Consider the following 72,089-nt stretch of genomic DNA (forward strand, 5'->3'; position numbering starts at 1 on the left):
GACATTTGGAAAAGGTTGCTGTCAGTCTCGTAGCACAGCGGATGCAGAGGGGACTCTGTGGTTTTTCCTCCTCAAAAAGGGTTGTGGAAGTAGAACCTTTTCCATTTGAAATTTGGCAGTCAGTGTGTGTTCGCTTTAACGAAAATGCAAACGTTAAAGCTGCCGTCGGCAACATTTTTTTGATAAAATTCAGTGAAATTGACACTATAATCCGACAGAACAACATAAATAAGGTGGTTTTAGAAAAAAACCCAAGCTTCTAACTCCACCTGGAGCGTGTTATTTTGTTTTGCAAAAATCCACCGCTCCCGGATCATCGGGTCTAATCAGCGCAGGGGGGTGTGAGATCTGACTGTCAATCACAGGTCGTGCACAAATCACAGATCCCCCTCCCTCGCACAGACGCGGACGTTACAATATCACATGCACACAACACGCCTGAAGTTCGCCTGAAGATTGTACGAAGCGTGATGGCAGAGAGAAAATCTAATAACAAGCTTCCAATTCCTCGGTTATTGCTATCTATGGATAGATTAGCCAGGGCAGCCGACCTCCGAGTCTATGGTGTTGATCGATGCTGAAGAGACGGACGCGTTCACAGAAAATCAGGTACACACGCACTGACGATGGGCGGGTGCTCGTTGGTAGTGGGGGAGGGGCATGAGAGTTGTAAACATTCAAAATTTTGTCTAAGTCCACTCAATCTGCCAGAGTTGCCGACGGCAGCTTTAATGTGCGATTTGCAATTGCGTTTGGATTATGTCACATTTTATGCGTCCACAAATTGAAAACGCAATTGCAAATACAATTCTTTTTGAATAATGTCCGGAATATCATTCCATACGTTGCGAGTCCGTCATGCTTTGATCTCGCCGGCGTCGCCGACACACGGTCACGTGGTTCATGGAGCTCTCATTAGTTCCAAACAAACCACAGCGCTGTCAAAACATTTGAATGGCTTTAAAGGGGTCATATAATGCCATTTTTGTTCAAGTTAATATGATTCTTTAGGGTCTAAATTAAAAGTTTGTACTGGTAATATACTTTAATTAAAAATTATCATTAGTATTGTAAGAAAACACTAATTTTACCTGGTCAAAAACAGCTCTGTTTTCAGCACACCATTTAAGTGCATGTGTCTTTAAATGATAATGAGCTTTGCTCACCCCGCCCCTCTGTTCTGTGGGTCGTTTTAACACAACACACGTGGAGTGTTGCCTTGACAACAGGTGAGTGTATATTTTTGAGAAAGAATGGCAGCGGGAGTCTCTGAGGACACATCTGTGCAACCGTATCAATTTGAGCCGGAGTCGGACTCAGAACAAGATGTTGGCCCCGAAGAAGATCCACAATTAAGGCTCGAACAGGACGTTTCTGAATGGTTGGTTAACGTAATGTCACGTTGATCTATATTTGTATGTACTGGGAGGGTAACGTTAGAGTAGTTAGATACGAATGCTATATTTACTGATGTACCGGTATACGTTATTGACAGATTGATGTTACAGCTAATGGTCATGAAAAACTTTTTTTCGGTAAATGTATCCTTGTCAGGGATGAATAAAACTTTACACTCACTTCTTCTGGAGGTGCAGCAGGAACACGAAAACCGATAATTTTCTTCAGGAGCAGCTTCTTAGCAAAACCAGCTTTATACTGACCCGCGTTTATAAAGCAGTCTGATGAGAAATGATTCGCACAAACATGAAAGCATTGATTCGGATTTAGGAACATCAAAAAGACTGTGTTCGTTATTACACCCGAGAGCAGAACACCACAATCGCTTACACGCCATTCTGCTCCAGCATATCAACCATGGCGGACTATGATGACCGCTCGCTCAGGGCGGGTCTGTGTTGAAACCTGCTGTCAATTAACAATTCTGGGAGGGGCGTCCGACCGAGTGACGTCACACAGCTCGATTTGAGACAGGGGAAAACATATCAGGGAGTGCCAAGATGGCAGCGGTGTGAATGGTCACGTTATCCTAAGCGTCCAAATAGTTTGAGGAGTTTAAGGCTAACAAGATGAGATTCGAGTACATAAAATTCAGAATGTAATCATTTGTTTTGTTTTCTCTTGATAATTTTTGGCAACACTTAACTTTGAACTTGATATAATGGGCAAAAAAAGGAAGAATCAGTCCCTTCAAGAAAGCGTTATATTAGCTGGACACCTCGTGGAAGAGAGCTGCATGGAGTCGGCCGATATGCAGAATATTAACATTGAGACAGAAGTCGGTGCCAATGAAGAGGTTTTTGCGAGACCTGTTTGCTCTACTCCATCCAAGAATTTAACGAGTTCAATAGGCACGAACGAAGTTTCTTTATCCACAATCCTTGACGCGATCCAGAAGCTATCTGCTAAAGTGGATGAAACGCACGGTAAGGTCGCCGTTTCTTGCGAAAAACTTGACAAACTGTCTGAGAAAGTCTCCCATATAAGTGAAGAGGTCAAGAGGCACGATGTCAAGATCGTTCAACTTGAAAAGGAGAATAAGGATCTGCATGCTGAAAACATATGTCTGAAAGAAAACTTGGATGAAATGCAACGTTACTCGCGTCGATGGAATCTCAAGTTACAAGGGGTCACAGAACGCGATGGAGAAGATGCGAGAAGCGTGACGATCGACATCCTACGAAAGATGATCCCAAGTATCCAGAACAAGTTGGATGATGTAATTGATGTTGTACACCGCCTGGGGCAAAGGAGATCCGATGGAGCGCCTCGTAATATCATCATGCGTTTCACTATGCGAACCTACAGAGACATGGTATGGCGGGCGGCAAAAGACTCTCGCTTTCTAAAGGAAAACAAGCTTCGCATCAAGGAGGCACTGATCAAGCAGGATGTCGATTTTAGAGCCAAATTATGGCCTCTTGTCAAGAAGGCTCGTGAGGATGGAAAGAAGGTCTCATGGAAAGGTCCCCATGCTTTTGTTGCTGGGAAAAAACTTGAACTTAATCCTTGAGTTGTACCAGTCTTCGAGGAGCAACAGCGTGCCAATTTAACTCCCGACGTGTGCGTGGACAAAATCCTTTATTCGCAGCTTCATTTGATGATGCACCTGAAATCTTGCTTGACTCCTGAGCTGGATAATCTCTATTTGCGGACTGCTAATGGAGCAATGTGAAAGTTTTTGTGCTTTGCTGTGGTTCCTACAGCATAAGTAACGTTAAGTTATGCCCTTCCAGTTGCAATTTTGCCTAAGTTTTAAGGTATATGTTAGCTTTAACTACCTCTTTGTTACCTCACGTTTACAGCGGTAAGCGGTAAGCTTCAAACCTTCTAAGTTCTTGTTATTGTTCTGGGTTTATTCCTATTATCCAAGTAATACTTTTCCTGCTGTTTTTTTTTATTATTTCTTTTTGTTAATTTTCTTTCATTCTGCAAATGCAAGACTTGGAGTTTAACTCTTTGAGTATTATTTCGTTAAACACTCGTGGCTTGAGAGATCTCACTAAAAGAAAGGCTTTATTCTTATACTGTAGAAAAACGAATGCTGATTTAATACTCTTACAAGAAACTCATTCATGTGAGAGTGATGTTCGCTTTTGGAAATCACAATGGGGTGATAAGGTTTACTTTAGTCATGGTTCTAACCACTCTGCTGGTGTTCTCATTTTGATTAACAGGTTTAAAGGAGATATTGTTGAATCTTTGGTTTCTACGGAAGGAAGATGGGTTATTCTTGTCACTAAACTTGATAATGCTACTTTTATAATATGTAATATTTATGGCCACAATTTAAGCTATGCCAACAAGTGTCTTATCTCATCATTACAGGGGAAAATTGAAACTTTAAAAATTAAATATCAACAGGCATTTGTTATTATGGCTGGAGATTTTAATGAAGTTTTAGATAATTCAGCTGACAGATTTCCTCCTAAAATGGGCCCCAGTAACAACATAATTTGTACCTTGTGTGATCATCTCCATATTGCAGATGCATGGCGGTATTATCACCCAGATGTTAAGGAATTTACATGGAGTAATAAGTCGCTAACCTATAAATCTAGAATAGACTTTTTTCTGATTTCCCAACAGATAATGCAATATGTGTTTGATGTCAGTCACGAGTATGCTCCATTCTCTGACCACTTAGTTATTAAGATGAATTTACAGACAAAACATAGGAAGAACACCTTGCGTGGTTATTGGAAGTTGAATAATACTCTGCTAAAAGATAAAACATTTAATGATCAGATCAAGGGATTAGTTAAAGAAATATTTTCAAAAAATGAGATTGAGTCACATGGTGCTAAGTGGGAATATTTTAAATTTAAAGCTAGATCACTAGCTATAAATAGAGCTAAGGCCCTAAAAGTGCTTAATGCTGATAGAGAAGCCACCTTGTTAAGCAACATAAATAACTTAATTAAAAAAGAGAATCTCTCTGTTACAGAAATTAGTCAGCTAAAAACCTTGCAACTAGAATTAGACCAGTTATATATCGAAATAGTTAAAGGTGCCTTCGTTAGGTCCAGGGCGAGATGGATTGAGGAAGGAGAGAAAAATACAAGCTTTTTCTTTTCACTTGAGAAAAGGAATTTTAAAAGGAAAAGCATTTCTGCTTTGCAAATTAACAATTCAATTTCCAAACACCCTGAAGAAATAGAGAATTTTGTCACAAATTTTTATAGAAACTTATACTCCTCTGATTTTCAGGCAAACCAAAGCGAGTCTTACTTACATCGAATTAAGAATTATATACCGCAAATAAGTGATGAATTTAAGTTGTTATGTGAGGCTCCTGTTTCTTTAATTGAAATTAGAGATGCAATGAAAGTGATGAAAAAAGGGAAATCACCTGGCTGCGATGGCCTTACTTTAGAATTATTTATACAGTTCTGGCAAATTTTAGAGCAACCCTTTCTCTTATTGATTGAAGAATGTATAAAAACTGGGACGATGATTCCTACAATGAAACAAGGAATGATTTCTCTTATTCCCAAACCAGACAAAGATATAACTTTAATTGATAATTGGCGCCCTATCACACTGCTAAATTTTGATTATAAATTAATTGCTTCTATTTTTGCTAAGAGATTAAAACAACATTTACATCACATCATTAATGAAACACAGACCGGCTTTATGAAAGGACGTCATATTAGTTGTAATACTCGACTTGTTCTGGATCTTATTGATTATAAAGAAGAAATTGATTCTGATGCAATTATTTTATTCCTTGATTTTTATAAGGCCTTCGACACTGTAGAGCACAAGTTCCTTATAGGTTCTTTACAGGCTTTTGGATTCCCATCCAATTTTATTAATGTTGTCCAAATGTTGTACAAAGATATTGATAGCTGTATAATTTTAAATTCACGAACATCACCAAGGTTTCCTATTCTTCGTGGAATAAGACAGGGTTGCCCTTTAAGCCCATTTTTATTTTTATTGGTTGTAGAAACATTATCCATTGATATTTTGCGCAATGATAACTTTGTTGGTCTTAGTGTCTTTAACAGAGAGATTCGAATATCACAATTAGCAGATGATACCACTTTATTCTTAAAAGATAAAGAGCAAGTTTCTCCAGTCTTAACTACAATTAATGCTTTCTCTATTGCTTCTGGACTCAAGCTTAATTTATCCAAGTGTGAAATTATTTGCTTATTTGACAATGTAGAAACTAAAATTGAAAATATACCAATTAAAAATGAAGTGAAATATTTGGGGATTCAGATAACGAAAAATTTAATTAGTAGACAGCTTATGAATTTCGCTCCACGACTATCAAAAACAAAATTAATTTTTAATAGTTGGCTTCAAAGAGATCTGTCAATTTTAGGTAGAGTATTTTTATCCAAAGCAGATGGATTATCCAGATTTGTGTACCCTTCCCTGTCTTTAGCTGTAGATAATCACACCTCCAAAAATATTGATAAGATTTTTCTTGATTTTATTTGGAATAATAAATCTCACAAATTGAAGAAATATATTTTAGCAAACAAAAGGAGTGAGGGGGGTCTTGAAGTCCTGAACTTTGATGATACTAACAACACATTCAAGATTAATTGGTTGAAGAAATGCTTGCTTGGGTCAGATTCTATGTGGTTTTTTATCCCTAATAATATATTTAAAAGGGTAGGTGGCCTTTCTTTTTTGATGAAATGTAATTACTCCACTGGTAAATTACCCATTAAATTGGCCAGATTTCATCAACAGGCTTTGTTAGCCTGGAAATTGATTTACAACCACAACTTTTCCCCCCACAAAACCATTTTATGGAATAATTCCGATATTAAAATTAGAAATAGATCATTCTTTTTTGATAAATGGGTTGATAAAAACATAATTTTTATTGCTGATCTATTCAACTCTAATGGTGATCTGTTATCTTATGAGAGTTTTATGAATATATACCAATATCCTATCCCGTTTAAAGAATTTAACTCTGTTATAAAGGCTATTCCAAGTGGTTTAATATGTCTGATGAAGGCTTTCCTTACCCATGAGTCATGTTCTAAACAACTACCCTTGTTATGGTTAGGAGGTGTTTCGCTTTTAAGTAAAGATTGTAATAATAAATATATTCGTCAACTTTCTCAATCAAAAAACGCTCTTACTCCAAAGGGAAAACATTTTTGGCGTTCTATAATAGATAACATTCAATGGAGGAAAACATGGTTACTACCATTTAAATATTGCATACCAAATAAAATGAGAGAAGTGCATTTTAAAATTTTGCATAATATATATCCTTGTAATGCACTTTTGTCCAAATACTGTGATGTAGATGATATATGCACCTTCTGTAAGGTTGAAAATGAAGACATCTGTCATTTGTTTTTCTCTTGTAATGTTTCAACAATTTTCTGGAATGATTTGAGCTCTTATTGTTTTTCTAAAGTTAATATGATTGGTAATCTATGCATTAAGGATGTCATTTGTCTTTTTGAAAACCCAAACAAATCTTTAGAAACTACTGTTAACTTCCTTATCCTTGTGGCAAAGTTTTACTTTCACAAACAAAGATTTCTTAAGAAAATGCCTACTTTTATAGAATTCTTATGTGAAGTAAAATATTTAATTAAATCACTAAGAGTAATTGATAACATAAAATGTACTTATTTTTTGAAGAAATATGATGAGATCTTTCATGTACCATGATTTATATATTTGTTTATTTTTATTTTTTATTTTTTCTATGTTTCTTCTTTCTATTATTGTCCTATGATTGTGCAAGATAAGAATTTACTTGTATAACACACACAATTTTAGACATGTTCTGATCTCTAAGAGATGCGTGTTTGCACTATTGTAAAGAAAATTCTTGAATAAAAATAAAAAAACATATCAGGAGATAAAAAAAAAAAAACACTGGATGAATTTTTATCATTATGTGATGGTTGAGTACAGGCACTGCCAACACACATTTCAGTGCAATCACCTTGTAAAAGTGCATGTACCATTATATGACCCCTTTAACCAGGATAGGGTATTTGCAGACATTTTTGGTAAACATTACATCAAAGTGTGCATTGATTATTACGTCGAAGACATTTACAGTATAATTTTATTCTGGAGAGTGATGGAGGGGCAACATTAATGTTCATGTTTTTCTTGCATTTAACCCTCAGGTCACACTCATACTCATTGGTGGTCAAATGGGATGTTTTATAATTAAATAAATGTTCTATAAATTAGTTCAATAATATTTATTAAATATTGTGAGGAGATCTTTTAATACTGAATACTAATTGTGCAATAATTATGGTCCATTAATGACAACTTAAAATCATATTTTTTCTAATATTTTTGTATTATTTATATTACAATTAGTGTAGTATTCAATGTTAAAATGGAGAAAAGGGTTTTAAATGAGGCAAAGTCATTTAGTGGCCAGAAAAATACTAATTTCCATTTGTAATGCCATGGTTTACCCACTAGGTGCCTGTATGGCTCTGTAAAAAATATACATGTATCTATTCTAGTTGCTCAAAAGAGTATCGCAGGTCATAACTGCTTACTTATTTTTTGATTTTGCATTTGAATAAATATTTAGAAATGATCAAACACTATATTTGTATATATAATATAATGATCACTATATAATGATACTTTAAAAAAGTTAATAATTAACAGTTCTGGCCCGCCCAGAAGAAGGACGATATTCTAGGTCTAAACTCTGTCAACTGCTCGCTATAGAGTTTCCTTTATTGTGTGTGCGTTCAAGAGAAGTAAGTGTGTTTGTTATATCTTATGCTTATATGATTATAACATCTCGTGTCTTGTCTTTAGTGTGAGAATTTGAGTTTTTAGCTGTTACTGGTCCATTCTATTATAACTGCGTCATCTTCAGAAGTGCGCGCGTCCGTAGCGAATCCAGCCAAGTTTGTGTATTGTATTATGTTCAGATTATATTAACTGTTTAATCAGCATATAGTGTTATTTCACGTGAATAACCTGTTCAGACAGTATTCTTTGGTATGTTTATGACGGTCGTGTTTGCTTAAATGCACAGTAAGGTGTCTTTAGATATAGTGCTCAGTCTAATTGTCTAAAATATTTACTGAGCTGATCGTATAGTGTATTTCAGTTGTAATTTATTATATATGTCTTTATTCGTTTTAGACACCACACACATGCCATATGAATGTGAGATCGCGCATAACAAGTTCTTTCTTAAATTGGAACACAAAGTCCACACTAGAGGCTTAGTAACTACTAGCTAGTTATTAACTAACTCTGGACTTTGTTCCGTTGCAGCATTTGTTCTTAAAGGGATAGTTCACCCAAGAATGAAAACTCAGTCATCATTTACTCACCCTCAAGTTGTTTCAAACCTGTATGAGTTTCTTTTTTTCCTACTATGGAAGTCAATGGGGTCCATCAACTGTCTGGTCACCAACATTCTTCAAAATATCTTCTTTTGTGTTCAACAGAAGAAAGAAACTCATACAGGTTTGAAACAACTTGAGTGTGAGTAAATGATGACAGAGTTTTCATTTTTTGGTGAACTATCCCTTTAAGGTAGAACGTGGCTACTATCACTGAAATCTCATTTGTTATTATCTATTAATTAAGAAACAGGAACAATAAAAACATTTACGTTTTTGTTTTGTTAATTGTTGTGGGTTCCCAATATTATGATTAAAATCTATAATGATTATGATTTAGTTTTATTATTAGGATTTTTGGTCTGGTTCTAATACAATTCACCGCACCCGTAAAAAACTCTAAATAAATAAAAATGAAAATCACACAATGAAACAGTTAATTACCATTGTAAATAGCAAGCAGTTCATAACAATATTATAACAAAATTATGACTTTACAAAAACACATTACAAAAATAATACAACACAAATATATGATAAATATATTTAATTAAAATTATTTAACAAATATTTTATAATTTTATTTACCGGTAATATTTTCATTTTCACAAGCTGTTTATACAGAAATTACAACTTTTTAAACTTCAAATGTTCAAATGTTACGTTTGTGCTTGAAGATGACTCTTAAAATCCTTAAATGGGCTTGTTATTTTGCATTATAAGCTTTTTTAAGGAGAAAGTGTGTATTCTGCATATTTTTATATTTAGTTAAGATGTGTTGAAATTAATGCGTTGTGCAGGACTTTTGTGGACGTTTAAAATGTGAGGTAATATGTTACTACCTTGAAAGCTTTTCGAACTTCTAATAAATAAATGAATAATCTCATTATAAATATTATATTATAATGTTGTTTAATGAAAAAATAAATAAAATAATGGCTTCCAGGTTTCAACAAATTAATTAGACATGAATTGTAATGATCTATGACTGCAGTGTAATGATAACGCTTTTTAATGAATGAAGGTAAACAAAATATAAAGATTTAATAAATAAATGTATTCTTTCTTCCAGATTTCAACAATTAAATTACAATTACATTTTTAGTGACTAGAATCACTGCTATGTGTTTTTAATAAAGATCAGTAATCTGCAGCTAAAAGAGATATTTCCGCTCTTTTTCCACTCAGTAAAGCACATTACACAAACATGGCAGTCCTACTGTACATTTACTAGTGATATACCATCAAATACAGAACATTATTCACAAGACCAACGCGCTAATCCACACAAAGCTGTGTGTAACATAAACTGTAACTGTCATAAACCGCTGCCATTGACGTCACTGCCGTTATATGATACGCAGAGGTGCCTCAACTTTCGTTTTACTCAGCTGTATAGAAAACATTTTCAGTTAACTATAGCTAAATAAAACTATAGTTTTTGTGATGTGAAATCAAAAGTATTTTTGAATGTACAGTAGACAGACAGATGAAGCCTAACGTCAATGAACGACAATCTGCTGTTATTAAACTGAATATTTCAGTTCATATATAACAATTATGATTAGTAGTTATACAGTATGTCTATTATAATTCTGGTTACTTTTACTTAATCAGTTATTTTAGGATCATAATGAAATCAACCACCATTGTGAACTTGAAGTAATGATTAAATGACAAACGATTCAACAATTAATAAAGATTGGGTAAATATGAGTGTAAAATGATATTATACTGTAATAGAGAATATAAAAAATTGGGTTCAGTTTTCCCAGCACAGTGTAAATTTCTGTTCCCCAATGAATTCATATTTAGAGTCAGTTAAACTCATTAAACAATCAGAAAAGATTAAGACCATTCGGTTATTTTACGTGGCAATATACTTGTCTGTAACTCACTTTATTTTATACATTGTTTTTGCTGTTGTTGATGATAACTCTGCATTAGATAAGATGTTGTTCATCTGTGTAAAATGGTGTGATTTGCAGGTGATGCTGAAGGATTGAGTGTTGCAGAAAGCAGTGCTGGTCAGTTTCCAGGGTCAGTTTAGCTGCAGTATGTCAGAGGAAAGAGGAAAGGACTCTCTCTCTCAGATGAGTCTCTCAGAGAAACACAGGTAAGACTGCGTCTGTTTCACACTAGCAGTTTAAACTCCACTGGACTTTGTGTTTCCCTGTCAATATCACAACTTTAAGCATTGCTTTATATTTGCAAATGCTTTGCACAACTTAAATTTTAAACTGCTTATATTACCCTTAAAAAAGCCCTGCTTGCTTTATAGAAAATATCACTGTTAATAATTTGTTAATAACCTTCTAGACGTTGAATTATTCCAAATAAATTACTTTAGTTTTTAGATGATAAAATTATTGGCAGACATTAGGAAACAACTATACACTTAATTTACACAGACATTTCTCCTCTCTATTCTGTCAATAAACAAACACTTGAAATTTTCTCTGAAATTAAAGTATTTTTAACATGTTTAATCTCATTAAATTTATATTAAAGAAGTTGTTAAACTAATGTGAGATCCAGTAAAAAAAAAAGAGGGTTAACTATAAAACTGTAAATTGTGTGAGTGTGTAACAATCATAATTGTGTGTATTTATGTGGAGGATTAGATAAAGACACAGATGTGTTTCAGACACAGTTGATCCTCCTTTACTAAAGTGTGTTCTCTCTCTCTCTGGTCTTTGTGTGATCAGTGTAAGATCAGACTCACATGTGTCCAGCTCTGTGTCTCTGAAGAGTGACCGGTCTAAAGGTGATCCTCCAAACTTCAGTGAGAAAACACCATCATCTAATAAAAGGTATTTTGTGTGTTTCCATTACATTAGCATTATTTGTCCACAGTGGTGTATGTGACTGAACTTGACTTAATAAAACAATAAATCACAATAAAACTCAATTCTTGGGAACCTTATGAAACGTCTCGGTTACGGATGTAACCCTCGTTCCCTGAGTAGGGAACGGAGACGTTACGTCGAATGACGACGAATGGGGTTCGCTTAGAAGCCTATCGTCTTCGAACAGTAATAAAACGAGCCAATGGCAAGCAAATGCCATGGGTCTGCTGAATTTGCATAGCGTAACTCCGCCCCACAGTGTGGGTATATAAGGAAGTGAGCCGGCAACATGCAGATATGTTTCTTCGCTGAAGGAGCCAAGCTGAACTCAGGCTGTTCCAGCGGTACAGCGGAAGTGGCAGGAAGACGTAACGTCTCCGTTCCCTACTCAGGGAACGAGGGTTACATCCGTAACCGAGACGTTCCCTTTCGTTGTCACTTCGAGTTACGTCGAATGACGACGAATGGGGTTCCCAGTCCAATTACGCCACCTCGGCTGTCTTCCAGTGCCCTGCGTAAGTCTGAGCTCCCTGTCGTGAGACTAGCACGGACGAAGGACTCCTACTTAACACAGGAATACCAAGGTACACTGGGAAGCATATCACAGTGGAAATATGCAATCAGTGCCCGCCCGAAGGGGGGGGACTTAAGAAAACACATATGACCCGGAGGGGGGTGCATACGGAGAACACTGGGGTGTCCAGCCCGTAGGGTGGAGTATTTCAACCCCAGGGGTGGCAGACTGGCTTGCCAAGGGAAAGACACCTGCTCGAAGGAGGCTTACAGTGGAAATACACACGTGGGGGTCGCCCAGCGGGGGAACCATGCACATGGTGGCACCTAGCCAACGCGAAGCTGCCGGAGGCATAACTCTGGCGTTGACGTCAACAGCGCTGGAGGAACTCAGGGCTTATCAGGCTCACCTGAGTAGAATATCGCACGTATCCAGTCCGTGGAGTGGAATGGCGAGCAAGCGAAGACACCTGAGCGGGTCCTAGCACCGGCTGGTTGAAGCGAGTACTCGGGAGGACACTGGCTCCACTCGGAGATTATAGAATCTGGCGAATGTGTTGGGTGTCGCCCAGCCTGCAGCTCTGCAGATGTCTGTTAGCGAGGCGCCATGCGCTAGAGCCCAAGAGGAGGCCACACTCCGGGTGGAGTGGGCCGTCACACCAAGGGGGCACGGTCGACCTTGCTGCTGGTAAGCCAAAGCAATGGCGTCCACTATCCAGTGAGACAACCTTTGCTTGGAGAGAGCCTTTCCCTTCAGCTTCCCACCATAACAGACAAAGAGCTGGTCTGAGGTCCTGAAACATTGCGTTCTGTCTACGTAAGCACGGAGGGCGCGTACTGGACAGAGCAATGCCAAGGCTGGGTCTGCCTCCTCCAGGGGCAGCGCTTGCAGGTTCACCACCTGGTCCCGGAAGGGAGTGGTGGGAACCTTGGGCACATATCCAGGCCGGGGTCTCAGGATCACGTGAGAAAAGGCCGGCCCGAATTCCAGGCACGCTTCGTCTACAGAAAATGCGTGCAGGTCCCCTACCCTCTTGATGGAGGCCAGAGCAACCAGGAGCGCTGTCTTAATTGACAGGAACTTAAGCTCCACTGATTGCAGAGGCTCAAAGGGAGCACTCTGCAGGGCAGTTAGTACCACTGAGAGGTCCCAAGAGGGAACGAGAGGAGGGCGAGGAGGCTGTAGTCTCCTCGCTCCTCTCAGGAACCTGATGACCAGGTCGTGCTTTCCCACGGACTTACCATCAACTGCGTCGTGATGTGCGGCGATAGCGGCAACATATACTTTCAGGGTGGAGGGAGACAGCCTTCGCTCCAACCCATCCTGCTGGAAGGAAAGCACGACACTGATCGGGCATGATCTGGGGTCTTCTGAGTGAGAAGAGCACCAAGAGACGAAGAGGTTCCACTTCAACGCGTAGGCATGTCTAGTGGACGACGCTCTAGCGGAAGTGATGGTAGCCACCAGCGCTGGTGGTAGGGTACTCAAACCTGCCTCGTCCCGTCCAGGAGCCACACGTGGAGGTTCCAGAGATCGGGACGAGGGTGCCAAAGGGTGCCCCGTCCCTGAGAAAGGAGGTCCTTCCTCAGAGGAATTGGCCAGGGAGGTGCTGTCGCGAGGAGTACAAGTTCGGAGAACCAGGTTCGGGTGGGCCAGTGCGGCGCAACCAATATGACCTGCTCCTCGTCCTCCCTGATCTTGCACAGGGTCTGTGCAAGAAGGCTCACTGGGGGAAACGCATACTTGCGGAGGCCCCGGGGCCAGCTGTGCGCCAGAGCGTCCGTGCCGAGCGTGCCCTCGGTCAGGGAGTAAAACTGGGCGCAGTGGGACGAGTCGTGGGAGGCAAACAGGTCTACCTGTGCGTCCCCGAACTGATCCCAAATCAGCTGGACCGCCTGGGGATGGAGTCTCCATTCTCCAGGAAGAGGCTGAAGCCGTGAGAGCTCGTCGGCTGCACAGTTCAGGTCTCCCGGAATATAAATGGCTCGAAGCGACCTCAGATGCTTCTAACTCCATAAGAGGAGGTGGCGGGAGAGTTGCGAGACATACGGCGGGAGCGTAGACCACCTTGTCGGTTGATGTACGCTACTGTCGCGGTATTGTCTGATCGGACTAGTACGTGCTGGTTCTTGAGCAGCGCCCGGAAGCGGTGCAGAGCGAGACGTACTGCCAGCAACTCGAGGCAATTGACATGCCATAGGCGGTGGGGTCCTGTCCAGGAGCCCGCGGCAGCATGTCCATTGCACATGGCACCCCAGCCCGTGGAGGAGGCATCCGTTGACACAACAACATGCCTGGAAACTCGTTCTAAGGGCACTCCGGCCCGTAGAAAGCTGAGGTTCGTCCACGGGGAGAAGGTCTGACGGCAGGTCGGAGTAACTGGTACTCGGAGCTTGCCCTGGTGCCATGCCCACCTCGGGACTCGATCGTGAAGCCAGTGCTGAAGCGGTCTCATATGAAGCAATCCGAGCGGTGTTACCGCGGCTGCAGATGCCATATGCCCCAGGAGCCTCTGAAAAAGTTTCAGTGGAACCGCACTCTTGCTCTGGATTTGTCTCAGGCAAGTCAGCAGTGACTGCGCGCGCTCGCTCGTAAGCTGCGCGCACATGGCGACCGAGTCGATTTCCATACCGAGAAAAGAGATCCTCTGCACGGGGCAAAGTTTGCTCTTCTCCCAGTTGACCCGAAGGCCCAGACGGGCTAGGTGCCGGAGCACTAGGTCCCTGTGTTCGCAAACCTGGTCCCGAGAGTGAGCTAGGATTAGCCAGTCGTCGAGATAATTCAGGATGCGAACCCCGTGTTGCCGTAGCGGCACAAGGGCTGCCTCGACGACCTTCGTGAAGACGCGAGGAGACAGGGCCAGCCCTAATGGGAGAACCGCGTACTGGTATGCCTGCCCCTCGAAAGCAAACCGTAGGAACGGTCTGTGTCGAGGAAGAATGGAGACATGAAAGTAGGCGTCCTTCAGGTCGATCGCTGCAAACCAATCCTGAGGCTGCACACATTCGAAAATGCGCTTGGCCGTGAGCATCTTGAACGGAAGCCTGTGAAGGGAACGGTTCAAGACGCGCAGATCCAGGATTGGCCGTAACCCACCGGTTTTCTTGGGGACAATGAAGTAGGGGCTGTAGAAGCCGGACCTCATTGCGGCTGGAGGGACGGTCTCGATCGCACCCTTCGCCAGCAGGGTGGCGACCTCCGCTCTCATGACAGGGGCATTGCCACCAACCATAGTGAAGCGGACTCCCCTGAAGCGGGGAGGAGACCGCGCGAACTGAATCGCATAGCCGAGCCTGATGGTTCGCGCGAGCCAGCGGGACAGGTTGGGAAGCTCTAACCAGGCTCCCAAGGACTGTGCCAGCGGGGTCACGCGAACGACAGACGTCCCCCCGGGGGTGCAGCGAAGCGGAATGACCGGCCCGGACGTGGGTGGCATAGCGGCCCGGTGTGGGGGCACGGTCATTAGCCGCGTCCTGCCAGAGGAGGCCAGGGAAGGACCAGCGTTCCACGGGGGCGTGCTCTGGCAGGGGTCTGGCGACAGAAGGGGATGAGAGCGGCGGGGCCCGTGGGCAGCGCACACTGTCATTCCCTTCTGGGGGCTCAGAGATGGGGATATCAGTTCTTTCTTTAACCACATTAGGGTGCTGCCCACCCGTGGGTGAGCAGCGGGGAGTGGAGAACAAAAGATTCTCCCCCGGCCCTCCACCGGGGGAAGGAGTGGTCCTGCTACCATCTCCTGAGAAAAACTGATAGCCATCTCTGAGCAGCCCGTCTCAGGAGCGCCGCTTGGCCTGGCGTTTAGCGGGGCGCGGGGCTGGAGAGGGCTGGGGCGCCTGCCTGCGGCGTCCTCCACGACGCGGCCCGGGTGAAGGCTGCTGCTGGGGCCGTGCGGGAGGGGCGGGAGCCGCGGGAGGGCGCCCTCGGCGGCGAGCAGGCTGAGGCGTCTGAGCCGACGGCTGGGTGGAGGCAGCAGCGGGCCGTCGGGGCAGAATATGTCTGATAGCCTCAGTCTGCTTCTGGGCGGTTGAAAACTGTTGGGCGAAGTCTTCAACCGCACCGCCGAAGAGGCCAGCCTGGGATATGGGGGCGTCAAGCAGACGAGTCCGCTCAGCGTCCCTCATATCGGCCAGGTTGAGCCAGAGGTGTCTCTCCTGGACCACACTAGTGGACATCACCTGACCCAGGGAGCGTGCGGTCACTTTCGTCGCCCGGAGAGCGAGGTCAGTGGCGGCACGCAGCTCATTGAAGAGCCCTGGGTCAGTCCTCCCCTCGTGCATGTCCCTGAGCATCTGGGCCTGGTAGACCTGCAGAGTGGCCATGGCATGCAGTGAGGCGGCTGCCTGCCCCGCAGCTCTATAGGTCTTCGCCACCAGGGTCGACGAAAACCTACAGGCCTTGGAGGGGTGCTTAGGATCACCACGGGAAGAAGCGCTCTGAGGACACAGTTGCATCGCAACAGAACGTTCAACCATAGGTACCCCAGTGTACCCGTAAACAGCCGCCTGATCGAGAGGAGGAAAGGCGGAGGAGGTCGCCGAGCGATCACGGGAAGACAAGGGTGCCTTCCAGGACCTCGAGACCTCCTCATGCACATCCGGGAAGAAAGGCATTGGAGTCGGACGCCGACGTGAATCGGCGGCCGCCCCCAAAAACCAATCGTCCAGACGCGAGCGCTCGGGGCAGGGTGGTGGATTGCACTCTAGCCCGATACTCGCGGCTGCCCGGGAAAGCATGGCCGTCAGCTCGGGATCAGGATCGGGCAATGCTGACGCGCCCGAAGGCGGCAGCACAGCCGACCCCTCATCTCCCGAGGACTCCTGCCCACCTTGTGATGCTGTGATCGACATAGCATCGTCATTAGGAGCGCCAGACGGCGCGCCCGATCCGCCGCCGACCGTTGGCCGGGACTGATCGAGCGCATCATCTGGTCGGCTCGCGGGTTGCGGCACTTGAGAGGGGGATGTGGCCCGAGGACGAATCGTCGGTTGTTGTTGCCACACCGTCACCCTCAGGTCACCCTGGCCACCAGCCGAAGTACCAGCTCTATTTGCACTAGAGCTGGTAGATCGGGGTGTGGATGAGGGGACTCTCACTCTTTCGAGATCATTGAGTCTCGACCGTAGTGTCGCGATGGTCATGTTTCCGCAATGAAAACATGAGTCATCCACAAGCGCTGCTTTAGCGTGCTCTAAGCCCAAACACGCAAAACAGCGATTGTGCCCATCTAAATCAGACAGCCAGTGACCACAACCAGAAGGGCACGGGCGATGCATCTTTAAAAAGACGTGCCACGCGCTTTGCTCTTTTAGAGAGAAGGAAGATCCCCGCAGATGCTGAAGCGACCAGGGAGAGAACACACACACACTGGCAGATCACTGCTCAGATCGCAGGGAATGTGCACTCGCTGGAACTCGCTGTCACACCAACACCTGGAGGGAAGCTCGTCTCGAAGAGGAATAAAGAGATGATACTCAGGATGGCTTGTGGAGTGAAGGATAAACTTGGCTCCGAAAGCGAAAACATATCTGCATGTTGCCGGCTCACTTCCTTATATACCCACACTGTGGGGCGGAGTTACGCTATGCAAATTCAGCAGACCCATGGCATTTGCTTGCCATTGGCTCGTTTTATTACTGTTCGAAGAGGATAGGCTTCTAAGCGAACCCCATTCGTCGTCATTCGACGTAACTCGAAGTGACAACGAAAGGGAACTCATTCCAGTAACACAATTACACAGGCATAAATTCACTATGGAAAATAGATCATGCAACTAAACATGTATATATTTATCCATCCAACCATGGTCTTAAATTAACAAATACACAGCTATACTGCATTTGATTATTATTTGTAAGTGTTTTCTCTCTGTTCTTTGTGTCATCAGTGTAAGATCAGGCTCACATGTGTCCAGCTCTGTGTCTCTGAAGAGTGACCGGTCTAAAGGTGAAACACCATCATCTAATAAAAGGTATTTTGTGTTACTCATTTTTTGTCACACGTTGACTGTGTTTAAAAGTTGTATCAGTGAATACCAATCATGAAACATGTTTAGATCAAATATTTGTCAGTATTCACAGCTAATGCTTATTTCTCTTTCTGTAAAATATCAGTTAGCGTTTTATTTTACTAATTTGATTACAGGCTTCAATGTGAGACATTAGACTCAGACGTTCAGACTCACAGGAACCACGAGAATTTCAAAGACAATCTTCTAGGGATCTTCCAGGTAGGAAAACACATTTTTATTAATGTTTAATATTTCTAACAAACAAATATGTTATTGAATAAAGACATTTAATAAAACATTTCTTGATCACTTATTTTTCCTAAACACATTTTTGCACATCTTGGTTAGCATGTTAGTCTTTTAACTGGTTTTTTTTAATGTACATGTATTATAATTATTGAATAAAGTGTTGACCAAATGTAGATGCACAATTTGGCTTAAATTTTGTTATTCTGTCATTTCTCTTACTTTTGTTTGTAGGATCTTGAGAGCAAAATAATCACATTTCTGAGGAATGAACTGGAGAAGTTAAAGAAAATATTACAAAATGAGAACACACAACACTTTGTGAAGGACTTTATTGAGAACAGATCCAGTATCAAGGAATCAGCTCTTGATCTCACACTACATTACCTGAGAGAGATGAAGCAAGATGAAGCTGCTGATGCTCTAGAAGGTGAGACTCATGATCATCTGTCTGATTGTCTCTTATAAATGTAGGAGAGAAAATAAGACTCAAACTATCTATGTTCTGTTCCTGTGTTTAGATGAGCTGTTCTTCATTCCTCAGCTGAAATGTGGCCTAAAGAAGAAGTATCAATGTGTGTTTGAAGGAATCGCGAAGCACGGTGACTCCACACTTCTGAATAACATCTACACAGATCTCTATATCACTCAGGGTGGCAGTGAACAGGTCAATACTGAACATGAGGTGAGACAGATTGAAGTTGCTTCCAGGCATCATGAAGCACAAGAGATACAGGTTGAATGCACACATTTGTTTGAAGCGCCTGAACAAAACAAGGAGATCCGAACTGTACTGACAAAAGGAGTCGCTGGCATCGGGAAATCAGTCTCTGTGCAAAAGTTTGTTCTGGACTGGGCTGAAGGAAAGGAGAATCAAGATATCAGCTTCATATTTCCTCTTCCATTCAGAGAGATGAACTTAAAGGAGAAAGAAAAACTAAGTTTGATGGACCTTATAACTCAATTTTTCCCAGAGACAAAAGGACTGAACCTTACAAGAAGGAATCAGTTCAAAGTGCTGTTCATCCTTGATGGACTGGACGAATGTCGCCTTCCTCTGAAGTTTGATTGTAATGAGACGTGGCGTGATGTATCGTCACCAGCCTCTCTGGATGTTCTCCTAACGAACCTCATGAAGGGAAATCTGCTTCCTTCTGCTCTCATCTGGATCACCACCAGACCAGCAGCTGCCAGTAAGATTCCTCCTGACTGCATCGACCGGCTGACAGAGATACGAGGATTCAGCGACGCACAAAAGCAAGAGTACTTCAAAAAAAGATTCACTGATGATATTCAAGCCAACACAATCATAGATCACATTAAACAATCAAAGAGTCTCTTCATCATGTGCCACATCCCAGTCTTCTGCTGGATTTCAGCCACTGTTCTCCAGAACATTCTGGAGGAGAAAATAAACAATGATGTGAAAAACACTCAGGCTGATGAGATCTCTAAAACACTGCAGGAATCAAACACTGAAGACACTCCCAAGACTCTGACACAAATGTACACACACTTTCTCCGCTTTCAGATCCAGCAGAGCCGCCGAAAGTATGATGGAGAATACACACCAGATGTTTCCTGGGATAAAGACGCCATCCTTTCACTGGGGAAACTGGCATTTCATCAGCTGGAAAGAAGCAACCTGATCTTCTATGACACAGACCTGGAAGCCTGTGGTCTTGACGTCTATAAGGCATCAGTGTACTCAGGCATGTGTACCCAGATCTTTAAGGAGGAAACAGGGATCGTTCTTGGGACCATGTACTGCTTTGTTCACTTGAGCATTCAAGAGTTTATTGCAGCCCTTTATGCACATCTGTGTCTAGACATCAACAAGACAAGTGTGTTTGATCATGAGTCTACAGAACCGGAAAACAGAAATGAAACCATGATTGATTTTCTTAGGACTGCAGTGGACAAGGCGCTCGAGAGTGACAATGGACACCTGGACCTTTTCCTTCGCTTCCTCCTCGGTCTGTCACTCCAGTCCAATCGACGACTCTTACGAGGTCTGTTGACACAGCAAGACAGCAATGACCAGAGCAACAAGGAAATAGTTCAGTACATCAAGCAGAAATTAGAAGATGATCTTCCTGCAGAGAGATCCATCAATCTGTTCTACTGTCTGAATGAACTGAACGACCAAACTCTGGTGAAAGAGATTCAGACCCACCTTAGCAAAGGAAGTCTCTCATCTGGTGACCTTTCACCTGCCCAGTGGTCTGCTGTGGCCTTTGTGTTGTTGACATCAGAGGAAGAGCTGGAGGAGTTTGAGCTTCAGAAATTCAAGAAATCAGACGAGTGTCTCATTACATTATCGGCAGTCATCAAAACCTCCAGAAGAGCTCTGTAAGTCTTTTAATATATTTTGTCATGTTTAGCTCTCATCTAAAATGCATTTATCTACATTACTCTATAGTGATTCCCCATCATAAACATGAACCTATACCTGTAAAGCCTGACATCGCGCCTTTTTTTTTGTGTGTAGACAGTTTATCAAACCTTAAGACAAAATATAAAATACCATGTAAAAATGTTTGCATGTTTGTTTTGTATCATATAATACACCATATTTGTATGACTTATAGAATATAATATATATTAAAAAAATTATATATATATATAGATATATATATATTAGCTCATACTCATATTGATGAAGAAAAAAATACATATTTTATTCATATATCCAAACTGGGGGGAAATAATGTAATTTGGTACAGATGTTATTAATATTGCCAAAAAGTAAGATGAAATTCTGAAAGGTTATAGTATAAAACATTGAGATTTTTATAAAACAGGCTACTTAAATAAAGTACTTATATATTACCACATCATATATTAGTTGTCCCTCTGTTTCTCCCAGTAATTAGATATTTTAAATGTTTATTTCTATGAGTAATTCTGTAGTTTAATGTAATATTATTTTAATGCAATATGTAGATCAAGAGATTTACAAATAAACATTTATCAAAAGCCTGTAGTATCATATCTGATGTACACATTTTAAGATGTTTTTTCTACAAAAAAAGTTTTTTATCGTTCAAAATCTCTTTTTTTTCATATAATCTTTTTGAATATATTTTTCTAATTTAGTAATTAAGTAAAATAATTATAAATTTCATTTCAGCAATTGTTAAGGATGCTTTTTTACTATCTTTAAATTAATGATATATCACCCATTGGCCACCCTGCTCTCTAACATATCTGCATCAGCCATCGATTGACCTTAATCTTGAAATATTAAAAAAATAAAAAAATGTAGGTTAAATCATTAAAGATTTTATGTCAAAGAGACAAGTACATGTGAATGGAGGCCTGGAGGTCCTGGAGGTGTTCTGACATACACTGACATTTGAGCTTATTTCTGTTAATTGTGACATTTTCATGGCTAAAGTCTTATTACACTGTATTCAGAACAAACTCTGCTACAATAATATGTCAGCAGCTTGTATGTGAAAGTTTGTAGTTTTGAGATAATAACGTTTATGCATGGTTTGTGATTTTTTTAAAATATAATAGTCACTGAAATAAGGTCATGAAACCCATACTGATTATTTCTTCACAAGACTTTTGAAAATTGTATCACGTAGCCTAGAATATTTGAATCAAAACCATCCTGCATACTCATTCAGATAAAACAATATATTGATTTAAAATTTGTAAGACATGTCTTGTGTAAGAAAACTGTATGCGAGGTAGGCGTGAACCACCCATGCATATTGATGTGCTTCAGACCTGAGAAAGACAAAGACCCATAATGGCCCTATCAGGTGCTATCAGGCCATATCATTATGAGGAACCTTGCACAAAGAATGAAGAGTGAATTTAAAAAAATAATGGCTTTTTGATTTTTTGGATTTATTTACAACATAATCCAAAGATACACAACAATGGACAAAAAAAGTACATTATTGAACACACTGATCACACATTTGTGCTATTCCTGAAACATAGTACATACCTGTCATTTCCATATTGTTTGAGTTTTCATTTTACCAAGTCAGCAGGACTCCATCAGTGTCATCTAGTCCCTGTAAAAAACAACAACAACAAAAAAACAACTGAGAACATATAAATATATTCCTTAGACGTTATGAAATGAGATTGGCGTAAAAACATGAAGCCTATGTTTGGCGCATTTTGCTTTTCAAAACCCAAACCCACAAACCCAACCGCTCCAAACTATGAAACATTATTGCTAGCACATTATAAACATCCTAGTTTGAGCAGATATCAATGAACACAGCATTTAACAGTAAACACTAGTCTAAACATTATAATATGCATCATAAATTTCATAGCCTAATTTTATACCATGCTGTATTTGATTATGAACATAAAAATATCCTTGTGTTGTATAGGCTATATTTATTTATCATTGAAAGGTTGCCTACCTGTCTATAGTTCATATTTCAACATGTTTCCATCAATTTCATAAATTTTAGTCAGGCACCAGTTCAACTATGTGAAGTTAATATTGTTGAATATTAAGTGTCCCCAACTAAGCAAGACAGAGGCAAAAGTCGCAAGAACCTAAACTCCATCAGGTGACATAAATAGAGAAAAAATCCTATAGCTATAAAAGCTTTACACAAATATTGTTTTCAAACATGCTTCATTTTATCTAGGAAATTTGTCACTGATTAAATACACTAATGCACAGGATATAGTAGTTTTTGAAGATGAATGTTAGTTTACCTCAGCCTCTGTGCTGTATATGCTGTTTATGCAACAAAATAAATGTAAAATGTATTTAATATTTGTATATAGAACATGTATTGTATGTGTTCCATCTAATTCTGTGTTGTGACTTATTGTAGGTTGAATGATTGTAACTTAACAGACAAAAGCTGTTCAGCTCTGGCTGCAGTTCTTGGATCAGACACCAATCTGAAAGAGCTGAACATGAACAGTAATAATCTGCAGGATTCAGGAGTGGAGCTGATCTGCACTGGACTGAAGAATATAACGTGTAAATTGGAGATACTGAGGTAAGTTGAGCCACAGGAGTCACATGACTAGACTGAGGTGCGATGACTGACAGGACGATGCCGGAGGCAAAAGCGCAAGAGAACTTTTGTGAAAAATTCAAAGATCTTTTATTTATTTGTTACAACGTGGGTATACCATATCAATCCTGTCATTTTGCTATTTTATTGTTGTTGTTGTTTTTTCATTCATTTTGTTCCAAGAAAAGGAAAGATCTAACATTAAATATCAGAATAAGAGCTACAGATCCTGAGGGCCATTGGCAAGTATCTTTTCTTGTAAAATAAGTGCTCCACACGGCTCTGGGGGGTTAATAAAAAAGCTAGTTATTTTAGTCGATACAGTTTTAAATAAGGATATTTTTCTTACACGAACCCATCGCTTCACTTCAGAAGACCTTTATTAACCCCCCAGAGCACTTTTATCATGGATGGATGCACTTTGATGGAAAAATATACAGCCATTCACTGCCATTATAAAGCTTGGAAGAGCCAGGACATATTTTTAATATAATTCCGATTGTATTCATCTGAAAGCAGAATGTCATATACACCTAGGATGACTTGAGGGTGAGTAAATCATGGGCTAATTTTCATATTTGTGTGAACTATCCCTTTAACAAGACGACTAAGATGGGCTTCCTTGTTGTAGAGGCGACTGGAAGAGCGATCATTCAGATTTATATAGTTCAGGTTTAACTGATTATTCAGCTGAGTGTTTTCCTCTCTGTTCTAGACTCTCTAACTGCAGTGTGACAGAAGAAGGTTATAAAGCTCTGGCCTCAGCTCTGAGATCAAACCCTTCACACCTGATAGAGCTGGATCTCACAGGGAATGATCCTGGAGAATCAGGAGTGAAGGAGCTCAATGATTTACTACAGGATCCAGACTGTCAACTGAAGACACTGAGGTGAGACGGGATCTAACAATTAACTAAATTAGTTATATGGAGGCTAAATATTCATAACTAATATAGTATTTTAGCTATACAATTAGCTTGACAATTTGTTGCATCAAAATTATCAATGATTTATGGTTGTTCCATAAAACAAGATTAGAATACAAGCCAGGCTTATTTTGGTTAGTCAAACTTATTGTCGATTGATTATTTTTCATTAAGCAAACTTAAAATAGTTCAAACTCAGTTACTCTGGCAACTTATGCTGGGAAACTAGCCTGGTCCAGGGCAGGCTAACTGTCAGGCTAAGCCTCAGTTGTTGCACAGATCCTCTGCACAGATCCTCTAACACTGACCAATAGGAACACAATGACTGATATTCTCTCATACCATTATTTGACTTTATTAACCACTATCAGTCCAAAAATAAATATACAAGAAAATCAACTTAAATAAGGCTACAATGATAAATGAGATAATATAGACCTACAAACGTGTTAAATTGTATATGAAATGTTTATGTTATCGTTGTTATATCGTATATATATCCTATAGTTTTTCTTTTCTTACTGGCTGAATGTTTTGTGCCCAAGATTTAATTAGATAGTTTTAAAGATTTATGAATACATTTCTCTCTGGTTTTAATTGGCAGCTGTAGTACATTTTTATGCTTATTAGAAGAACATTAGAACATTACAATCTAAAATAGAATAAAAAAAGCTTATTAAAGCAGAAGTTAAAATCACAAAATTGACAATAAATAATTACAAAAGCACAGATTACATTTTAACTGGTAAGATGAATCTGTGCTTAGTAATTGGACTATATTAGACTTGATTTACCCCATTACAATAGTCCATTTACAGTTATTTCTATAATAAAAAATACACTTATTTGTAGGTTTAAAATTCTAAATAATGCACATCTAATGTCCAACAACAAATGTTTTAGCATATATATATATATATATATATATGTACTTTATTATGTCTTTCAATTCAAACACATTTAGTACAAATGTACAGTTAAAGACATAATATTTTCCCCCAATAAATCCTTCTTATTTTTCCTTTTTTTCTTTTTGTGATAATACCCACCAACACATAATTGGAACAATAACCAATAAGTACATAGTTAGACACTTTTACATATGAAAAAAGGGAAAAATTAAACATTCACATATTTATATCAAACTCTTATAATGACATAATTCCTAATAAGTTATTCAAGTAATATTTTTTAAATATCAAATATTAAATTATAAATATTAAATAATTAAATAAATAAAATAACAAATAACTAGAATTAAAAGGGAGGGAATGTTATTTAGTTATAGGCTAATATGTATTCCTTTATTTTATGGAATATTCTTTGATTTTAGAGTTGCACATATCTTTTCAAAATGTATACTTTTGCTCTTAATTTCATGTTATCCTCTCCATAATGTACCGTATAAACTAAATCCAACCAAACATTCTTGCTTTCTCCAAAAAAAAAAAAAAAATTGCTTTACAATCTGTAATTCTCAGCATTCTAAATAAGTATAAGTCATCTTTATTAAGTAGCTTAGGTCCAAAACCCAAAACTATATTTTGTATCTTTATTATATTTGGTTTCTTAAATTCTTCCCTGAATTACTTCCGTTTAATTTTTATTATTATTTTAAGTTTAACATTTTTCTATAAATATTTTTTATAAACACAAGAAATTTTATAAAATATTTCTGGTGTTATAAAATATTGCATAGCCTATTATTTTTCCAAGCAAAATGTATATATTAGTCAGAATTATCGCGCTCCGATTTGGCGCACAAGCGCGCAGCAGCGCTCGTTCAATATGAGGTTTAGCAGCAAAATGGAAATATTTGCTCGATTTTTCTAAGATTTACAGATGGAGAATATTCCTGTGAAATGTAAGTTTTGCAAACACCATGTTTCAAACGCATAAAACGGCACAAAATATATGCAGTTTGATGGTGGATCGATTTGATCTATGATCGACCTCTAGGGCTGCTTAAGAAACGTGTGCACACGCAGTTATCTAGACTAGATAAACCTGGATCAAATTAGTGGGATTGCGTGAACTTGAATGACCTTTTATGAAACCGCTTTAGCCCCAACTTATTTGTTAGGTTCATTCAAATCGGGTTTTGGAGTTTAATCCCCGCTTTTCTTGCCGTCTTTTATGGAACAACCCTCAGATCAGATGCTGCAGCTTCTGTCATGATGATGATAAACGTCAACACAGTTTAGTTGTGATACGAGCTAAAGGTCAAATAGACATTATGGGTCAGTATATGGGCTGCTATTCTGGAGTATACCTTGATCATTTAAATGAACAATTTTATTTTTGTGCACACTTCTCATCAAAATTCTAGATAATCTTTTAGTGTAATAGTTTTCTGAATACTATAGTTTTGCATCAAGCCCAGATTCACTGCATCTCTACAGCAGGTCTATGAGTCTCCAGATGTTCACAAACATGCAGTTTCACAGCCAGTTTTCTCTGTGCTGACGTTTCTCACTTCTCCTGCTTAAAAGCCAGAAAGATCTTAATTTCACACTCTGTATTCATACTGAAAACCATGATCTAGTGAGCTTTTGCCCTTCTGCTCTGTGAGACGTTTCTGTTCTTATGCAAGTAAGTAAGTAAATTATATATATAAAGCACATTTAAATATAGCAGAGCTTAGGTGCTCTAACCCAAAAGTGTTGAACATAGTAATGAAAAATAAATAAATAAAAGCACAGAAACGTAAAACCAAACAAAACAAACAGTGAAACAAGATTTTAAACCGAATTCTAAAATGAATCGGGAGCCGATGAAGGGACGCTAAAATTGGGGTGACATGATCATATTTCTTTGTTCCCGGTCAGCAGCCTTGCAGCTGCATTTTGTACCAACTGGAGGCGACCAAGTGATGACTGAGTTTGCTTTAGGACTGAGTGTCGCTCTAGTTTCCTTCAAATTTATATTTATTTGTGTATTTAAATGTTCAAATAATATACATTTATCGTATCAATCTTTTTTGTAGTGCAACAGACATTAAGTTGAGAACTGAATTGACTCTTCTCAAGAGCGTTCGCGGTTGCTGCATCTAAACTTTGGAACAGCTTACCCTTTAATATCAGGGCCTCTCCATCGCTTAACGTTTTTAAATCTAGTTTAAAGACTCACTTTTATACTATTGCATTTGAGTGATGCTGTGTATGGTACACTGTGTATATGTATGTAGTAATTGTTCTTTTCTTTTCTTTTTATTTTTACGATATATAAGATTGGCCGTCTGTAAAGCACTTTGGATCAACAAATGTTGTGTTTATGTTGTGCTCTATAAATAAATTGACTTGACTTGACTTGACTTCTGCAGGTTTGTGAGTCCTGCTGCAAAGGAAGCCTGTCAGTATGTGGATAGAGTTGTGGGTATAAACCCGTTACTCCAGAGAAAGCTGAATCTGAGTGAACATGAACTAGGAGACACACGAGTGAATCAGATCGCTGCTCTACTGCAGGATAAACACTGTCGACTCAACACACTGACGTGAGTATTGCTCATTTATTTATAATATTACTTTACTTTTAGGCAGTTTTTTCCGCAGCGTCACAAAGAGCCACAACAATTTAAAGTAATAAAATTAAACAGCAAATTAAAAACACAATTAAAACGTGATATCAAGCTTTAAATATTTGGTTAAGACAGACAGTTTTATGATGGGTCAATAATTATTTCAGTAAAGTAGAGGCAGAACAATGTTTTTGTAACATCAGAATCAGAAATGTTCATAACTGCTTTCAATCAATGTTTGTATTTCTAGTGATCAGTGGTTCAAAACGTGTATCAAACTGGCAAAGTCGCATGATTTCAGTAAACGAGGCTTTGTTACGTTATAACTGTTTCGACACATTTCAAAATGTCAATGGTTCACCGCTGAGGGGCGATGATCTCTGTGAACCCATGAATCATGAAGATTTACTGAGATTAAACAAGTGCCTGTGGGTTTAACCTGATCTCTGATCAGTTTTATACATTTGTAGACGTTTTAATTAGACATTAGTATTATTAAAAGGAATAATAGTAGTTAAGTTTCGTTTGGCCTGTTTAGCTGAGCCATCCATAAAATAAACAAAACAAGCACTGAAAATTGATAAAAGAGCACATATTATACAGACACTTGATATTTAATCATATTAGATGATTAGTTTAAGGTCCACAGTAAAATCAACCTAGGGTCCTTTGCACCATGACCTCGAGCCAAACACCCCCCCCCAGCCAAACCCCCCCCCCCCCCCCCTAGAAGAAGCCTTTTTTTCCTGGTCGAGACAATATTAAAGTTGCCACTGAGGGGCGATAATCTCTGTGAACCCATGAATCATGCAGATTTACTGAGATTAAACAAGTGTTTGTGAAATATTAAAAATATTAAAGTTATAGCTTATTTAGAGAAATCAGCAGAATGTCTTAGTGCAGGCGCTAACGGCTCCAAATATGTATCTCGTAATTTACCCCACTAATAATGTCCATAATGTTACCAAACTTCTATATTAGTGCAAATAGGTTCCGTACTCACAAACTTCCCAATGCCTCGTTTTATAAGTACATCATAAGTTTATTAAAATAACACTTGCCTGATGGGTTATGCTACTGCTAGACCGGACGTTGACGTCACTTCGGTGAGTTGAGAAAAGTCAGTAAAAGTCCCTTGCAAAACTCACCAGTGCCATCACACTACATCCTTATGCTTTGCTTTCTGCCAGGACTTTTACTGACTTCAGAACAGTGAATCATTTTGCCACGAAATTGGTTTAATTGATTTGAAGCTTTGAAAAGCTTTGTTTGTATTCAAATAAACGTGAACAAAACTAAAAAAACAAAGACTTGACTGAGAAACATGAAGGTCACCAACAGCAGTCACAGGGAACAAAGCCAGACAGAAGACAATGGCAACATGAAGGCAGGGCCGTACGCAGGACTTTATAAAGACTGAGGTCCCAAAATTGATGTTGCTGTGGGGGTTCGGGGGACATTTGTGATTTTCCTGATCTACACATGTGCAATTTAAGGTGTTTGAAGGCCAAAAAATGGATATCATTAGCTTCAAAAGCATGTCAGTGGGCAGAAGCATACATTATTAGTCAAGCAGAAAACAGATTCTTAAACATGAGAATCAGATTAATAATCTTAATAATAATTCGTTATATTTATATAGCGCTTTTTTTAGCTTAAATGTTGCAATGAATGATCCACACTACAAAATTGAATGCATAGATGTTATGCTTATTGTGGACAAAACACAATCACTTATTCCAAACAGGAATGAGAAATGATTCAATTATTATTTTGCAAAGATGTTACATTTCAATCAAACGCCAATGCAATCCTTCTGTGTCCAGAGGCATATGAGCAATATGTGTGAGCATCAAAGATCAGTTTCAGCAACTTGTTTCTTTCCTGAATTAATCAATGTTTTTGGACTCAATCGGTTCAATTAATGGTTCAGTTGCTCACTCATAAAGACAGTCACGTGTCGCCCCCTTCTGGCTTAATGATGCAAGTTACACAGACAAGTGGAGTAATACAGTGAACAGTCCCAGTGCTGATACTGGTGAAGTATTCAAACACATTCGAGGTATACAAATATATATTTATACAATAATACTATTATGGAAATATATTTAATAGGTGCTTGTGCTGTTAAATTGAGTTAATAGTTTCCGCTGTATTAGCGAACAACATAATATCTGTGTTAAATATGAATCCATTGTAATAATGATAATCTCACCCTGGGCACAGTATGCAATACCTGCTCTTCCTCTCTCATCTTCATCACATTCTCTCTTTCTTCTTCTCTCAGTCTCCTTATCTTCACCTGTATATCTTCCCTTCCCAAAGCTGAGCGTTGATTGATATAGTCTTTGCAAACTGATTATTTCTGTCTGTTGTTCATAACTTCTATCGTAAAACAGCGGGTTAGTTTCGCTGCTTGCATCATATCTCACACTTTATGGCCGTTAACTGAAGCGGGTCGTGAAGCGGCGCTGGAATTCACGCTCGACTCGCAGCTTCTGTGAACATAAACTTTTGAACCCGTCTACTTTGACTTGATTGGTCATCTAAAACATGGTGACATTGACGAGTGTTGTTAGTCCGCTGAAGCAGCTCAGATGAGGTCGTTTATCGTGGTGATGTGCAATATCATTACAGCACCAAAGCAGAGTTAATATTAGCCAATTATTTCACAACCTTCATTATATAGACCATATATAGCCCCTTTCCAGCGCTGCGCTCGTTATCTTTTGACTTCCGGTCTGCATTTCACAGCGATCTTGCGTATTTATGAATGAACGGCTCGTTTTAAAATCTTCCCGGTCTACTGACATTTGTTAAGATCTGCTTAAAACATTACCATGCTCACGATAACTTTCATTAACTCTACAATAAGTGAATCCACTTCACCAGCTAATTACTCCTGGACAATACAAATGCAATAATCCATATTCACCTTTCATATTTCACTTCCAAAATATTCAAACTGTTTAAAAATACAACCTATAATTTTCAACAGGCAATATTCGGTCCATTTTATTTCGCTTTACAAATTCGCTTACACAAATTCAGTGGTTCAAATTCGACAGTAAATTCAACATTGACATCCAGGAACTGCAGGAAAAGCAGTAGATTACCGAGCATAATCTCCATCTGCTGTTAGTCGTCCTCACCAGCAGGGGGCGCAAGCGCGTGTTGTTGACGAAGACCAGAGCAACAGTTACAGCAAGCCATTCATTCATAAAAACTGATTTATAGAAATGTATGTGTATTTGTGAATATTATGAGGGCTGTTTTATGTGTATTGCTCAGAAAAACACAAAAATAACCCATTTCCACGTATTTGGTAATACTTATAAGTGCTTTTATTATTTTCAGTGATGTGCAGCCTGTACATATCTGTTCACATCTCAAAAAATGTGTTTTAGGGGGTTTCATGACCCTTTAAAAATTATATGAAATGAATGTGTAAACGACCATAAAGTAGTATATTTAAATGAGCAGTGTGTAGTCTTTCTCTGTGTTACTTGCATCTGGATATCCCTGTTTATTTGTCAGCAAAAGTCTGCTGGATGAAGCTAAACACGCTAGTTGATCATCATAAATCTGAGTCATTTTCTTTTCTCTTTCTGTCTTCAGTCTTTGTTATTGCAGTATTACAGAGGAACAGAGTCTCATCCTGACTTCAGCTCTGAACTCAAACCCGTCACACCTGAGAGATCTGGACCTGAGCGGGAATAAACTAGGAGACTCTGGAGTGAAAAACCTCAGTGATCTACTGATGAACCCACAACTCAAGCTGGAGAAACTACAGTTAGTGTCATTATACTGTACAGCAATTACAGTGCGACTGAAGTTTATTTATCTGAAGACAGCAGGGCTTATGTTTCATTGTTTACAGCAGTGCACTTTCTGGAGTTTCCCTATTGCTCACATTTTATGTGTTTTTATCTAGATAGTAATTGTTTAATTTCCAGCATTTGATACAATGTACTGATTGTGTACATGCAGAAATCTGCCTTTTCAACAGAGAATAAAGAAGAGAGACGTCAAATAAATAGTTCAAATGAAAGAGAAGAAACCGTGTCTTCCAGCGCACAGAACTAGTGTGACTGGGTTTCAGAACAGACTATTGGACACTAAATGCTGCTGTAGCTCTTCAATAAGATGATCATCATAGATGTGAACTATTGTTATTTCTCTGTCTTCAGTCTGAGTCGATGCAGTATTACAGAGAAACAGAGTCTCATCCTGACTTCAGCTCTGAGATCAAACCCGTCACACCTGAGAGATCTGGACCTGACCGGGAATAAACTAGGAGACTCAGGAGTGAAGCACTTATGTGCCGTACTGAAGGATTCACACTGTAAACTGGAGAGATTGAGGTCAGTCACGTTCACATACAAGAATCAAAATGCGTAAAATCACTTCAACAGTTTAAGGCAAGACACTACAGGTGAATAGGGTAAAATGTGTAACTAGCAGATATCACCATGAAACTTTCCCAGTTGATTGCCTACATTAAGATGAGAAAAAAATGTATTACAAGTTTTCTGTAATTTAATGTTTGAATATGCAAATTAGGCATTGTCTAATTAAATATGTGCTAATTTGCATATATTTAAAAAAATGAAATCTGAGTTTTGGATAAAGCCAGGTTCAAAATTCTTTTTTTATTGTGTTCACATATTAGATGGGGAAAAATTACAGAGGGATTTATGGATATCTACTTTTGTTATCCTGTAAATCAGAATATACTGTGAATAGCCTTAAAAAATAGATTTTCGCCACGTTTTTTGGAATAAAATGTTACATAAATCAGGCAAGGAATAATATATTTACAAATCCCTCTGTAAATGTCTTCATAATATAACTAGGCACAAGACTGGAAGGTTTGGTGTATATCGGTGCGACTGAAGTGGAGATTTCAGACTTGGAGAATGAGAGAAAAGTCATTTTGAGAAAACGGGCTTTAAAGGGGTGGTTGATTATGATTTAACTTTTCTAGCTTTAGTTAGTGTGTAATGTTGCTGTTTGATCACAAACAACATCTGCAAAGTTACAACGCTCAGAGTTCAAAGCAAAGGAAGATTTTTGCTTCTGAAGAAAAGGACGACAACAAACGTCTGGTAGGAACTACACGACATTCCTCCCGGGTTAGTGACATCAGCAACCCTAAAATTTACATAACCCCGCCCCCTGAACACGATTTATAGATTATCATGACAGAATATGCTATTCAATGACTAGAAGATAGTTAACTCCACATCAGCTGCATAAATTCATCAACTAACCATTCAGAAATGTCCTGTTGCTTCTACATGTTGTCACTTCTTCTTGAGTCTCTCCATCATTGTCTGACTCCGGGTTGAACATAAACTAAAAGTTTTTGAAATTTCCAGTGTGTGTGAGTGTGTGAGTGTGTGTGTGTGTGTGTGTGTGTTAGGTAAAAGGACACAAGCTGTTGAAGCTCCGCCCCCTGTGCAGCTCATTTGCATTTAAAGGAACAGACACAAAACTACGTATTTCTGCTCAACTTCAAAAAGTGACAACTTTAACATGCTATATAGAAATATCTGTGGGGTATTTGAGCTAAAACTACACACACACACACACACACACACACACACACACACACACACACACACACACACACACACACACACACACACACACACACACACACACTCTGGACATCAGAGACTTATTTTACATCTTGTGAAAAGGGCATTATACCGCCCCTTTAAAGATTGCATCAGCCAATGAGATTGCGCATTTAGAGTTAAATCCCCCTTTTACTTTCACGATTGATTGCTAATAAACAGGAAATGACCATATTTGGACCCGACAGCATTGTACAGGAGAGAGAGAGCTTTCTAACGGTGTGTGTGATGACAGGGAGCAGACAGAGATCGCGGAGCAGCGGATGATTTATAACACCAACTTTTGTTGAATTTATGAGAAATCTACACACGCAAACAGACAAAGTGCAGTAAAATAAAGACCTAAATGTGTATTTCTGACTTTTTTACACCACAAGTCTGAAAGAAGACATGTTATTGAAGACAAATATCCCAAAATCTCAAAATTGACCAGTGAAAAAACCCGATGTTTTTGCCTGCCGTGTCTCTCCTTAAACTAACACACTTTATTCTCAATATCTCACAGTGAGTCTGAGTTCACATTATATTTCTGCAGACATTTTCACCGTAGTATTTTGTGATCTGGTGAAATAAAGATGAAGATCTCTCTTCCTCTGTCTGCTTTATTTGCTGATGAAGATGATGTGACGTTACAGAATAAACAGTTTTCTTTTCTTCTGTCTTATTTTCTTCTCTCTCTGCTAATGTAGGTTAATAGGCTGTGATATGAAAGATGAAGGTTGTTCTGATGTGACTTCAGCTCTGAACTCAAACCCGTCACACCTGAGAGATCTGGACCTGCACTGGAATAAACTTGGAGACTCTGGAGTGAAAAACCTCAGTGATCTACTGATGAACCCACAACTCAAGCTGGAGAAACTACAGTTAGTGTCATTATACTGTACAGCAATTACAGTGTGACTGAAGTTTATTTATCTGAAGACAGCAGGGCTTATGTTTCATTGTTTACAGCAGTGCACTTTCTGGGGTTTCCCTATTGCTCACATTTTATGTGTTTTTATCTAGATAGTAATTGTTTAATTTCCAGCATTTGATACAATGTACTGATTGTGTACATGCAGAAATCTGCCTTTTCAACAGAGAATAAAGAAGAGAGACGTCAAATAAATAGTTTAAATGAAAGAGAAGAAACCGTGTCTTCCAGCGCACAGAACTAGTGTGACTGGGTTTCAGAACAGACTATTGGACACTAAATGCTGCTGTAGCTCTTCAATAAGATGATCATCATAGATGTGAACTATTGTTATTTCTCTGTCTTCAGTCTGAGTCGATGCAGTATTACAGAGGAACAGAGTCTCATCCTGACTTCAGCTCTGAACTCAAACCCGTCACACCTGAGAGATCTGGACCTGACCGGGAATACACTAGGAGACTCTGGAGTGAAGCACTTATGTGCCGTACTGAAGTATTCACACTGTAAACTGGAGAGATTGAGGTCAGTCACGTTCACATACAAGAATCAAAATGTTTAAAATCACTTCAACAGTTTAAGGCGAGACACTACAGGTGAATAGGGTAAAATGTGTAACTAGCAGATATCACCATGAAACTCTCCCAGTTGATTGCCTACATTAAGATGAGAAAAAAATGTATTACAAGTTTTCTGTAATTTAATGTTTAAATATGCAAATTAGGCATTGTCTAATTAAAGTTGCCATGTGTAAAAATTGAGGTAAAAATATCCCAAAAATGAGCTACACGCATCAAAAGAATGAGAAGAAATAAGGGCGATGATGTCATTAAAAAAATGTCAAGTTATAGTGCTGCAGAGATATCAACCTTAATTAGCTTTAGCATTACTAGCCACGGCCCGACAGGTGTCGTAATACCAGTTTCGGCCATGGGAGGCGGTGTGCGGGCAACATAACCACAGGCCAACCTGCAATACACGAATAACTCGCACGGCTTGTGGGCGTACTTGAACCTGATGTCAATCGTGTGGAAAGTACAGCCCACTACTTCATTTCAATTCAGGGAAGAGAGCGGAAGGATGGCTGAAGCCCTTGGCAAGAGACCCCCACCACCACCACCGGCTGCAGGGGAAAAACACCGCGCTCTGAAGCACAAATCAGATCAGATAAGAAGAGGACCGCTCGTCACGGTCCGGGCTCGAAAGTGCGGGGGACGGCGAGCGAACTGCAGCGCATAGCCCTGTTTTACAACGTTCAGCACCCATTCTGACACGCCCGGGATCGCTTCCCATGCTTTCACACGCATAGCTAGGGGCAGAATGGTCTCCGTGTTCTGACCGCCGCACTGCACGGGTTCGAGAAACTGAAACGGAGGTACCAACGCGGCGCACGCGCCCTCGTTGACTGAATATTGCTGCTCGCTGACGACAGCAGCCGCTGTTTCACATTCAATGACTCGGTCGCTGAGGACGGAGAACAATTTGTGGCGCGAACAGGTCATTTGTAGCCTACTGTATCTTTCAACAGTGTTCGTGTTTTTTTTTACTATAGTGGAGATGATCGGTTCACGTGCGCTGTCTGATGTTGACCAATGATGTGGACAGAATGCTGTCTGTCAAATTAATTTAATTCAAACAATGTGTATATACAACTCAAAATGTAATATGAACAAAACGAATATGAACATATTCACTGGTTAAGGTGAAGGGGAGTAGCTTGAAGATGTCATGTTTCAATCACTTGACATCACCCAACGTTCCTCTGGAGGCAAAACGTCCTCTATTAGGCTTCGGCTATGGCTCTAGGGTTGTTGTGAAGGTAGGGGCGGAGCATAAAGACTATGCCGTTTCTCGTCTGTTACTCTAGAGTAGACCAATTCACTTTATGGAGGTATACTGCCCCCATCTGGTATGGAATGTGGAGTATGACTTGATTTTTTTGCCAGACAATACACATGGCACCTTTAAATATGTGCTAATTTGCATATATTAAAAAAATGAAATCTGAGTTTTGGATAAAGCCAGGTTCAAAATAATTTTTTTATTGTGTTCACATATTAGATGGGAAAACTTACAGAGGGATTTATGGATATCTACTTTTGTTATCCTGTAAATCAGAATATACTGTGAATAGCCTTAAAAAATAGATTTTCGCCACGTTTTTTGGAATAAAATGTTACATAAATCAGGCAAGGAATAATATATTTACAAATCCCTCAGTAAATGTCTTCATAATATAACTAGGCACAAGACTGGAAGGTTTGGTGTATATCGGTGCGACTGAAGTGGAGATTTCAGACTTGGAGAATGAGAGAAGTCATTTTGAGAAAACGGGCTTTAAAGGGGTGGTTGATTATGATTTAACTTTTCTAGCTTTAGTTAGTGTGTAATGTTGCTGTTTGATCATAAACAACATCTGCAAAGTTACAACGCTCAGAGTTCAGAGCAAAGGAAGATATTTGCTTTTAAAGAAAAGGACGACAACAAACGGCTGGTAGGAACTACACGACATTCCTCCCGGGTTAGTGACATCAGCAACCCTAAAATTTACATAACCCCGCCCCCTGAACACGATTTATAGATTATCATGACAGAATATGCTAATCAATGACTAGAAGATAGTTAACTCCACATCAGCTGCATAAATTCATCAACTAACCATTCAGAAATGTCCCGTTGCTTCTACATGTTGTCACTTCTTCTTGAGTCTCTCCATCATTGTCTGACTCCGGGTTGAACATAAACTAAAAGTTTTTGAAATTTACTCTGTGTGTGTGTGTGTGTGTGTGTGTGTGTGTGTGTGTGTGTGTGTGTGTGTGTGTGTGTGTGTGTGTGAGGTAAAAGAACACATGCTGTTGAAGCTCCGCCCCCTGTGCAGCTCACACACACACACACACACACACACACACACACACACACACACACACACACACACACACACACACACACACACACACACACACACACACACTCTGGGGACATCAGAGACTTATTTTACATCTTGTGAAAAGGGCATTATACCGACCCTTTAAAGATTGCATCAGCCAATGAGATTGCACATTTAGAGTTAAATCCCCCTTTTACTTTCACGATTGGTTGCTGATAAACAGGAAATGACCATATTTGGACCCGACAGCATTGTACAGGAGAGAGAGAGCTTTCTAACGGTGTGTGTGATGACAGGGAGCAGACAGAGATCGCGGAGCAGCGGATGATTTATAACACCAACTTTTGTTGAATTTATGAGAAATCTACACACGCAAACAGACAAAGTGCAGTAAAATAAAGACCTAAATGTGTATTTCTGACTTTTTTACACCACAAGTCTGAAAGAAGACATGTTATTGAAGACAAATATCCCAAAATCTCAAAATTGACCAGTGAAAAAACCCGATGTTTTTGCCTGCCGTGTCTCTCCTTAAACTAACACACTTTATTCTCAATATCTCACAGTGAGTCTGAGTTCACATTATATTTCTGCACACATTTTCACCGTAGTATTTTGTGATCTGGTGAAATAAAGATGAAGATCTCTCTTCCTCTGTCTGCTTTATTTGCTGATGAAGATGATGTGACGTTACAGAATAAACAGTTTTCTTTTCTTCTGTCTTATTTTCTTCTCTCTCTGCTAATGTAGTTTAAGATGCTGTGATATGAAAGATGAAGGTTGTTCTGATGTGACTTCAGCTCTGAACTCAAACCCGTCACACCTGAGAGAACTGGACCTGAGCGCGAATAAACTAGGAGACTCTGGAGTGAAAAACCTCAGTGATCTACTGATGAACCCACAACTCAAGCTGGAGAAACTACAGTTAGTGTCATTATACTGTACAGCAATTACAGTGTGACTGAAGTTTATTTATCTGAAGACAGCAGGGCTTATGTTTCATTGTTTACAGCAGTGCACTTTCTGGGGTTTCCCTATTGCTCACATTTTATGTGTTTTTATCTAGATAGTAATTGTTTAATTTCCAGCATTTGATACAATGTACTGATTGTGTACATGCAGAAATCTGCCTTTTCAACAGAGAATAAAGAAGAGAGACGTCAAATAAATAGTTTAAATGAAAGAGAAGAAACCGTGTCTTCAGCGCACAGAACTAGTGTGACTGGGTTTCAGAACAGACTATTGGACACTAAATGCTGCTGTAGCTCTTCAATAAGATGATCATCATAGATGTGAACTATTGTTATTTTTAAACTAAAACACTTTATTCTCAATATCTCACAGTGAGTCGGAGTTCACATTATATCTGTGTAAAATTCTTCACATTCATGATTTGTTTGTAAGATAATCTCTCTTCCTCTGTTTGTGTCTTTCTAGTCTATATGGCTGTGGCATCACAGATGTTTCTTCTCTAACTCAGTCTTTGACTGACTCAAAAGCACTGCAGTTTTTAAAAGAGCTTGAGCTGAGAGGCAATAAGATAGGAGACTCACAGCAGCGGCTCAGAGACGAGCTACGAGACTCAAACTGTGTCCTGAGGTGAGGAAACATCACTCTGAGATATTAAAGACATCTTCATTTTCCTCTGATATGTGAACACACCTTTCAAACATTCGTGAAAGGAAATTATCATTAAGCTTTATTGCAACAAAGGGTTTGTGTGAGAACACAATGTGAAGTTATTGAAATGTTGAACACACAGGAGGAAAGAGAACAGAAGCTCACGGTCACAGCTTTACACATCAACACCTGCTTTATGAACTGTGTCAGTAGAAGTGAATCATTTCAGTGTGAAAACAGACTTGGTCAGATTGTAGAAAAGCGCTGCACTCCTGCTAAACTCAGTGCAGGTCCAGCTTCAGCTCACAGGAGAAATGTCTCTGTCTCCAGTGTGTTTTTACTGGGACGAGCCACACGTCACACTCCTCTACACTTACTTTACTCTCAGTGATTTACTAAGAGCCGACAGACATGTTTAAACTAGAGGACAAGCGGCTTTAACTAAAGGTGTGTGTTTAACTCAAAGTAACATTAGTATTTGCTCCCTGTGGTTTATTCCATACGCCGTACACTCATTAGTTTCTCCTTTACAGAGACTCAATAGGAGTCGCACCGACACACACATGCGCAAACATTATTCAGGTTTTACATCTATTATGTTTAAAAACACAAATATATATGCAGATCTTGTAAAGTCAGTAATTAATCTGATTACAGGAATTCAATTTAACTTATTCTTACAACAACAACAAAAAAACAGTAATTGAAATATAATAATTTGCACTTTGTTCCTCTGAACACTGATTGTTTTCTCGTCTGTTCTACTTTACAGAGTAGATGAAGATCGATCACCAAACGTCAGAGTAGATGAAGATCGATCACCAAACGTCAGTGGATTGTTTGCATCATGGTTTAAATCTGTGAAACGGAGATGAGAGGAGCAGAAACCATCAGGAGATCCACAGAAGAGTCACTGCTGTCTATGAGGAGAAATAACTGTGTGATTAATGTGTTTCATACAGGAGGAAGAGACTCAGACTTCACAGTTCAATAAAGCAGCATGTGTGTTAGCATGTGTGGCATTCGAAATATGAACAGACAAAACACCGACTACGCCACCCTGGGAATTTCACCCAGGGAATGATTTTACTCCCTTATTGAAATTATATTAATACAATTAAGGACACACAGGTACACGTACAATACAGCCAAAGACGGGTTCAAATTTGAAGAAACTACTTTTATTTCAATGATTTAAAACACTGTAAAACCATCTCTCGGGGAAGAGAACACAGAAAAAACAAAACAAAATAACAAACGTATAAATGCTGAGGCTTACCGATGGAGGAGAAAGGAGTCAGAGGCAGTAGGAAATCCCAGGGAAAGTTCCCCAGTAAACACACAACCACACCACAGTGAACACAAAAGATGATGAGAAAGTCAACAGCACACCGGAAGGGGACACTACCACCCAGACACCAACACCACCATCGGCTCTCAGTCACTGTAACAAACAAAGAAGAATGAAACAAGCACACACACACTCCTTTAACAAGGATTCACCGAAAAGAATAGAAAATACAGAAAATCTAAATCTTTAACCTGTTAGCCTTCACCAGAGCGAGGACGCACTGAAGCGTTTTTTTTTTTATATAGTTCAAAGTTACTATCAGATTTAATGTTATTACCTTGACAAACTATACATCATTAAAAAGATATAAGTCTCACGTTTCAGTATTTGACCACTATTGTATTCTGAGAAACTTATAGTGACAGTTATGTCTTAATTTGTGTCAGGATTTATATATTGAAAAAATGAGTCGATACCTTTAATATGAATTATGAGCATCAGCCGCGTCCATAAAAAAAAAACTCCCGTGTTGTCATGAGAACGCGTGACAAAACAACGTCCCTCAGGGCTTTTGGCTCAAAAATGTGCAGATTTGGAGAAATATGGATAGATTCTCATAGGTTTACATCATATTTCTATAGACAGGAATAATATTTATTGAATTTATATCCAAATGCGTCGATCTAAACATAAAGAGCGCTGGATACTCTGATGTACTGTGTTTTCAATCCATCCAGCAGCCTGAGGGCGATCTATGCACAGAATTTTTCCAAATATGGTGCACAGTGCACTCACGAAGAAGAACCATAACCTGTGACCTTCCAGGACGTCACTCACATAAACAACGCTATCAGAGATCGCTGTAACATGCAGATAAAGATGTTTTGAAGACAATAAACATGATTGCAATGATATTTGATTTACCTGTGTTCTTCGAGTCATGTCAGGTATTTTTATAATAATAGATTATAGTTATAATGTAATGCTAATTGATATAGACTTTAGCATTGTGCAGAATACGATAACATAATATATGTTCTGTCTGATTTTCTTTTCTGAAGCCAAATAAGATCATAGAAGATTATTTAAAACACTCGACTTGCGCTATAAAGTAAGTTTGGAGCACACACATTGTTTTAATCTCATAAATTGTCGTGTATTGATGGTGTGCTAAGCTAACATGCTAGCTAGCTCTCTAGTTGCACCTGCCATCTAGCTGTTATTTTTTATGATTTTTTTCTAAATCGGAATGCTTACTGAAATATTTCTTTATTTAAGAAAGGCATTTGATACAGTTTCAAATGTGAAGTGAAGATTATGAAAGAAATTAGGGGGTGAAAAACCGTGAATAGCCAGTCGTTAGGCATTATAATGGAGACAAAGGAAAAGCATATTTATGGCCATAACCAGACTGGAGAGGTGTAAATGTGAGCAGGAGAGAGACTGTCACTGAATGGGTCTCGTTTGCACCACAAAACAATAGAGACAATAGACTGAATAGATGCTAATAGATGACAATAAACACAAGTTTGCATTTTAGAGTCAATTCAAAATAAAGTCATTTGAGATGATCTTGAAAAACATTTAACAAAATACAGAGTTTTAGACTTATCACCTTCAAATTTTAAATATAACATGGTCAGACATGTGTCTTTAGCTGGAGTGCATTTCTAGAGTGCTGACGGGCCAACTTCAATTTAATTTTCATGAAGATGTTTCATAAAAATAAATTTCTAATAACTTACACAACTTTGAAGCTATTCATAATTTTTTTTTTCATTATGACAATAATTCATTCTACATTTCCAATAAAGTGCCAGGTGTCAGCTTTCAAATGAGATCATGCTTGTGCTTTTAGTACAAAGCGTCAATGAACTGAATCTGTTTTCGGTTGAGAATGCAATTTCTGGGGATTTTTCAAAAGTGGCGCTGAAGGCTAACAGGATGAAAGGAACACTTATCAGAAAGTACAGACAATGACTGCCAAAACCAGCAATGGTTATAAAAGGGCAGTATAAAGAAAACTATATATCTAAAGATATATAAATCCAGTAATCCGAAAAGAAAAGAAGGAATAAAACAAAATATAAATACACTTATTAATCCAAATTGGAATGAACAAACAACAAGAAAACAAACTTCATAATCAGCAAAATTATAATATAAAGCCCCAACCCCTTGAGCTATACTCAGACATCATAAAAACAATAGCCCACATGAAACAAATGACACATACTGTTGGCCATGCAGGCGTAATGGCCCCGTAGCGTTTAGTATTAAATGGCAAGACGAGCGCACAGCAATATGCTCCAATTGCTGGTACAGGTTCAATAAATACGTATAAAACAGTAGTTCAGGGAAACCAATGGTCCAGGAAAGACAGCCGTACAGGGCAAAATAAGTGTCTTAAAGACAACCGTACAAGAAACAAAAGGTGTCTGCAAAACAGCCGTGAAGGCAAAACAGTGTCTGCAAAACAGCCGTGAAGGCAAAACAGCAGCTAGCGAATCAACAGTGTTGCTGGCGACGATCTCCAGTTACACCGGCCTCATTCCTGTTGTTTACACACAAATATTACCATTAACCCTAATTAAAAATGAAAGGAATAATCACACATAATGGCATACATACCGATCAAGCAGCATTCATTTACACCCGAGGGAGACAGCTCGACGCGTGCCGACGTCACCGATAATGCAGTAGCGTTTATTGAATGTGCTGACTGACGAGATGGAAAACTGGGCCCCGAAACGGAGATCTATGAGCGTCCAACACATAATAACCATCACTGCAGATAAGAACAATATATTGGTGTGGAGACAACGAAGCCACTACCCTACCTGTCAGCACAGCAGAGCACCGGAGAGAGCGACCCGGAAGCACAACACAACTTCCGTCACTGACGAGCAAGAGAACGCGTTAGAAGGACTACTCGCGATATTTATAGGATGGAGCCTCACATGAGGATTGGCCAAAAGTACGCCAGATACACATTACGTATTAATTAATACTGCTACACATGCGTATTAGAAACATGTGATATTGAAAGATTAAATGAAGTTTCTAAACGTAAGTTAGGGAGGAGTGAGCCAATCTAATCTTTCAATCATCAGCCGAGTACAGTATATAAGCAGCTGCTTACCTCTCCCCATAGCATCAGCTGTTCCAGTACTATGGGGTATTGCCGCACGGAATAATGTCCGACATCCCGGAAATCCAACTCTTTCCTTCAGACGACGAACTGACGAGCCTTCCTGAGACACCGACAGCCACACCCCGCGTAAGATCGGATCATTCGGATGCAAACACGGATAATCTTCATGAGCGCTCTGGCCGCGAAATCCAGCGCTTATACAAACCACGCACCAAAAGGCAACGCTCTCCTCCACCTTCAAGATCGCCAGTTTTAACTGAGCCTCGTACATCTTCTCAGACATCATCTCTCCATTCCACCGCTGCTAATACACCGATTCCACCCATTTCAAAATGTTCAGTCAACAGCCTACGTCAAGTCCTCTCCAGCTCCGGAATCTATTTCTCCCGCAGGTCATCAAAAGCTCAACTCTACGATCTTTTCATCAGTTCTTTCAGTTCCAGCATGCCATCAAACACTTCAACATCTCATAAAAGCAAGACTCGCCCCTCTTCTACCTCCGTTTCTCTCCCGGTCCGGCGTTCTGAACCCACCACACAATCCCAACGCGCCGATCCAAAAGCCGCCGGCGCCGCCGCGGCTCGCACTTCCTTGTCCGCCGGTATTTCCACCCGGCCAACAACAAGGGCCGCAAAAAACAGTTCCGCTTCTTCTCCAGCTCTCAGAAACTTCATGCAGTCAGCCCCACTCCCGAGGCAAGAACCAAACTCACAATCACATTCCTCTGCACTTCCCTCTGCTTCTCCAGTTTTCTCTAATCTTCTTTATAATAACCCTTGTGCCAGGTCACCCTCGCACACAGTCACATTTCTCTCACCCTCAAACCAACCTACTCAAAGAGCGGATCCTAGCGCGAGGTTGCCTTCGCTAGCCATCCCCCCTCCTCTTTCCTTCCATTCCAATTCTCCTCATTCATTTCTTCCCCCTTCTATCTTCCAATTATCTCCTAATATTCTTCCCAGTTCACATCCGAGCGTGAGGTTGCCTCCGCAAAGGATGTCTACACCTTTTTTCCCCACAAACCCTCCCCTTCCTCTCACTTCAGCCCATGCCAGCCATCTTGGACACCAGTCAGTAATGGGACCCTCCGATCAACATTCATCTACTTTTCTCAACACTAACACTTGCTCTTCAGGTACAATCCGCTTGCCAACCCATTCACTCTCCACAGCAGTCCATCTTCCAGCTCCTCCCAATGCAGTAGCCATGGAACCACCTCCAGTCTCAGCCCATCTCCGTTCCCTAATTCTATCAGGTGCAGATATTGATCTTCCTTCTCTACTGACTTCCGTCCCTCTCAATGAATCCCACCGCTCGTTTGACTGCGGCCCATTAACCATCAATCTCAAAAATTCCATACAACCTTCAAAACGAGTTCTCACACTTGCAGAATTCTACATTGCTTTTGCCAGATACACAGAAGTAATTTGCACTTCATTTCCAGCCAGACGCAAGGAATTAAATGACTACCTCTCTATCATAGCAGAGCTCAGTCTCTCTTTCGGAGGTAGTCATTTTTATACATACCATAAGCTTTTTTCAGCTAAATGCGCCGCCCGTGTCACCCACTGGAACCAGTGTCCTTACTGGGGAGCCTTGGACCTCGAACTATATAACAGAGTCTTCTTAGGCGTTCGAAGCCTTTCTTGCGCCATCTGCAGGTCTATCATTCATTCTACTTCAGAATGTCCCCAAACCAACCCAGATTTTCCAACCCATCCAGCTCCTTTCCAAGAAAAACCCACTTCATATGTCCCTCAATCAAGGAATGACTGTAACCAGATTTTTACCTCAGTTTCAGGCAGACAAGTGTGCAACAGCTTTAATTCTTCAGGCTGCAACAGACAACGATGCCGCTTCCTCCATGTCTGCAATTTCTGTGGCGGAGCTCACGCCCGTTCTATTTGCCCTGTGCGCCGCTCCTCAGCCAACCATACCAGTCCTTAAACTTTTTCTTCACCAGAGGAAATCCCAATTCACCTCTTCTCTCGATCCTCTCTTCATCGATGATAAAACCTTCCTGCCTCCAGACATTGGTTCCAAAGAACCTCAAATTCATCCTCAACAGTTCCGGCATCCCAACCAAACATTTCTCTTCACATTCTTTCCGAATAGGTGCAGCCACCACAGCAGCACAAGGGGCCTTTCCGATCACCAAACCAAAATGCTAGGTCGATGGTCGTCCCACACCTTCGAAACATATGTTCGTTCAGATCTGCATAACATTAGACAAGCACAACAAACACTAGCATCCTTCTGAGTCCGGACCGCCTCTCCCTACTATCGCATCTCCCCGCTTACCTAGCCCCGCAGGGCGTGTATTCATCTGGATGCAGTGAGAGCTCTCCCCTTTCAGATGTGCGTGACATGCCACTCCTGGAGTGGGGTCTCCCATCTGAATCGCCGTGTGGGCTCCCCATCCAGATGCATCGTAGGCTCTCCGTTCGACTTGCTGTGTGGGCTCTCCCGTTTTGATCGCAGAGTGAACTCCCTATTTATACATATGGGGGGGGGCTCTCTCCTTCGAAGCGCGGGAGCTCTCCCGGTCGAAACGCAGCATGAGCTTTCCATTCGGGCGCCGTGGGGGCTCTCCCTTTCTGAATCGCCGTGAGATCCTTCATGTTTCTTATCCATGGAGGATCCCCCGTTCGGATCGCAGTGTGGGCCCTCCTATCCGAAAAGAGGACTGGAGATACCAAGGATCGTACGTCCCTCAAGCGCGACGGGCCATTATGTCTTTATGTGATCTAAGCCCCCTGTGTCAGAAGGATGGTAGTTCTGCATTTCCATGTATACCGTAGGCTCCCTCTTGCTGCGTAGGGAGTTTCACTTCAGATACTGGTGGCCCGTTTGCCTTTAGGGACGAGGACCTCCTCCCCCGTTCGTGACATCTGGAGGCCCTATGTTCTCTAACTCCATAGGGCTCCATGTCATGGATGTGGCAGGGCGTTCTCCAACCTCGTACTCAAACTCCAGTCCCAAGATACTCCCGCAGGAGTAATTTCTGAAAGTCACTGCCGCAGCAGTGCAGCGGTGAGATGTACCCCAGGCAAATTTCCACAAGCCCATGTCGTTTCACTCCAACGAACGCAGGCACACTCTTTCAAACACAGCTCCCGCTGGAGCTCCACCCATAGCCCCACATGGTGGGCATAGTAGGGAGACGCAGTCCAGCCAGAGTTACCACAGGAGCTCCGTTAAACATCACTGCCGCAGCAGTGTCCATCCATGCTCCATACAGCTTAAATTTCCACTCTTTTGGGGGGTAACATGCTTTAAGCTCTTAGGCATCCTGTATTTCCCAAGTTCTTAATTAATTGATCATGTTATTCCAACTTGCTGTCCCAAATTTTATTCGACACTTTTGGGGGGTATATCAGAGCTCGAGTTGAAGCTGCTTCATCGAGCCCCTCTCCAGTGGACAGCAAGCCAAATAAGTTCAACCTAATATCTTAAAGATTTTATGGGCAAACAAACTCGTTAAATGAAGTTTCTAAACGTAAGTTAGGGAGGAGTGAGCCAATCTAATCTTTCAATCATCAGCCGAGTACAGTATATAAGCAGCTGCTTACCTCTCCCCATAGCATCAGCTGTTCCAGTATCCCTCCACCTCCCCAAACTCCACCTTCATCTTAGGTACCTTGCCCCTTTTAATCATCATATCCTACATTTTAGCCACTGGGGGGGTATATCAGAGCTCGAGTTGAAGCTGCTTCATCGAGCCCCTCTCCAGTGGACAGCAAGCCAAATAAGTTCAACCTAATATCTTAAAGATTTTATGGGCAAACAAACTCGTTAATGTTGGTTTATTATTCAGCCAAATGATGGTTTAGTTGTAATTAAAGGTGAACAGAGGAAGAAGCTCAGATGAGTGTCTGCAGAAATCTCCACTATCAGGCCTGCAAATATAATCATGTTTGGGTTGAACTCATCCATAATTATTACAATATTTCTAATCATGAATGTGATTGTCAAGTATTGCACATAAATGTTTCAAAGATATAAAGTTTACATGTAACTTTTAAACATGTACATTATCTCTCTAACACAGAATATGTTTATTGTTATTGTTTTATTGTATATGAAGTTAGTTATGTGTGTGTCTGATGCACAGATCTACAGTGTATTGTCTTTGTTCTGTGGAGTCTCTTCTCCTCTACAGACCGACTAAACATGTTTACCAGTTAACAGCATTTGTGTGTCTTTCACTCGCTCCTCAGACAGCAGACGGATGTGGGCCACGGCAGGCAATGATGCGGCACTGCAGGCCTTCTTATGGCCCGCACAAAATGTGTGTGAGCCGGAAGTGGCCCACGTGTAAAATGGCAAATATGGCCCAAATATTTTAAATCACACGTGGGCCTTTTTAGGCAAAGATGCGGCGCTCATGGCAATGTGTAATCTGAATGTGAGCCTAAAGGCCCATATGATAAATCATGGATATGGCCCTAATATCACAAACCAAATGTGGGCCGCCTATGGCAGAAATGTGGCACAATCGACAATGACTAATCTGGGTGTAAACTGAATATGGCCCACATATGTTGCAGCAAATGTGGCCCAGTTATCTTAACACATATCTGGCCCAGTTTTGGCAAAGATGAGGGACAGTAATCACTGTGAATCTGAATGTGAACCTAAAGTGTCCCACACATGACATGGCAAATAGGGCCCGGTTACATTGCTGTGGCGAGCAGGACGAGGTCGAGGGTCGTGGGAGGACGGCGAGGCCGGTGGCGTGATTGATAATGAGCGACACCTGTGAGGCGCACCGGTCTCGAATCTCTCACGGAGGAGCGGAAGCATAAAGGAGGAGCGACGACAGTGGAGATGGAGAGAGGAACAGGCCTGGACTTGTGTTGTGTTTTAATTAATTAATAATTTTTATTTGCTATCGCAAAATATGTACGTTAGTGTGATATACACGCGGAGCCAGTTTGGTGATTGCTTTATTTTGACTTGCTGGTCAAAATAAAGAAGGATTTTGCAGCGTTTGTAAAAAGGTATTTAAGCTACAATGGGAATCAACGCTGTAAAATCTCATATGCAATCTGACAGCCACAAATTCTCAGGTTAGGTAAAGTCAAATCTGTCCTAAATGATAAGCATTTGAATTTCAATACTTACAATATTTAGATCACAGAAGACTTCTCCATGGTCAGTTCAGCTCAATCTTTTGTAAAACAGAGACTTATGGCAGACGAGCTTCTTGATTTCAATTATATATATTTTTTATTAAATACAGGTTAACTAGTTTACATAAAAGGTACTAATGTATAAAACAAAAATAAAAGTAAATCAAAATCAAATCATTTACAAGCTTTAACTGCAGGAGGTGCAATGGCATCCAACACCGGAGACGTCCTTTACGAATCAGCGTCTACCTTGACATTAATTTTCCAGTCCTGTTATAGTCCATCATACTTTTGACATTTGGAAACCCCTCAGCATGCATTCAGTCCGTTACAGACAATCTGTCCAATCCGAAGTCTTGAACTATGGAGCCAGAATAGTATCAATTATAATTCACGCAAAAAAAAAACATGATTCACACATGCGTAGTGTTATGGAATATGCACGTTTTTCTATTATAAATATGCCTTTTTGTGTATGAAGTACTTATGTGTTATTGTTAGTGAGGTATTCAAGTAGGGCTAGCTCATCAAGGTAAATCACCATTAGGTACTGTCAACAGTTACAGTACTTAAATTACTACGCAACGTGAATAATAAATCCACACACATAATACAAATCAGGATCATCAAACATAAATATCTCAATAAACATTGCTATGTCACTTTAAACATAATCTACACTAATGCCTGGTTCAGATTACACGATTTTTTTGTCGGTTACGATAGTCACTGTGTCAGATTACACGATTTTGAATCCTAAAATCTTGTCGTGTCGTGGACAAGAAACATGTCAGACTACACGTTGCTTTCTGACCAGTCATCGCGTGCCGTCGCAGACATTCACTCGCACATATACTATCATATACACACGCACTCACTCTCACACGTATACACACACACACACACTGGGGTGAGGGACAGTCCCGAAGTTTGAAGCTTTGTCCCGCAAGTCATAAGCAGTGTCCCACATTTTAATTTTGTCTGCATCATTTTATTTAATCGTCCTTTTAAATTACAATTATACAAAAAAAAAGTTAATAAGAAAACACTGAACGTGCGCAGCCGTTATTATTGGTTCTAGCCAGAGCGGGAATTCGGGAAAACAAACACTGAGAAAAAAAAAAAAAAATTCTGCAATAGAAAACTGGATCTATCCGGAGCTCCCGAGAAGAAAAAGCGTCTTTGTTCGTAAGGAATGGGAGAAAAAAATATATACATGGTTAAAACCAGTTACAGGTGACCCTAAAAAAGGAGATTGCTGTGTAGCCACCGAAGTTTCACCATCACGCATGGAAAAGACACAAAAATAGGCTACTGAATCCGGTAAGAACGCATTTAATCTGTAGTCTTTCCTAATGGAATTTGTGTTTATTTGAAAATGTGCTTTTTAGCGATTGGATTATTATTTTCACTTAATTGTTTAGATTGAATAGACCCGTGCTGTTAAAATGAGTTTTATATTAGGCTATTAGTGACGTTCACAGCGCCGGTCAGCGCCGTCATAGACTAACATTTTTATAAAGCTAGCAAAGACATCTAACGTTAATATAAAATCAATATTTATTCACCTATAATAATAGTAAGTTATCTCCCTCGTGTCCCGCGAAATCAGGTCTGACCTGCAACAGAGCAATAGCCAGGTGGTCACCCTAGCACACACACTCACTAGCACACACTCTGTCTCGCTCGCTCACTCACTCACTCTCGTCGTGGAGGACCGAAAAAAAAATCAAACATGCTAGTCTTTTTGTCGTGATGTCGTGAAGCATCGCAGACGCGACGTAGGTTGTCGCCCACTATGACACACTATACGAGATGAAACGATCAAATCTTGCGTCCCGACGCCCGTTGTCGTTTACGAATCCCCACGACACCCTGCGTCAAGCGAATCGTGCCAAAATCGGGCTAAAATCGTGTAATCTGAACCAGGCATTACATAAACGAGGATATTACTCTTTGAAGAAATATAAGGAGCTTCAGTTTACATGAGACTGTATTAAAAGGGGTTTACAGAAGGAGCAATGGCGACATCCTCTGGCCAGACAAGGCTACTACACAACAGCGTCCGCACATGGTCTCCGGAGCACGATATTAACTCTTCTTAACTCAATATTATAAACGTTACTGTAACTTAGACATCAGAAGGCTCACACCAGTTAACTTATTATTTCCTACAGTGTTTTACAGCATAAACATTGTTCTATCACGATAAATCTCACTTATCACGCTGGGCACATGTTAATGCATGGTAATTCTACAATATAGAAACACAAACAAAACAAAGAGACAGTCACTTACTTCTCGTCATTAACTCAACACATGAATATTGGGAGCTGGATCATTCAGGAAGGACTAAAGAAGCTACAAAACACATGTATGTAGGCTAAACTATGCTGGCGAACTGCGCAGGCTCAAACTGAGCTTGACGACGTAGATGTGACGTGAGCAACCTGTAGGTCTTCTAGTAGCTGTGTCGAGAGAAATCTGAATCATTCCCTTCCGAATCTCGCAGAGACGGAGAGCGTGAGCATTAGCTGTCCATGAGCTAGCAGCGGGAGCAACTTTATCACTCTCTATGGGCTTCTCCCTTGACTTTATGCCTCCACGTCCCCCCGATCGCCCGTGAGCTTCTCTGCCTGTCCATACGGTAATTTCTCGACTTGTGCGACACAGTCGCGCGGTTATGACGCAATCGTTAGCCTATTTTTACAAAAACTGCTTCTACGGGGCCATAACGTAAGATACAAGGTAATGGAGCCTTTTATACATTTTCGTGTTTCTTTAGAAATAAACAATGGACAAATGGAGTCTTTAAACGCCTCAGATGTAAAGTTATTCGCTGTCAAAGTGACGCCAAAATGAATGGTCAATGGACTGCTAACAGCAGGTGGGGGTCCGCTAGCTAATGGCGGCGCCCGGGAATGCTTCAATGTCTTCCGGAACACTGCCCCCCTGCTAATAAGGGGAGAAGTTTCACTCTCGCTAGACTTCCGGCTTCTGTCTGGTTGCAGTTCCACTCTAGCTCCACATGAGGGCGCTCACAGGATGAATGCAGAATGAATGAAGGTCCATGGAGCTATACCCCTCAAAATCCACTTTTCTCAGGATATAATTTTTTGCCTAGTAATTTGAATGTTGTATTCGAAAGGAGATACAAAAAAATTGCACATTGCTGGGTGTTAGATTTTTTAGAGTCACTTATTTGCTTTAAAAAGTCTTTTAAATGTCAATGAAGTCATACACATCTTACGACCGGAGATACTGCTTTACGGCAATCCTTCAGTCACTTTGGTGCTTTCAGAGCCGTTTAAAATTAATTATTTAACGTCTCTGGTGCTTTCGTGCTCTGCACTTTCTTTTCTCTCGAAGCAACACAGCTGAGCCAGAGCTGTGCTGACACAGGTAAATACACGAGCTAGAAGAGTTTTTGTTTTGTTGTTTTAAAAGACGACGCCGAAAATACACACACACACACACACACACACATATATATATATATATATATATAAATTCAGGAAGGCTTGGGTTACCTTTTTTCGTCCTTGGGAAATGAGAAATAGGACAACCCTTGCCCACTATTAGAACAATTTATCATTGCACACCTGCGAGGCATTTTTCTCCTTTTTAAAATTTTTTTTATATTTACAGGGAATTTATAATAAGGCGAGAAGTTTAGACGGGCTCTGATATTTAGCGGGGTATGTGTTTTTTTAAGGTGTCAATACTATACCATATGTATCCTGTTTTTATTAACATAAGAATAACACAACAAGTACTCAAATTCAATTTATTTTCCGTGTACATTTCACAGTACATACATATCCATAGGCAGATAAAAGTGCCAGCAAACAAAAAAAAGTTGCTGCGTTGAAAAGAAAAACTTGGGCGAAAAAGTCCGCCTTAACATTCTGATCCCGCTTCGGATGCCATCAAGCGGTATCTCTGGTCGTAATCAGTCCTTCACTGACCAATCAGCGTTCATTAGCAGAATGCTAGCGTGTTATGGGCAACAACAACTCAACCTGTAAGAAATCGAAAGGACATAAGTACTCGTTCATTCAACTTTCGACCTATAACCCATGTTGAACTTGCCAAACCTACAACCAAATCTGAGATTTCTCAACGGCAATCGGGTGAAAGGGACACATTTAGCCGTCTAGCCCCATAGACTCCCATTCATTTTGCATCGCCCCCAGTGGGACTCTGGTGGAACTACAACCACAATTTGGTACAATAGGACTTAATAGGGAGTGGCCAGGCTCTCCATAGACGGGCTCTGTTATAACTGACAACTAATGAAAACCCCAAATTCAGTATCTCAGAAAATTAGAATATTGTGAAAAGGTTCAATATTGAAGACACCTGGTGCCACACTCTAATCAGCTAATTTACTCAAAACACCTGCAAAGGCCTTTAAAGGGTCTCTCAGGCCCTGTCCCAAATGACACCCTAAGCACTCGCGGTCTTCCTCTGAGTCCACACTTTCGTGACGTAGCGCCTTTTTGACTGTCGGGAAGAAGTCTGCTGCGGAGTGCGCATCAGTGCGGGCTTGGCAAAAGTGCGCATCAAGGGCACAAATCGACCGCAGCTCGCGAGCAGCCTTCTGAGAGGAAAAATGACAAATGGGACACCCTACGGTCTCACGGACTTAACGGACACGCGCACACGGCAGCCATTGTAAGTCCACAAGACCGAAAGTGCATATGAAGTGTGCCATTTGGGACAGGGCCATAGTCTAGTTCTGTAGGCTACACAATCATGGGGAAGACTGCTGACTTGACAGTTGTCCAAAAGACGACCATTGACACCTTGCACAAGGAGGGTAAGACACAAAAGGTCATTGCTAAAGAGGCTGGCTGTTCACAGAGCTCTGTGTCCATGCACATTAATAGAGAAGTGAAGGGAAGGAAAAGATGTGGTAGAAAAAAGTGTACAAGCAATAGGGATAACCGCACCCTGGAGAGGATAGTGAAACAAAACCCATTCAAAAATGTGGGGGAGATTCACAAAGAGTGGACTGCAGCTGGAGTCAGTACTTCAAGAACCACCACGCACAGACGTATGCAAGACATGGGTTTGAGCTGTCGCAAGCCACTCTTGAACAAGACACAGCGTCAGAAGTGTTTCGTCTGGGCTAAAGACAAAAAGGACTGGACTGCTGCTAAAGGGTCCAAAGTTATGTTCTCTGATGAAAGTAAATTTTGCATTTCCTTTGGAAATCAAGGTCCCAGAGTCTGGAGGAAGAGAGGAGAGGCACAGAATCCACGTTGCTTGAAGCCCAGTGTAAAGTTTCCACAGTCAGTGATTGTTTGGGGTGCCATGTCATCTGCTGGAGTTGGTCCACTGTGTTTTCTGAGGTCCAAGGTCAACGCAGCCGTCTAACAGGAAGTTTTAGAGAACTTCATGCTTCCTGCTGCTGACCAACTTTATGGAGATGCAGATTTTTACTTTTAGCTTCTGACCAAGGCTGTATCTCAATACTAGTTTTACTCGATCTTAGTGCTGCGTTTGACACTATAGATCATAAAATACTCTTAGATCGACTTCAAAATTACACTGGTGTTCAGGGACAGGCACTAAGCTGGTTTAGATCGTACCTATCAGACCGTTACCATTTTGTCCATTTAAATGGGGAAAAATCAAAGATAACATCAGTAAATTATGGAGTGCTAATCTGTGTTAGGCCCTCTGCTATTCTCAATTTATATGCTGCCACTTGGTAATATTATAAGAAAATATGGAATACGTTTCCACTGTTATGCTGATGACACTCAATTATATATTCATCACGACCAGATGATAACACTAAATTATCTAAAATGACAGAGTGCGTTAAAGATATAAAATATTGGATGACGTGTCATTTTCTTCTATTAAATTCAGATAAAACGGATGAATTACTGATTGGTCCAAAAAAACTGCCCACAAAACCTCTTACAATACAACCTTAATCTAGATGGACGTCCTGTTAGTTTATCCTCTACAGTAAAAGACCTGGGTGTTATACTAGACCGCAACTTGTCTTTTGAAAATCATATTTCAAATGTTACAAGAACAGCCTTTTTCCACCTTAGAAACATTGCTAAGCTACATAACATGCTTTCTGTTTCTAATGCAGAAAAGTTAGAAACAGTTCTTACTAGGTCAAGAAAATATGATCATATAACACCAATTTTATCTTCTCTACACTGGTTACCTATTAAGTTCCGTATCAATTACAAAGTATTGCTACTGACCTATAAAGCCCTAAATGGTTTAGCTCCTGTGTATTTAAGGGATCTTCTATCGCCCTATAATCCGTCGCGCTCTTTAAGATCGCTAAATTCGAGGCTCCTGGTCGTACCTAGGATATCTAAGTCCACTAAAGGAGGGAGGGCGTTTTCACATCTAGCTCCTAAACTCTGGAATAGCCTTCCTGATATTGTCCGAGGCTCAGACTCGCTCTCACAGTTTAACCCATTCAGACCCTGCGTCCATTACAATGGACATCACATGTCAACCCCCTCTTTTTTTTACTTCTGGAGCATTTCCCCTAGTTTAAAGCCTGCAGTCCATGAGATTGGACGTTTGTCATCCAATCAAATGGCAGTAAAGCTCTGCATGTAGTAATTATAAAAAAAAACACTACATTGAAGAGACGCATGGCAGCACTCCACTCCAAACACCAGAAGCAAGCAACATTTTCTATGGTTTATTTACATTTTTTATATATGTTTGCCAGTATTTCATAGTTTGTATGTAAAATAGAAAGATTGAACTTATTAATTAAAGTTAAAAATCGATTGTAGAATTGCATGTTTTAAATCAGGATTTTTTCAAATGTGTCTGTCCATTAGAATGTACAGTGGGTTCAAAAGCCTGTCACCGAAATCACATTCCAGTAACTGAAGTCCAGTAATGCTGATTGAAATTTCTTATATAAAAAAATCTATATCGCAGTACTGATACATTTTTTAAACTTTTTCATATGCAGAATATACAGTTATGAAGTGCTTGAACATATAGCTGATGGAAATATGTCAGATTTTGACTTTATGTGGAGTGATGAGGAAGATGAAGATATAATAAAAATCTGTATTTAAAACTTTATAAAGTAAAATGACTAGCTTCCGGCCAAATGAACATACGGATTTGACTTAAATCTAAAGCGTAACTTGAATATTAACATTTTTCTTACACAAACGCATCGCTTCGATTCAGTAGGCCTTTATTACACACCACCACCCCCACCCCCCCAGAGCCGCGTGGAGCCCTTTTATGATGGATGGATGCACTTTTATGGACTTTCAAAACAGAAACAACCATTCATCGCCATTATAAAGCTTGGAAGCCAGGACATTTTGTAATATAACTCAGAAAGTATTCATCTGAAAGAAGAATGTCATATACACCTAGAATGGCTTGAGGGTGAGTAAATCATGAGCTAATTTTCATTTTTGGGTGAACAATCTCTTTATAGGTATAGTACATCCAAAAATTCTATTTTTCATCACTTACTCACCCTCTTGTTGTTCCAAACCTGTATGAGTTTCTTTATTCTGCTGAACACAAAATATGATATTTTAAAGATTGTCGGTAAGACAGTTGACAGTAGCCATTGACTTCCATAGTATTTTTTCCTACTATAGCCTATATTTTCCTAATAACTACATATTATATTATTTATATATAATATAATATTATCATTATAAGTAATCATTTAGAAAATTATAATAATATTTAGCAGTAATGTATCAATATAGATATTACAGTACAATACCGTATAATTAATTACAGCAGACCAAATTATGAAATACAGTAAAAATACAGTAATGTACTATTTGGTAGTTTACAGTACTGATCTTGTGTACTGTAAAGTGAATTACAGTACAGTTACTGGAAATCGAAATACATTAACTTGCTGGCAACCATGCTGCCAGTAATGTTCTGTAAAAATACAAGAAAATCGTTAACAGAGAAATTGTTTCAAAGATGCACACAGGAAATTACTCTTATGTGAATGCATTGATTGATTCCTAGGTTTATTTTGTTATGAATAAACAAATGTGCGATCAATAAAGCAAAAACTCTACAATTAAAGTTGAAATGTTGTAATGTTCAAGTTTTTGATCTAAAAAAAAGAAAGATGCACAAATAAAATGACTCTAACATGACCATATTGATTGATTCTAAGATATTTAGTTTGTTACAAACAATGTGCAATCTGTAAAACAAAAACCTCAAAATTAAAGTTGAAATGGTATACTGTTGAAATGTTTTTGACCTTGAGAAAAAGCTTTAAGTATATACCAACAATTTTTATGTTTATTATTTAATTTTATGTTGGTACATTTTTGTGAGGTACACCTGTTTTGACCTGACGTCCATTGAAATGGACAAAAAAAAATTACAATTAAAGCCAAACATTTTTTATTTTATTTTTATTTGGTCTCATTTATAGAAGCCTCATGAGCTGTGAAAATGTACTTTTATATTTTTCAGAAACTTTAAACATAATTCAGGTCTGAAGGGGTTAAAACTAGATTAAAGACGCATCTCTTTAGCCAAGCATTCACATAATGCATCTCATACCTTTTATACTACAGTTAAATCAGATCAAATGTATTCATATTATGAACAGCAGCTACGCTAATTATTTCCCATCTGCCTTTTTTTGTTGTTATCTCGGGACGCCAGTAGAGTTCAGTAGAATAGAGTTCACCAGCTCCAGTTATGTATCTCATGGAGACTTCAGATGCCCCGACGCCTGTGAAGAGACGACCCAACGCCGGCGATATGTTATGCCCTAAATTAATACATGATTAACTAACTGTATTTTTCTATGTACATTTCTGAAATGCATTTTCTGTAAAGCTGCTTTGAAACAATATGTATTGTGAAAAGCGCTGTACAAATAAATTTGAATTGAATTGAATTTCATTTTCCAACAGGACTTGGCACCTGCACACAGTGCCAAAGCTACCAGTACCTGGTTTAAGGACCATGGTATCCCTGTTCTTAATTGGCCAGCAAACTCGCCTGACCTTAACCCTATAGAAAATCTATGGGGTATTGTGGAGAGGAAGATGTGATACGCCAGACCCAACAATGCAGAAGAGCTGAAGGCCACTATCAGAGCAACCTGGGCTCTCATAACACCCGAGCAGTGCCACAGACTGATCCACTCCACCACGCCGCATTGCTGCAGTAATTCAGGCAAAAGGAGCCCCAACTTAGTATTGAGTGCTGTACATGCTCATACTTTTTTCTGAGATACTGAATTTGGGATTTTCATTAGTTGTCCGTTATAATCATCAAAATTAAAAGAAATAAACATTTGAAATAGGTATGTCTGTGTCTAATGAATGAATATAATATACAAGTTTCACTTTTTGAATGGAATTACTGAATTAAATAAACTTTTTCATGATATTATAATTATATGACCAGCACCTGTATATGTATGTAATCCTATAGTGTTTCAGTAGGTAATATCAGTTTACATTTCTAAACATTCTTTTTGCCATTAATTGTAATAATCAGTTATCAATAATCAGATATTTGCACTTATTTAGTGCAACTTTTCTAGAAGAACATTAATGGAATCAGTTTTGCACCAACATTGTAATTCTGGCCGATACCAATAAGTTGATCATGTACATGTTGGTCAAAAACTTTATAAAGGAGATGTTTAACACAACATTTCATCTCCAGAATAATATTTTGAATGTCATTTGAAATGTAATTTTTAGATATCAGATGTATAACCAGTTTTAAGTTCTAGATACAGGTTTGAGTTACTTCTGAGTTTCTGATCAGTATATAACTGATTTCTTCCAGGTGTTCAGAAGATGCCCACCGAGAAAACCACTGACGTTTCTCAAGGTACCTGAGGTTTAAATCAGAATATGACCATCATTGTAAGTACATGAGCTCTTATATAGTTAGAGCTTACTAAAGCATGTATTCTTCTGTACAGAAGTGAGGCTGAAATTGAAAACCTTGCGGAAAGGACCAAAAGTGTGCGGGTCAAATGCTGAAGTTACAGCTGTAATCGAACATTTTAAGGCACATATAACCAAACTGACCTCACTGACTGAAAGACCACTGGATCCTTTCCGTGGGTTTTCAGTTTCTGCCTCACTCTCATTCTCTGTACAGAAGAATACATACTTTAGTAAACTCTAAACACATGAGATATCATGTACTTACAATGATGGTTGTATTCTAATGATATTATACTCTTCTAGAGCTGATGTACAGCCCACACAAACTTTGTTGAATACTTTTCCTGTTATCTGTGTAAATCTGCTTTGAAACTTGACAATTCTGTTTACATTTTCTGGAAATAACAGAATTGTGTTTTGGGGTAATAAGTCCCTTATAAGTCGGTTTCTCTACATGTTGCAGCATTAATTGCATGTTGAGTGAGTTAATTTTATACATTTCAAAGCCTGTGTGATGACATCTTTAAAATGTTCCTGTTTTCAAGGGCTGTTTTGTCAATCTTTCCGAAGTCTTGAATGGTTCTTCTGCTTGCCATTTAAATATGTCAAAACAGTAATGATGCTGTATGGTTTCTGAAAGTTTTATTGACCATGTTTTTAAGTTTGTGGATGTCATTTTCCTCTTAAAATGGCATGACATGATGGTATGACATGGTAAAACTGGAAAAACTCTATGTTTATGATGATATTCTTGAAGTCATAAAGCACTTCTAAAACACTTCTGTCCCTGTAATGTTGTAAGTTCTTTTGTGTAATGTATTGGAGATCCGGTACTCTTTAATCACCTTAGTCTTGGATAATACACCGTGTTGTCACGTTTGTGTGTTGTGTGTGGGCATGTGCCTGTAAAACACAATGGTCCATGTAATCCACCGAAATGACATATTTTGTGTATTGTAAAATGAGGGTCCTCATAATCAGGTCGGGCCCCAAAAATCACAATTATGTCATAGGCGGGAACATTTTAGGATGGGCGGGAATGTCCTTGTGTACCACCAAAATATCATGTTGTCATATTTTCTGTTCTATTGTGTATATGAACATTTGAAGTCAGATTTGTGATCTGCAGATTAAAACAAAATTTGTGATAGTTTTATCATCACTGTAGGGCATTGGGAAAGGTGTGTCCCCTTATACCACCACCAAACTTGTTTGGCCATCAAAGTCCTTCTATACCACAAAAACGTGTGTGTGTGTGTGTGTGTGTGTGTGTGTGTGTGTGTGTGTGTGTGTTTATTCATTCTTAATAAGAACTTCTGTTTCCAATAGACAAAAAATGTTGCATTGGCTCAACTACAAAAGATTTGTTACAGAATAGTTGCATCTCTCCAGAAAACAAATAATGTCAAGTTGACTCAACTAAACGTTTTTTTCAGGTCGTATAACTGTTATTTATAAAAGTTGAGTCAACAAGTAAAAGATAAGGGTTTTTTTTGTTATTGTATGAGATTTTTTACAGTGTGGATTTTTGCTGAACCAACACAACAAAATCAGTCATTTCAACTTTTTTTCAAGTTGTGTTTTTTACAGTTAGATTTACAAATGCTCGGTGGAGTATTCTCGAAGGGCTTTTGAGGCATCACCTCTAGTGAATGTGCAGGTCTGTAACATGATAACTGTAAGAGGAAACAGTTAGAAGGCTATGGCAACCCTGAACTGAAAACAAGTAGGCCTACACACTTATTAACTATATGCTTCTGAGACAAATGATACAATTTAAAATAATTTAATGTTTTAAAAGAATACATTTGTTAAATATATACTAACTCTTCATTTCAAAATAGAACACATCTTTCTCTGCACACACTAACTTTACCAAAACACTGGAAATCTGACTCAAAATGAAATTATTCTGTTAAAGAATAACACTTGTTTTCACTTCACAAGGTACATGCAGTCAATCAAAGTACACCAGAGGCCTGTTGCACAAAACTAGGATAAGGGATTAAGCCAGGATATCTTGGTGATCCTGGCTCAATTGATCCGTAATCCGGTTGCACTAAAGCTGGATAGGGGGCAGGAGGATATGTTATGGTATAAATTACCATGGAGATTTATTCTGTGGAGCTAGCCTGCTCCAGACCAGGCTAAATTCCAGGATCTATTTAATCTCATCCCTAATGTCAGTCAGCAGTCACCACAAATGGAAACCAATAGTTATTTCACTGCTCATTATACATTGTTATCACATATAACTAGACCCACTGTCATTATTTAAACGTTTGTGATCATTAATTTCAATGATTTTGGATAAATAATGATTTTTAGATGATATTACTATCATTAGATAATTTACAGTTCCCCATAGACTATAAGGCTATATATAAAATGATAGAATATTAGGGCCACAGAGAGAAAAAAAAAAAGACAAGTCATAATATTGTAACCAGTTGTTTTAAAAGAGGACAGTTGTTAAAATGACAGATGTGGGGCATTTCGTGAAATTGTACTTCAGTATGGTTTCATAAACAAAGACATGCTGATGTGGCAGAATATTAAGTATCACATTGTCATAAGTATCAAAACTGTAAAAAGAATATGTAGCTTTTCTGCAGAAAGAACCAGCCTCATAAATGTATGACTTTATCCTTTTTCTTCAGTGTGGCCCTAGTACTCTGTCATATAAACAAATACACATTCCATATGAATATAAAAACACAATGTGTAACATTATGTTCCTTTATTGAATAAGGACAAAACAAAGCAGGTAAACCATCAGCTCCTTTCGAAACTGAAGTCACAGTCTACAAGATGGAAAGCACAGAATCAAAGCATATTATACAAAATGATACATACACATTCAAAGGTCTGTATATAACACACCCTGCATGTCTGCACACTAAAATAAATGCAGGACAAATCCATACACATCAACTGAACAGACAAATGAATGGATGCAGTAGCCTCCCTGCAGCCTTGTATTACACACAGTATACCGCACAAACATCATAAGAGGCCAAATTCGTAAAAAAACGAACCCAAAAAAACCCAAATTCCTCTGCCACCGCAGGACATATTTAACCAAAATTGAAAGCACACATACTAACTAAAATAATTCAACACATATTGGTCCCTCAGCAGCCAACCACTGTCGTCATCAGGGAAGATTGCCGGATTGTCCCAGTCCATGGGTGGTGGCACTCTGGGGGCCCTCTCCTTCCTTATAGTTTAGACAAAAAATATAAACTTTAAGTGAATGTGTGCTTAAAACAAGCAAAAAAATAAAAAAATCTGTCAATATAATAAGAAAAATTCTCTTGAAATAAGTTTACTTTTTCCATAAACACTTAATTTTAGAAAAGTTCTCTTGTTTCACTGGCAGATTTTTTTGCTTATTTTCCTAGGTAATTTTGCTCAAGAAAATATTTAAGATTTTTTTTAGATATTTTTTTTTTACTGAAAACAAGACATAAATACTAAGTAAGAAATACATTTTTGCAGTGCAGTGAGCAACCGACCTTGGGTCCTTTGAAAGGCGCTATATAAATTAAAGTGATTATTATTATAGCTCATCTATTTATTCAATTAAATTTTATTTATATAGCACTTTTCACAATTGTTTCATTCTGTCGAAGCAGCTTTACATTAATAAAAGCAGGAGAAACACACAAAAAAAAAACGGTGGACAACATAAGAAGCAGAGTACAACGGCTAAGATTAAACCGTACTGAGCGTAGTAACGTTAAATAATAATGTAAGGCTTTAATAATAATTTATCATAGCTTTATACAGTGTGATGGAGTTACTTTACATCATTTCACTCATATCTGCAGTGCATTTCAATTAAAAATTTAACCGTTTCATAATTACAGTACAAATGCGTTTTTGGAGATGTGAATTAAATATTTGAATTGTAATTGTGATGTTTCAGCGGAGCGGTGAGTGTGTAATTGTGCACTACTTACGCATTCAGGCGGTCTGCAATACTTTGCCACGCTTTTTCTCTTTGCTTTATCACTGTGGCGGTGTTGCCTTTCTTCTTAATTATATCTTTTACCTCCTCGTATGCCTCCATGAGGATTTGTGCTTCCGACGGGGAAAAGTACGCGGCTCTAGTTGCCATGGTAAATCAGTTAATCTGTGATCTGTGGCGGGGTCTATTTGAGTGAGCCGTGAGCGCGCACCTATCCAGGATTGGTTTACCTTGCTTAATGAATCCGTGTCTGCTCATCCTGGCTTGGTCTTTGTGCAACCAATTAAGCCTGGATGCACATGTTTTGGCTTCATTGAGCTCAGCTGAGTCATTTATCCTGGATGTCTTAATTCTACTTTTGTGCAACAGGCCCCTGCACATTATCAGCACTGAAATCAACCCCAGCATTTAAACCTCACCTTCACTCTCAGTCTTTGTCCGGTATCGTTTGGATCAAGACGCTTACGCTGAGATCTCTACAGAGGACTACAACTCTACTTACCAGTCTCCCTGAAGATTCCTCCGAGTCTTCCTCATTAATCCAAGTCTCCGGTGAATCCTCCTGTGTCTCCGCTATTCAAGTGAATCTCTATTCCGATCTCCATTCTGCAAGTGTAACTGTGTCATTCTGATTCTATTCATGATCTGGATATCAACTCTACTACAGTCCTTCACCGGCACTGCTGACCTTTCACCTGTTGATCAATAAATATAACATTCCCCTGCATCCTTGTGTCAGTCCCTTCTGTCCTGTAACAACACTGTTGTCCAAAAACATTTTACTTCACTTACCCGTGCATCCCGTTCTTACCCGTTCCGACAAATATAAATAAAAAACAAACTTCAGAGAAAAATAAAAAAATGTTGGGCCCTAAATTAAAAGGTAGCTTAGGCTACTCTGTGGAGTTTAATTGTGAACAAACAAATTATGGATTAAATGTATAAAAAAACAAACCTCAGGATGTCAGTCATTTACAATATCCAGCATCTTATGATCCAGAAACAGGGAATATAACAGATGCACTGTTGAAATGTCTAGTTAAGAGGTTTTAAACAGGATTTAGAGATATATGTGGTATAATGTCCCGCTCCAGTGCAGTAGGTGTCGGTGTGCAACTGTTCAGCTGTTACAAACCCTCCTGTAAAACACACGAAGAAGAGGAAAACGAAAGCAACAACACCTGTAAACACCTGAACCTGTTGCTCACTGGATTTGATTTAATCTATGATCCAGAAAACATTTCTACAGATGTCAATTTAGCACAATGCCTATCAAATATAATAACACTCGCGGCCATTTCTGTGTTTAATCCACAATCCATCGAGACCAGCGAGAGATTCTGAGAACGACGCGCGCGGACTGACAACAAGCGGAAATGAGTTTAAAATACTTATAAATTCACTTCTTAGTGGACAAGACTGCAAGTAAGTTTAATACATTCTCCATTAAAGTAATTTGTTATCATTAGGAACTTCATATTGTATATGTGATTTAAATGTGAAGTTACAGAAGCTGTTCTTCTGCTACTCCGATCAGAAGAATCTGCCATAAATTACAAGAATCTTGTAAAAACACTAAAAGTTTTATTGAGAAAGGTTTATTGAAAACAGTTATACATTATGTCTATTATAATTCTGGTTACTTTTACTCAATCAGTTATTTTAGGATAATTTGAAAGTAATAAAATCAACCACCATTGTGAACGAGTAATGACTAAATGACAAATGATTCTACAATTAATAAAGATTGGGTAGCCTAAGTATGATTGTAAAATGATATTATACTGTAATAGAGAATATAACAAATTGGGTTCAGTTTTCCCAGCACAGTGTAAATTTCTGTTCCCCAATTAATTCATATTTAGAGTCAGTTAAACTCATTAAACAATCAGAAATGATTAAGACCATTCGGTTATTTTACGTGGCAATATATTTGTTTGTAACTCACTTTATTTTATACATTGTTTTTGCTGTTGTTGATGATAACTCCGCATTAGATAAGATGTTGTTCATCTGTGTAAAATGGTGTGATTTGCAGGTGATGCTGAAGGATTGAGTGTTGCAGAAAGCAGTGCTGGTCAGTTTCCAGGGTCAGTTTAGCTGCAGTATGTCAGAGGAAAGAGGAAAGGACTCTCTCTCTCAGATGAGTCTCTCAGAGAAACACAGGTAAGACTGCGTCTGTTTCACACTAGCAGTTTAAACTCCACTGGACTTTGTGTTTCCCTGTCAATAACACAACTTCAAGCATTGCTTTATATTTGCAAATGCTTTGCACAACTTCAATTTTAAACTTCTTAAATTAACACTGACATTGTCTATAAAGCCCAGTTTGCTCTAAAGAAAATATCACAGTTAATAATTTGTTAATAACCTTCTAGATGTTGAATTATTCCAAATAAATTACTTTAGTTTTTAGATGATAAAATTATTGGCAGACATTAGGAAACGACTATACACTTAATTTCTCCTCTCCATTTCTGTCAATAAACAAACACTTGGAATTTTCTCTGAAATTAAAGTATTTTTAACATGTTTAATCTCACTCATGTATATTAAAGAAGTTGTTAAACTAATGTGAGCCAGTAAATGAAATGAGGGTTAACTATAAAACTGTAAATTGTGTGAGTGTGTGTATTTCTGTGGAGGATTAGATAAAGACACAGATGTGTTTCACACACAGTTGATCCTCCTTTACTAAAGTGTGTTCTCTCTCTCTGGTCTTTGTGTGATCAGTGTAAGATCAGGCTCACATGTGTCCAGCTCTGTGTCTCTGAAGAGTGACTGGTCTAAAGGAGAACCTCCAAACTTCAGTGAGAAAACACCATCATCTAATGAAAGGTATTTTGTGTGTTTACATTACATTAGCATTATTTGTCCACAGTGTTTTATGTGATTGAACTGGACTGAATAAAACAATAAATAACAATAAAACTCAATTCTTGGGAACCTTATGAAACTCATTCCAGTAACACAATTACACAGGCATAAATTCACTATGGAAAATAGATCATGCAACTAAAAATTTAATTTATCCATCCAACCATGGTCATAAATGAACAAATACACAGCTATACTGCATTTGATTATTATTTGCTAGTGTTTTCTCTCTGTTCTTTGTGTGATCAGTGTAAGATCAGGCTCACATGTGTCCAGCTCTGTGTCTCTGAAGTGTGACTGGTCTAAAGATGGATATCCACCAAACTTCAGTGAGAAAACACCATCATCTAATAAAAGGTATTTTGTGTTACTAACTTTTTTGTCACACGTTGACTGTGTTTAAAAGTTGTATCAGTGAATACCAATCATGAAACATGTTCAGATCAAACATTTGTCAGAGTATTCACAGCTAATGCTTATTTCTCTTTCTGTAAAATATCAGTTAGTATTTTATTTTACTAATTTGATTACAGGCTTCAATGTGAGACATTAGACTCAGACGTTCAGACTCACAGGAACCACGAGAATTTCAAAGACAATCTTCTAGGGATCTTCCAGGTAGGAAAACACATTTTTATAAATGTTTAATATTTCTAACAAACAAATATGTTATTGAATAAAGACATTTAATTACATTTTTCTTGATCAGTTATTTTTCCTTTAAAACACATTTTTGCACATCTTAGTTAGCATGTTAGTCTTTTAACTGGATTTTTTTTATGAACATGTATTATAATTATTGAATAAAGTGTTGACCAAATGTAGATGTACAATTTGGCTTAAATTTTGTTATTCTGTCATTTCTCTTACTTTTGTTTGTAGGATCTGGAGAGCAAAATAATCACATTTCTGAAGAATGAACTGGAGAAGTTAAAGAAAATATTACACAAAGAGAACACACAACACTTTGTGAAGGACTTTATTGAGAACAGATCCAGTATCAAAGAATCAGCTCTTGATCTCACACTACATTACCTGAGAGAGATGAAGCAAGTTGAAGCTGCTGATGCTCTAGAAGGTGAGAGACTCATGATCATCTGTCAGATTGTCTCTTATAAATGTAGGAGAGAAAATGAAGACTCAAACTATCTATGTTCTGTTCCTGTGTTTAGATGAGCTGTTCTTCGTTCATCAGCTGAAATGTGGCCTAAAGAAGAAGTATCAATGTGTGTTTGAAGGAATTGCAAAGCAAGGTGACTCCACACTTCTGAATAACATCTACACAGATCTCTATATCACTCAGGGTGGCAGCGAACAGGTCAATACTGAACATGAGGTGAGACAGATTGAAGTTGCTTCCAGGCGTCATGAAGCACAAGAGATACCGGTTGAATGCTCAAATTTGTTTGAAGCCCCTGAACAAAACAAGGAGATCCGAACTGTACTGACAAAAGGAGTCGCTGGCATCGGGAAATCAGTCTCTGTGCAAAAGTTTGTTCTTGACTGGGCTGAAGGAAAAGAGAATCAAGATATCAGCTTCATATTTCCTCTTCCATTCAGAGAGATGAACTTAAAGGAGAAAGAAAAACTAAGTTTGATGGACCTTATAACTCAATTTTTCCCAGAGACAAAAGGACTGAACCTTACAAGAAGGAATCAGTTCAAAGTGCTGTTCATTCTTGATGGACTGGACGAATGTCGCCTTCCTCTGAAGTTTGATTGTAATGAGACGTGGCGTGATGTATCGTCACCAGCCTCTCTGGATGTTCTCCTAACGAACCTCATGAAGGGAAATCTGCTTCCTTCTGCTCTCATCTGGATCACCACCAGACCAGCAGCTGCCAGTAAGATTCCTCCTGACTGCATCGACCGGCTGACAGAGATACGAGGATTCAGCGACGCACAAAAGCAAGAGTACTTCAAAAAAAGATTCACTGATCAGAATCAGGCCAACACAATCATAGATCACATTAAACAATCAAAGAGTCTCTTCATCATGTGCCACATCCCCGTCTTCTGCTGGATTTCAGCCACTGTTCTCCAGAACATTCTGGAGGAGAAAAGTAATGATGATGTGAAAAACACTCAGGCTGATGAGATCTCTAAAACACTGCAGGAATCAAACACTGAAGACACTCCCAAGACTCTGACACAAATGTACACACACTTTCTCCGCTTTCAGATCCAGCAGAGCCGCCGAAAGTATGATGGAGAATACACACCAGATGTTTGCTGGGATAAAGACGCCATCCTTTCACTGGGGAAACTGGCATTTCATCAGCTGGAAAGAAGCAACCTGATCTTCTATGACACAGACCTGGAAGCCTGTGGTCTTGACGTCTATAAGGCATCAGTGTACTCAGGCATGTGTACCCAGATCTTTAAGGAGGAAACAGGGATCGTTCTTGGGACCATGTACTGCTTTGTTCACTTGAGCATTCAAGAGTTTATTGCGGCCCTTTATGCACATCTGTTTCTAGACATCAACAAGACAAGTGTGTTCGATCATGAGTCTACAGAACCGGAAAACAGAAATGAAACCATGATTGATTTTCTCAAGACTGCAGTGGACAAGACGCTCGAGAGTGACAATGGACACCTGGACCTTTTCCTTCGCTTCCTCCTCGGTCTGTCACTCCCGTCCAATCGACGACTCTTACGAGGTCTGTTGACACAGCAAGACGGCAATGACCAGAGCAACAAGGAAATAGTTCAGTACATCAAGCAGAAATTAGAAGATGATCTTCCTGCAGAGAGATCCATCAATCTGTTCTACTGTCTGAATGAACTGAACGACCAAACTCTGGTGAAAGAGATTCAGACCCACCTTAGCAAAGGAAGTCTCTCATCTGGTGACCTTTCACCTGCCCAGTGGTCTGCTGTGGCCTTTGTGTTGTTGACATCAGAGGAAGAGCTGGAGGAGTTTGAGCTTCAGAAATTCAAGAAATCAGACGAGTGTCTCATTAGATTATCGGCAGTCATCAAAACCTCCAGAAGAGCTCTGTAAGTCTTTTAATATATTTTGTCATGTTTAGCTCTCATCTAAAATGCATTTATCTACATTACTCTATAGTGATTCCCCATCATAAAAATGAACCTATACCTTTAAAGCCTGACATCGCGCCTTTTTTTGTGTGTAGACAGTTTATCAAACCTTAAGACAAAATACAAAACAAACATGCAAACATTTTTACATGGTATTTTATATCATATAATACACCATATTTGTATGACTTATAGAATATAATATATATAAAATATAAATATATATATATAAAAAATATTAATAATATATATATATATATATATATATATTAGCGCATACTCATATTGAGGAAGAAAAAAAGACACATTTTATTAATATATCCAAACTGGGGGGAAATAATGTAATTTGGTACAGATGTTATTAATATTGCCAATAAGTTAGATGAAATTCTGAAAGGTTATAGTATAAAACATTGAGATTTTTATAAAACAGGCTACTTAAATAAAGTACTTATATATCACCACATCATATATTAGTTGTCCCTCTGTTTCTCCCAGTAATTAGATATTTTAAATGTTTATTTCTATGAGTAATTCTGTAGTTTAATGTAATATTATTTTACTGCAATATGTAGATCAAGAGATTTACAAATAAACATTTATCAAAAGCCTGTTGTATCATATCTGATGTACACATTTTAAGATGTTTTTTCTACAAAAAAAAGTTTTTTATTGTTCAAAATCTCTCTTTTTTCATATAATCTTTTTGAATATATCTTTCTAATTTAGTAATTAAGTAAAATAATTATAAATTTAATTTCAGCAATTGTTAAGGATGCTTTTTTACTATCTTTAAATTAATGATATATCACCCATTGGCCACCCTGCTCTCTAACATATCTGCATCAGCCATCGATTTACCTTAATCTTGAAATATTAAAAACAAATACAATTTCTTAGGTTAAATCATTAAAGATTTTATGTCAAAGAGACAAGTACATGTGAATGGATGCATTTTTAGAATTATAGTGAAAGGCCTTTAACCCTCTGGGGTCTGAGGTGTTTTCTGGGTCCTGGAGGTGTTCTGACATACACTGACATTTGAGCTTATTTCTGTTAATTGTGACATTTTCATGGCTAAAGTCTTATTACACTGTATTCAGAACAAACTCTGCTACAATAATATGTGAAAGTTTGTAGTTTTGAGATAATAACGTTTATGCGTGGTTTGTGATTTTTTTTTTGTTTAAATAATTGTCACTGAAATAAGGTCATGAAACCCATACTGATTATTTCTTCACAAGACTTTTGAAAATTGTATCACGTAGCCTAGAATATTTGAATCAAAATCATCCTGCATACTCATTCAGATAAAACAATATATTGATTTAAAATTTGTAAGACATGTCTTGTGTAAGAAAGCTGTATGCGAGGTAGGCGTGAACCGCCCATGCATATTGATGTGCTTCCCCAGCTAACAGGGAACGTTCCCAGAACATTCACTAACGTTCTTTAAAAGTTGTGTAAATGTTAGTACAAAACGTTATTAAAATAATGTTTTCGGAACGTTCATATAACGTTATTAACGTTCTCATAACGTTGAGAGAAAACGTTCTTAGAACAACGTTCTTAGAACGTCTTTTTGACGTTATTTGTGATTGATCAAAGTTCTCATAACGTTGATATAAAACGTTCTTGGAACAACGTTCTTGGAACGTCTTTTTGACGTTATTTGGGATTGATGAACGTTCTCATAACGTTGATTGAAAACGTTCTTGGAACAACGTTCTTGGAACGTCTTTTTGACGTTATTTGTGATTGATGAACGTTCTCATAACGTTGATTGAAAACGTTCTAAAACCAAAGTTCTCGGAACGTCTTTTTGACGTTATTTGTGATTGATGAACGTTCTCATAACGTTGATATAAAACGTTCTTGGAACAACGTTCTTGGAACGTCTTTTTGACGTTATTTCGTAATTGATGAACGTTCTCATATTGTTGATATAAAACGTTCTTGGAACAACGTTCTTGGAACGTCTTTTTGACGTTATTTGTGATTGATGAACGTTCTCATAACATTGATATAAAACGTTCTTGGAACAACGTTCTTGGAACGTCTTTTTGACGTTATTTTGTGATTGATGAACGTTCTCATAACGTTGATAGAAAACGTTCTAAAACCAAAGTTCTCGGAACGTCTTTTTGACGTTATTTGTGATTGATCAAAGTTCTCATAATGTTGATATAAAACGTTCTTGGAACAACGTTCTTGGAACATCTTTTTGACTTTATCTGTGATTGATGAACGTTCTCATAACGTTGATATAAAACGTTCTTGGAACAACGTTCTTGGAACGTCTTTTTGACGTTAATTCGTGATTGATGAACGTTCTCATAACGTTGATAGAAAACGTTCTAAAACCAAAGTTCTTGGAACGTCTTTTTGACGTTATTTGTGATTGATGAAAGTTCTCATAATGTTGATATAAAACGTTCTTAGAACAACGTTCTTGGAACGTCTTTTTGACGTTATTTGTGATTGATGAAAGTTCTCATAACGTTGATAGAAAACGTTCTTAGAACAACGTTCTTGGAACGTCTTTTTGACGTTATTTGTGATTGATGAAAGTTCTCATAATGTTGATATAAAACGTTCTTGGAACAACGTTCTTGGAACGTCTTTTTGACGTTATTTCGTGATTGATGAAAGTTCTCATAACGTTGATAGAAAACGTTCTTAGAACAACGTTCTTGGAACGTCTTTTTGACGTTATTTGTGATTGATGAAAGTTCTCATAATGTTGATATAAAACGTTCTTGGAACAACGTTCTTGGAACGTCTTTTCGACGTTATTTGTGATTGATGAAAGTTCTCATAACGTTGATATAAAACGTTCTTAGAACAACGTTCTTGGAACGTCTTTTTGACGTTATTTGTGATTGATGAAAGTTCTCATAACGTTGATAGAAAACGTTCTTAGAACAACGTTCTTGGAACGTCTTTTCGACGTTATTTGTGATTGATGAAAGTTCTCATAACGTTGATATAAAACGTTCTTAGAACAACGTTCTTGGAACGTCTTTTCGACGTTATTTGTGATTGATGAAAGTTCTCATAACGTTGATAGAAAACGTTCTTAGAACAACGTTCTTGGAACGTCTTTTCGACGTTATTTGTGATTGATGAAAGTTCTCATAACGTTGATATAAAACGTTCTTAGAACAACGTTCTTGGAACGTCTTTTCGACGTTATTTGTGATTGATGAAAGTTCTCATAACGTTGATAGAAAACATTCTTAGAACAACGTTCTTGGAACGTCTTTTTGACGTTATTTCGTGATTGATGAACGTTCTCATAACGTTAATTGAAAACGTTCTTAGAACAACGTTCTCCGAACGTCCTTATAATGTTATTAGTATTTTATGATTTTATGAATGTTATATTTAGGCTGTCATACAGCGTTCTGGGAACATGTTTTTTGCTGAACATTCTCATAATGTTAAGTAGGCTACACTTAACAAATGTGTGCTTCTTAACATTAGTTTACAATCACTAGATTTGTATGATTTTATATCCATATAAACATTTTAAACATCACAGTAGTTTATAACACCACCCCAATAAACCAGCACTTATAGCGCTATAAATAATTGTATATTAACTAGTGCAAAATGCCTCTGCAAAATAAATTTTTGTGTGTGTTTTTAGTAATTGTTGTTTTGGTGTGTTTGAGTGCTCATTGTTACAATTACACAGCAAAAGTTCGGTGACATCTTTATTTGTGTATGGTAGAAAGCAAATACTGATCCTGAAATAATTACAT

The 72,089-nt window shown here is 39.1% G+C and overlaps 2 protein-coding genes and 1 long non-coding RNA gene across 3 annotated transcripts in view; 2 read left to right on the forward strand and 1 right to left on the reverse strand.

Annotated features, from left to right (window-relative positions):
• Nucleotides 1–18,287: 18,287 nt before the first annotated feature.
• On the forward strand, nt 18,288–38,262 carry LOC306998330 (NACHT, LRR and PYD domains-containing protein 3-like; the record flags this gene model as incomplete). The annotated part of the gene is made up of 11 exons (XM_079612295.1): nt 18,288–18,378; nt 18,640–18,835; nt 18,927–20,757; nt 23,232–23,402; nt 24,136–24,309; nt 27,668–27,838; nt 31,481–31,654; nt 32,053–32,226; nt 34,194–34,367; nt 34,766–34,939; nt 38,052–38,262. Exons 2-11 carry the CDS (start codon nt 18,802–18,804, stop codon nt 38,260–38,262), a joined length of 3,288 nt encoding a protein of 1,095 aa, XP_079468421.1. The 5' UTR covers nt 18,288–18,378; nt 18,640–18,801.
• Nucleotides 38,263–42,641: 4,379 nt separating this feature from the next.
• Nucleotides 42,642–43,206, reverse strand: LOC306998061. The gene is made up of 3 exons (XR_013797504.1): nt 43,053–43,206; nt 42,844–42,970; nt 42,642–42,766 (listed from the first exon to the last, which is right to left on the reverse strand). It is a non-coding gene; the product is annotated as an uncharacterized lncRNA (long non-coding RNA).
• A 20,075-nt stretch (nt 43,207–63,281) lies between these two features.
• LOC306998331 (NACHT, LRR and PYD domains-containing protein 12-like) overlaps nt 63,282–72,089 on the forward strand; it is a gene marked incomplete at its 3' end in the record, with an annotated part of 43,752 nt that continues 34,944 nt past the window's right edge. Inside the window, exons 1-7 of the mRNA XM_079612296.1 lie at nt 63,282–63,825; nt 64,439–64,566; nt 65,134–65,238; nt 65,527–65,634; nt 65,811–65,895; nt 66,160–66,355; nt 66,450–68,280. Of these exons, the coding sequence (XP_079468422.1) occupies nt 64,508–64,566; nt 65,134–65,238; nt 65,527–65,634; nt 65,811–65,895; nt 66,160–66,355; nt 66,450–68,280 (2,384 nt within the window). The 5' untranslated portion in view covers nt 63,282–63,825; nt 64,439–64,507. The remainder of the gene's footprint in view (nt 63,826–64,438; nt 64,567–65,133; nt 65,239–65,526; nt 65,635–65,810; nt 65,896–66,159; nt 66,356–66,449; nt 68,281–72,089) is intronic.

The sequence above is a fragment of the Phoxinus phoxinus genome (genome assembly GCF_949152265.1).
Source record: "Phoxinus phoxinus genome assembly, chromosome: 5".
Lineage (NCBI taxonomy): Eukaryota > Metazoa > Chordata > Actinopteri > Cypriniformes > Leuciscidae > Phoxinus > Phoxinus phoxinus.